The following is a 72,089-nucleotide window of genomic DNA, read 5'->3' as shown; positions in this document are numbered from 1 at the left end:
TTGTGCTGAAAGGCGCCGCAAAGTTTCACTGATTTAATTAACCTTTCTTTTCCTCCCATTTGTAAAGCCATTTCTTCAGAGCTCCTCCTATTCCTGATAAATACATTATCCCAAGGTTCAAATGTTACTCTGAGAAAGAAATAGTTCTCAGTGTTCTCTAAAGGGGAATATTTGAGAATAAAAATATATATATTATTTCAGAAATAAAATTAAAATAACCAATCCAGATACCTCTGTTCATTCAGCCATGTTCCTTCTTCAGAAGGGGTTTTTTTTTGGAGGAAAAGCTTTCTGCAACAAAAAGCTGCAGCACAGTGTATTTTGTTAATGTCTTGATATTTTATTCCTCAAAATGTTTTACACATGCTTTTTTCTAGTCTCATAAAAATAAGTAGCAAACAAATATATATCAGTAGCATTTTTAAATTTCAGTTCTTATTCCTTCCCATCAATTTGGCTGAAAACAGGTATTTGCAAACACTGGTAGCCTAATTTCTTATGGCCTTTCATTTTTTATGAAGTGTTTTCAAAAGACTTCAATCAACCTTAATGGTGCGGTTTTAGTTAAGGAAACAGAATGGAGAGAAGTCAATTTAAGCTCCCCAATGAACAAGTGTGTACAGAGGGAAAAAAAAAAAAGCCATAAATGGGTTTAGAAAACAGAGCCAGTACAAGCAAAATGCAGCGAACAGAGCGCTCAGGGAAGCCAAGATATAATGGAAAGAGTAAAATACTGCAGAGCTTTTTAAACTATATACAATTGGAACAATGGACTGGACCCAGACATCTATGTTAAACTGTTAGAAGATAGGTGAAAAGCAAGCTGCAATTCTGTTACCGTGGCTAGAGAATACTAGAATGGAAGGGCTTAAAGCTGAAGCAAATGAATGTGGGGTAGTTTAGCAGCATAGAAATCAAGTCAAAATTGGCATATTTCGCTGTTTAATGTACCATGTGAAGAACCATCTTCTGGCTTTCTGTATTAAAGGACTATTAGTACCAGCCTCCTTAATGAAGCCGCTTTTATGCCACCTGTGAAATAATAATACCTTTTTTTGCACACCTATTTTTACCAAAATACTTTAAAAGCATTGGGTAATTAAGTAATGTAGCCTCTGCAAGACCACATTCTCTATCTACTAAATCTATAAACCAGAAATACACCTGGGAAACTATTACCCAGTGATTGTTTAATTGTCTCCCATTATTTAAACATGGCATTAATAATACATATAACATATTTTTCCAAAGCATCACAACCTCACTGGTAAAAGGGTAACTACATAAATATTAAAAATCCAAAGACTAAAATAATTCAGTCCCACTAAACCAGACTGATGCGTGCTCTCCTGAGTCTGGGCACCACCACTTCTTTCAAACAAACTACTGTGCAGCATCCCAGCAATTATTATCACTTGTATTGTAGGGTATCAGTTTATACTTTGATTTTATGCAAGCTTAGAGTTGAGTGTAATTGTTTTCACTGCCTGCCTTACAATATGACTCAATCCATTTGGGTAGCTTAATGCAAAGAATTCGTAATGTACACAGGGATGAGTGGCACTAAGGCAACGAACATAGTCCTCATTATTCTTTTAAGGGGGAATGTCAACAAGAAGAGGAATTAGAGAGGAAATCGTTGTAACTCCAAAAGAACATCTGACTAACCAGCACAGATGACATGTTTTTTTCCTTTTTTATCCTCTTCGTGATCCATAAAGCAGGATTTTTCCAAAACAATTAATTTGGTTGCCAAACCCTTCTTAATTCTAAGGAGATTTAAAACTCATCTACTTGGAGTCTGTCTCATGGAGCTAGACCCACAACCGGATTACAGGCTCTTCCATCATATGGTTGTTGTTAGCCCAGTTGCTGCTATGTGGTACATAATTGGACTGTTTTAAGGGGTGGGGGGGGGGTGGGGGGGTAAGTAGGAAGACATATAAAATTCCAAGTTTTCTTTATACTAAGCCCACTGGCACCTCTGCATTACTTTATATTTGTGTTACTTTCTCCTCAAAATAAAGGTTCATCAGCCTGAAAGAGAAAGTTTCCAACAATTTCTTTCAAATAACCTTGATATACAGTCCCCATTACAAACATGAATACTCTAAACTAAGCAAGCCAATTGACAGCACCCTCCACTCCAATCCTACAGCCAAACTGAGGTTTAAGTTAGTAGAAAGGCTCTTCTTTGTGTCTAGTGTTGGAGAGCATATGGCAAATTTCCACTTAACAAGAATCTTGATTTGCAACACGAACTAAGTCCTGTGTTAATTCTTTTAATTAGTGTGTGTGTGTTTGTGCACACACAAGACCGTGTTGTTTTGCTTCTTTAGGGAGAATCAGTGACCTTACAAAAGCCAAGGCAGACTTAAATCCAGATACAGCCCTTTGTAACATCACTGACTTAGAGCTGGGATTGCAGTAACGTTTTCTTTCTGCGCTTGATCTTTGCAAGCCAAGAGAGGACCAACAGCTAGATGATACCTACACTGACAGCGGTAGTCCTGGGCCTCTGATGACCCAAATCACAGCCCTCCTGAATGCAACACAACCACTTACCTAGTCTTTGTCTATGTTATCTTTATGTGGGAACTACAGAGGCTGTGGAAGAATGCCACAGCCTTGTCCTGAGGCGGCACCAGAAGCGTTCATGTGTCAACTGGCTTAGCTCTGCTGCTGAAGTCCTTAGACTAGGATTTCACCCTGAAGTATAGACGACTCAATTCTTTTGCTGACATTGTTCCTCCATTGTATTTCTTTTATTTAATGTCCTGTAGGCATGTAATTGTTATTAAGCTCATAAGCATTATCTGTAGAAGCCCAAAAGGTTCAGCTCCATGCCCAAGCCAGTGCAAAATTAACAGGAACTAGTTGTCACTGATAGAAGAACAGAGGTCTTAGACAACTGCACTAATGGAAAGGCATTTCTTCTTCCATGAAATTTAAAAAAAAAAAAAGCAATGTGTTAGTATGTATTAAAGGTGCTGCTTTAATTTTTTTCTTTGCCATCAAAATACTCTCCCACTTGGATCCTGCAATGTTCATCCCATCATACGCATGCATGAGAACAAAAGTTTCAGGTAAGTAAATATACTCCTTTCTTCTGCAAAGACTATCAAGGGTGTCATGTATTCTATTATCCCTTTAGGATCCAAAGGGATGTACCCAGAAATCAGTCATTGCTCATAGTTAGTATTAGTTTTCTGATTTAGCAAAGCAAAACCACTTCCAAAACTGAGGTGCTTGTGCCCTTTATAAGTCCCTTCATTTGTTCTGTCCTGTTCTAACCCAGTTTGTGACTGGACATGGTCCTGAGTGCATTGAATCCTTTTCCTTTTATTCTTTTTTTCTTTTTTCTTTTTTCTGTTGGCCTTTTATGACTGTTAAACGTGACAGGTTAAATATCAGCTGAGTTCACAACAAGAGTAACACAAACAGGAGTAACCAGGGATGACTCTAGACCTGACTGCCTAATATGCATCAACTCTGGCTAAATACAGTGGGCAAGCTGGGATTTTGAAATAATGAATGAATTACAGAAAATGGAGTAGAAGTGGTGTTTGAGCTGCAGCTTGGATTGATCATTAGAAAAGAGAATATAGTACAGTCCAAACAGTATCTCCCTGGGAAACCCTATCCATTTTGAAAACAGAAGGGATGAACTATTGCAACTCAAAGGGATGCTGATGCACATGGGGACAAATCATTGCAATTCTTATAAAGCAGTTCCATTTTTACTTAGGGTTGAAGCATTCAATTTAATCATCTAAATTTTGGGGTGGCAGGAAATAAACTGCATAAAGCTAAATATTTCAATTCAGATAAATTTATTTTTAACTATTTTCTTCAAAGCCACAATGTACTGGCATCAGATTTTCACCTTTGGATTTCAGTTTTGCAGCTTGTAATAAGAGTCCAAGTTTATCCTGTCTAATACATGCTACCCTTGTCCCAGGAAAGGATTTATCCCACAGAGCCCTACCCTGATGCTGATCCTCTTTGGAGAGAAGGCTGAAATGTGAGTCGGTGACGAACTCCAGTTTCTGAATACTGGGTGAGATTTCTCCTCCCCATCCCTGAGGAGCAGTTTTGGCATTCCCTCTGCTGCTCCACTCAGCGCTGTGTGGGATCTATTTTGCCCTACCACAGAAAAGCACAGAGACATTCTATCACCATTCCTCATCCTTACTCTCTCCAGGGCTCAGAGGGAATGCCCCTTCTTCACTTCCTTCTTTTTATGCAGCTCAAGCCAACTTTACCAACATTAACTAACCATACTCCTTCCTACCCCTGCTTTGTGTGTTACAGCATGCAGAACCAAACAAACTGCAGCATTTCCTAAAACAGAAATTGTTTTTAAAAAATTCAGGCTGGCCAGCTGTTTGGAGTCTCCCAGCTGTGAGTGCTGCCTTCAGAATCCACACTTGATGCTCCTGCACCATCTCTGTGTCGCTCACCAATCTGTCCATCTGTCTGTGTGGCGTGTTGCCAGCTCTTAAGTTGGCCTGATCTCTATCCCTGGTACCAAAGCAACATGGATTTGGACTGACAGTCTCAGTAACCACAAGTGTCACTTCCTCTGCTCCAAGTCCCTCTGCAGTGACAGCATTGCTTTTCTTGCTAGGCTGCTATCTCAGGTTGGTGGTTTGCTCACATTGGTCCTTCAGCTCTGTTTCAGAAAAAGACAGAGATATTAATAGAGTTGCTAATTAATAATAAATATTGTATTTATATATCTCTATATGATATATATTACTTCATATATCAGTTTGATGTACATGTGCTCCTTTCAGTTAGGAGTTTAGATGTGAGGTACATGAAACCATAAGAAAAGTTACAGTGTTCTATAATACAAAAACTAAGTCACAGAACTCCACTGGTTTTTACTGTGACCAGAATTTGCCCCTAAATATATTTTTGCTAAAGCTGTTTTAAAACAAGCAGGTTGGGATTCAGCCTCACCATCATTAGTTGAGTAGTACCATGCTCCAAGGAAGTCCCACCACAAGGGATAAGATTTCTGCTAGAGACATTATCCATCACAACTCCAGGTAAGGTTCTGGGAGCACTGGTGGTTTTTTCTGTATTTTTCTTTCTTTTGTGTAGTTCTCTGTGCAACTGATCTAGCTGGATTTGCTTTCTGACACCACACTGGGAAAGGCTTCTTGTTGAGGCCATCAAAACTTGTAAATGACTTCTACAATCTCTGCCTCAGAAGAAGCCTGTTTCCTTGACAAATTCCTCTTTATTTCAGCACGCGTATTTGCTCTGAAGCTCTCACACATCAGCAAGGCACCGGGGTGTTTTTTCAGAGGTTTGGGTATCTTACACACTGGCTTGAGGAGAGTAAGTACCAAGTTGTCATTGGAACTGTAATTTATCTCTCAGTCAACTGTTTTACAGTGAAAAGTAAAAGTTTAAATCTTTAATCTGGAAATAATTGATTTAGCTTCTTGTTTTCTAAGATGACCTGGTTTATGCAGAGTTGATTGTATCTGAGTGGAAAGATCTTTATACTAACTTTCTATTAATTAGGGTTATAATTGAACATTTATGCTTAGAGCTGCTTTCAGTAAAACAAATATTTAAAAGAAAGTGCCTTGTGCAAAGTAAAGAGTAAGATGAGATTGATATTGATACTTCCTTGGGAAAACGGCTGTGAGGCAAAGCTTGCATCACTTGTGTGTAAGCAGCACAGCACCTCTGTCTCAGTTTTCATGATGGTGAGCAGAGAAGTCGGGGCTGATTAAAGGAAGGTTTATCTGGCACACATGGGCAGTCAGCTGAAGCACAGAGTCCCCCCCACATCCCTCTGCACACCAACATATGCCAGGGCAACAGCAGCGGCTGAGCACGGAGTCGGGGGAAGCAAGTGCCATTTGGGTCGCTGCATCCTGAAGGTTCAGGCTCCGCTGGGCTGCAGCAAGGTGGAAAGAGAGACACAAGCATTTAGCTGAGCACTGCACCTGAGACAGCATGACAGCACAACCTGGCACCTACACTAGCACAGATCCCTGGTCTCAACCCCTCCTCCAGCCCCTGTGTTCTGGTTTTGGGGGATTTCTTGCATAGGCACCACATAAAAAAAAGCAGTGCTATCCTAGTAAGCTACTTAATTCACTATGTTCATCTTACTTCCCAACTACTTCTTATTCATAACTAACAGGATCAACACCAGCAAAAGTCACTGTATTACATAAATAGCATGCAGATAAGCATTTGCACCAGGGGAAACTTAAGTCACTTAAGTCGATATTTAAGCACATTTAAAAACTAAGGTGCTCATTTCTAGGCACTGTAGCATCTTATGACAAAACTAAACAGCTACAAGAGCTCTGAAAAATCAACATACCCCTGTCCCTGCAAAGAAGGCTACAAACATGAGGCCACTTCAGCACGCCTGGAAATTTCTGAATTACATACTGAAACCCTTCCATGCTTACCAGAAAGTTCTTGAAAAATCACCACTCATGGGCTGTGCACTCAGTATAGGGACAGGGTTATAATTAGACGTGGATAATTATTTCCAAATTTCCCTATTTTCATTCTTTCCTTTTTTTTTTATGGGTTTTTTTTTTCCAGCTTGCCTATATTTTCTGCTCTTTGCTGCTATACAGTTCTGCTAAGATTCTTCATCAGATTAAGCCTTAACAGAAAACACATGCACGAGGTTGTACCCAGTTTCTTTCCTGCACAGAGAAACAAGAAGAAATCTGCAGCAGCAGAGAGCCATCCTAAACTACCCCCGTACTTACGCCGGTATTCAGGCTCTGTCAGTCTTCTTCAGGGGCAGTAATAACATTATAATGGGACCGGGAGACAAAACTGTCAAATTCTTTCCAAGACAATCTTCCAGGCTCATCAGCATAGACAATCATGCCTTTCACTTCTGGAGTAATAGGAAGATTTTAAGCAATATCTTTTGATTTGAGTTGGACTTGAAAAATGACATAGCTGGGGGCCTTATTTGAAATGCAACGAGACTGAAATGTAAAGCGCAATTTCCCATGCAGTCTGCAGAGAGAATGAGGCACTTGTCCCAGTTCTCTTAATTGTCTCTGATTGCTGTTTGTGTAGCACAGTCACTTCCTCGTCTTCGAAATCACCTTCAAGGGCTCCAACATTTTTCACTTCACTGTTTTAAATCAAGAAGGACTAAACACCCACCCATTCAACCATTATGGCTCTTTTGTGTTATTTATGTGGTTTATGCTATTAGGCTTTAAAATTTTGTTTATTTAATTGGCCTTAACAAGTACTTAAGTAACAGGTTTGAGGATGCATCAGTGGGGCTCGGCACATGTTGATTAAGGTGTGCGTAACCTGACAGTTAATATTTTGTACCATTTTCCCAGCAGCCGTTACTGTTATGGAAGAAGTGCTAATTTTCAAAAAATGGTTAGACCTTGATTATTATGTTGGTTCTTTATTCACCCAGCTTCATTATTTTGTTGGCTCGGCTCTGTGAGAGATGAAGTAGCGCTATTATTTCTCCTCCCAACTCCTTTCAGTCTCTTGCAATCATTTAGGCACATGTGTGGCATTACTCAGATAAGCGGTTCTGTTTGCCTTCAATGAGACCTGGCAGATGAATACACCCCAGAAAATGAGCTGCTCACCTTCAGGAATGACCATGGGATTTTCTGGTATATACCTGGGGAGGTGAACAAGAAACAGTAAAAAAATCACCGCTGTCCATCCCACCCAATGTTCTTTGTTTAAGTACATGGTTTTCATTCAGAACAGCAGTTCTGCTATCCCATTTTTTGGGGAGACTGAAGCAGCCAGGAAAAGGTGGGAAGAGAAGGTAGTAGAAATTTCCAAGAAATGTTGGAGGCAAGAAGAAGCCAGAGAGGCCACCCTGGCCTCTAAACCAAGAAAGTCTGTTTCGGTCTGTGGCTAGAATATTAGAAGATGGTAATCCCAAGTTATCCAAGACAGCAGAAGTCCAACTTAGCTTTTTACATCAAATTATTCATGAAAGTCAGCAGGAGCTGGAGATAAACTATTCATTTTGTGCACATCTACGTGAAAGGAACTCTCGGGAGAGATCCTCAAGGTCCTGCCAAGAAAACAAGTGGAAACATTTTAAGAATGGGAGGAAACATTTATAATTGAAATCACAAACAGCGTACTTTGATTAGTTAATTCTACCAGAATAAAGATGCCGCCATTCCTTAGGTGAGTGAGTGGCACAAAGGAGAGCAGAGGAGGGTATGAGGGCTGGAAGAAATGTTACTGCCCCCCAGCACATTCTGCCAGCCTGCCCTTAAACATGACAGTGCTGGAGCCCTGAGACCCCCATGCTCAGGACATCCTGACCTGACCAGAGAGGACCCAGGCACACTGGCCACCTCTCTGCTTCCTTTCCTCCCTAGTCATTAAGATAACACTACCCATCATCATATCACTATCAGCTTGTCATGGAGATGCACCCAAAACACATCCTACAACCTAATACTCATCCAAAGGTTTCCCAAACCCATGTATAGGGCAAGAGACCATGGATGGGCAGAGCCCAGCAGACTCCAGGGAAGGAAGCAATCAAATAATCCAGGTTTGAATGTGTTTGGGGGGACTAAGAACACCTGCACGTTCACCTTAAAGAAGGGATATTTAGAGACACTGCTATTTCAGAACACTTAACTAACTTTGGGGATTTTTCCCCCACAAAAAGAAAGTTAATGTCACACAACATGTGAATTGTCTTTAAAACCCCTAGTCCAGCAGCAGGGAATTAAAGACTTTTTAAAAATGAAAGCTCTTTCTTTAAATATGGCATTGAAAATGAAAAGTATTAACTGTTTTTCTTTCTTTATCTTTAACAGCATTAAGGGGGTTCTTAGCAGGACTTGTGACAGTGGGAATAAGCCAGGGTTAACTTGGCAGAAACCCCAAACCACACTTAGCTGTTCCCTATTGTTAACAGTGAACAAAGGTTTTATTAACATCTTACCCCTTGTTGGGCCCAAGAGTTCCTCTTTTCAGCACAACAGGAGCTTTGAGTCTTCAATTTACGGTGCTGTGGAGGGGATTTATGCTTCGGATTCAGCATGTTGTTCATCATTTGTTTATATTTATTTCCAACTCTCCCCATCAAAAGTTATCTATGAGAAGCAGAGACTTTAAAAAAAAAAGGCATTTTTAAAATGTATCCAATATGGGCACAAAATACATGAAAAGCCTTCTGAACTCCAAAACTGAGTGGCACATGAAAGATGGGATGGAGGAGGGGCTGTAGTTCATGAAGTCAGAGAAAATCAGAGCAAGAAACCCTTCACTGAGAAAATCTTGCTTCCCAGGTGCCTACTGGTTCAGGTGCCTCAGAACATCCCAGCTGTGGTGCCATCAGGAGAAAAGGTGTCACAGAGCTTGCTAAGACAACCAAGTGGAGTTGAATTCATCAGCCCACTGTGTTGGTAGGCCTTCTGGATGCACAGGTCCTGCCTGGAACATCTCTGTGAGGTGCCACAGCCTTTGCTTGCTCCCAGGTTAGATCAAGCACTCTGTGTTCATCTTGTCTGAAGGGTACATCAGAAACAAAGAAATGGAGGTTTTGGTCAAACAGACCTAACAAATTTCATAATGACCACTGCTGGTAGGGCACCTGGAAGAGGCAGGAGGTCTGGAAGGACTCAGGCTCTGAGAAATGCAGCAGCAATTGCCTCCTGTGTCTAATCTCCTGACACCTTCCTGCCAGCACTGAACAGCATCAGACAGAAACAGCCTGGTGTGATCCTGTGAAATCGTAAGAGCAGAGGCTGCACAGTGAGGTTACACATATCCTACTCAGCAGAAAGGGAAACTGCTAATAAACCAGCATGTACCCACAGCATGCTCATCTCAGGCAGGCTGTCCTTGCCCCAATCACTCAGCATCAGCCCTACCCCAGTCCAAACCAAAAGTGATTCATTTGCTGACTCTTGAGGACCCACCACGTTGCCAGTCCTTGCTCCTTGTTGGATTTAAGATGCATTTTTGGAAGGACAATCTGATATCACCTGGCAAGAGACATTTCAAGATCACACATCTAATAATAATTTTTAAAGAGAAACCCACAGCTTGCAGTCCTTCAGGCTAAGGTAGTGATCACATCCCAGTTGTTCAGCTTTGCTTAGACCAGTAGGGACAGACACCTGACCACACACCTTCCCCACAAGCACAATACCCTCTATTTGACTTGAGCCCAAAGGTTGGCCTTCCTAGGGTTTCATAATATGTACAGCCAGGCTTTAACCTTGTGATGATCTGCTGGCTCAGGCTCCAGGGAAATGCACCTTTGTGGCCTCAGGGCACTGCGAAGAAGCATTCCCCATGCTTTCCCTGCCCTTTCCAGTGCCTGAGCTCATGGAATAGCTGGAGGCAAAGAGACTGGCGTGCTTCTTTAAATGGGAACCAAAAAAACCCCACTGACTTTTCATGAAGTTACAGCAAACTGAATTCGATGTTCAAAGCAAAGAGCAATTCCTCAGCATCTTTGCCAGGGTCTGTGTTTCCAGTCTGAGCTCCAGCTGCTGGAAACCAGCTCTCCTGCCTCGAGAGGGCACCACAAGACAGTTGGAAAAAAAAAGAAAGGCCTGGCCGCTAACAAGCTTTACCTCAGGCACCAAATATCCCTGTCATGAGGATGTTCAATTACAGTAATTAGCAATAATCACATAAGCAACGAGAGCTTCCCTTACCTCCCTTCACCCCTCTGAAGAATGGAGTCTGCTTCATTAAAACCTCCGCTTCCTCCTTAATCCCGGGGACCCGTTCATGGATGCTGCCTTCAGAGACCCAAGGACCTGGATTCACCATTGACCACAGATTCCCAGTGCTGCTGCTGAGATGCCCGGCCAGTGGTAACCACAGGAGTATTCTCATGAATCATCTGACTTGGAAATGGGGAAAAAAGTCTTCAATGTTAACGGGAACTGTTAAACAAACCGAAGCCCATCGTTGGTATGACTACCCCTGTTTTCTCTAACAACTCTGACCTACTTACAAGAGATGAGCTCTGTTGGTGAAGCAGGATTTGTGAGGGTTTTTTTTAAATAATTATATTTTCCCTCCTACCACCGAGTAGCCAACCAAGTTAGCCTGACAGCACCTAATTCGTAGGGGGAAAGCTGAAGTTAGCAGATGACTGAAGGTCAGATAAAACCACATTTGTTTAAAGAAAACAATTTTTCACTTTTTTTTTTTTTTAGCCTAGAAGCCTCTCAGTCAAGTAACTTAAACACAAACCCATTCTTCCACCCTCCTAATTGAAGTGTCCCTGTGGGGAGGCATGGGGCACTGACTCGACTGTGCATGTAGACAGCAAGACAGTCACAGGTAAGGCTACATCCAGCCATGCAGGGAATGGAGCTGAGGGGTTAATACCTGCAGCCCAGATCTCCATGAACCCAAAGAGATTCATCCTTCCATGCCACAAAGACCCAATGCCCTGACCTGCTCCAACAGTGAAGTAAGGAGTGAGCAAATTACTTGTAAACACCCTAAATTAATTTTAGCAACATTTCTGCTTCCTTTCATAGCTGCATCCACTTTATAATGTTGTTGTTCTGGTTGCACACACCTTATTAACAACTCTAATTTTCTGAGTTATTGATAAATTTGTACCATAAAAAAGCAAAGGAAAGCATACAGATTTCAAACCTAGTAAGTAAATTTAAAAAGTAAGAAACTATTTATCCATTAAAATTACTCTGTGAGTTTGGGCAAAGGCAGGAAGAGGGTTTTGAATGGGCTTCAATTTCTCCTTGTGGGAAAAAGAACAGGCCTGGGGTACTCCTGACCTCCAAATGCATTGAAAAAAAGAGGCTGCCTCCAACACAAAGGCATATTCATTACTGACTCCCCAGAAACCAGGATTATGCTCCTGATGTCCTTAATGCACCGTCTGAGCCACCCATTACAGACCGGAAAGTCTGGATTCAAGGTAGGGTTAGGCCCAAAGTAGCAAATCTTCACAGCTGGGTGTCAATCCATGTCGTGGATCGATGGCTGTGAAGGGCAACAGTAAAGGAAGGAATCAGGAGCTCCATCAGACTGTTCCATGAGGCTCTACGTCCACAGATCTTCTACTCTCAATACTAAACAGGCCACATGACAAAGCCAAGGAAAAAAATCTACATATTGAGGCGTTTTGGCAATCCCAGGACAATTCCAGTCATGGCATTTCACAGCCAGCATTTCACTGTATTTTGTCTACCCAGGAAACAACATGGAGGCTCTACTGCCTCACCACAGGTGAGCTGAGGGCAGAGGCAAGGAGGCCTTGTTGTTGGAAAGAACAGCCTTGGAGAAAAAACAGAGGAAACTATGAATTTCAGTTATATAAATATAAGGAAAATAAGTGGTTTATTCATAACCAAGAGGATTCCATTTACACAGACTTCTTTTTGGGCAGAATTCCTGTCATTAAAACAGAAATGTTATAAATACTGAATTTCAGGGCGCAGGTTACAACAGGGAGAATTAAATAGCTGCAGTTCCTCTTCCTGTATGAACTTAGACATCTAATAATTGTATGTCTTGTGTTTGTCCTCGTTTCAGATTTGTGACAGCCTCCAGAGCTCAGGGTGATTTGTTCTTACAGATGTGAAGCCCATGAGTTAAAAAATTCAATAGCTAACGATGTGTGGATTTTGTGGGAACCTCATACACCTGAATTTCTGTCCTTCCAGCTCTTTCCCAAACGGTTCCTTATGAAGACTTTGGCAAACATCAGTCTCATGAAGTTCAACAAAGATGTTTGCAAAGCCTTGTACCCAGACTTGAATAACCCCAAGAACCAGTCCAGGCTGAGGCCAACCAGTTGGAAAGCAGTTTTGCAGAAAAGGCCCTGGGGGTCAATAAGCTGCCCATGAGCCAGCAAGGTGACCTCGACCAACAGCCTCCAAAGCTGCATTAGGAAAAGCATCTCCAGCAAGTCAAGGGAGGTGATCCTTCTTCTCTCTTCAACACTGGTGAGGCCACATCTGCAGTACTGGGTCCAGCCCTGGGCTCTCCAGTACAAGAGCCATGGGCATACTGGAATGAGTCCAGCAAAGGGCCACGATGATGGTTAAGGGGCTGGAGACGTGGAAAGAGACAGGGCTGTTCAGCCTGAAGAAGCTCAGGAGAATTTTATCAATGTATATAAACACCTGACGTGAAGGAGTAAAAAGATAGATCCAGACTCTTCCAGGTGATGCACAGTGAGAGGACAAGAGGCAATGGACGTGCAGGAAAATATGGGGAACTCCACTCCAACATGAAATGTTTTTACTGGGAGGGAGGTCAAACACTGGAACAGGCTGCCTTGAGAGGTTGTGGAGTCTCCATCCTTGGAGATACTCAAAACCCAACTGGACACAGCCCTGAGCAATCTTCTGGATCTGACCCTGTTCTGAGCGGGACTCGGACTAGATGACTTCCAACAATCCCTTCCAACCTCAACACTTCTGTGATTCTGTGACTGTCTAGCCAGGTTTTCTTCCAAGTTATTGATGTGTTTTGCAACAGGAAGAGCAACAAGCTGTATCAACAAACTCTTGCTGCTGGAAAAGCTGAATTAATTGCTAGAATCACACCAGCCAGCTGGAGTGAATGGGAGTTTCTGTGAGAAGGGCTGCCAACGTAAACATTATTGTTGCAGAATCTGAGCTCTGGCCGTGGGCTTTATGCCAGATGCTTTAGTGTGCCTCAAGAGCACAGACATCCTTAGCTACAGTATTAGCACCCTGATAAGAGCTGCATGTCATAGCAATGGGAGAGGCTGTCTGAAATGGTGATCGAGCCTGTGCTGCAGTCTCTGCTGCACCAGAAGGGGTACAAATGTCTTAGCCCAGCCAGAACATCATCCTGTGACAAACATGTTCCAGATACAGCGAAGAGAACTATGAGGGTGGTTACAGAGCATCCAACAGAGAAGCCTGGGAGAGCTGGCCGCCTTCTGTTCTGGGGAAAACTATCAGCCACCCCCAGATCCTCCTGTCCATTTCTAGCCTTCACCCCAGCCCCTGGATGAGAAGCATTTCCTGGATATTGATTGAAACAGAACTACTGTGCCTTTGCCATGGCAGAGAGGGAGAGGTCAAGGATGAAGGGGCCAGCTGACTCTCATTAATGCTGCACGGTGCAGCAGGCAGAGAGGAGGACTGTGCCATGGGGGGCAGCCACATGGCTGTGCATCCATTCCCCACCACCACTGAGGCTGCTATGGGACGTTGTCCCAGTCTGAACACTGGGACAGCAGGGTGGAACCATCCAAACCTCTTCGTGCATGGAATGGAATGGAGAAAGAATGGCCCTTCCCTTCCATTCCCTAGTTAAACGATGAGCTGCTTGGTGGAGATAAGGGAGATTTCACTGCCAACCTTGCCTATTTGGCACGGTGGGGGTTTTAAGCTCCAGTTCCTGGAATACATTTAAGCTTTCAGTTTTTCCAGGCCTGATGATTTCAGAAAAAGCAACGTAAATATAATTCCTAAAGACACAAAGCAATACTCCTCCCATCTCAAAATCACTCAGCCTAGTTTTTAAGTCCATCACACAAGTTAGGGGGGAAGGTCTGCCTAATTATTTATTGAGCATCTGCAGATGAAAACACTGTTCTTGAAGCACATGAAGTATATTGCAAAGCCCAATTTTAGGCCTAATAGTTTGGTCTGCAACATCAATCACAGGAAGTGATTTTAACATGAGTATGGTTTTAGGTTTTATAGATTTAATTGCAATGCTTGCTTGCCCCCTTCTATATAGACGACATGAAATGAAACAAACTGGAGCTAGGCTCTAAGGAAGGACTTATTTTGAAAAATGACTGCACATTTTCAATCAGGTTTTACATGGCTATTTAAATAGACCTGTTTAGCAACAAAATTAATCTTTAGGCTGGCTTTATTTTCCATTTTATAATATATTATATCTCTAAATGTTCAACTGTAATTTCTTTCTAACCATACTGGTGCTTTTCTTGTAGACCCAATAAATAAACATCCCAGAAAGGACGCCCTCTGCATTTTGTCACTGCTCAAGCAATTTTCACTTCAAACCATGCTATTCTGTACTTTTTGCCTTCTTGTCCAGTTCTGCACATCAGATGTCTGTAACTGCCATCCTCCAAACTGCAAACACAGCCTGTTTATTTCTCACATCCAAAACAGGAACACAAGAATAAAGGTCAACTAAGACAAGCATCATTGTTGTTCACTAGAACAATCCCCCAAATCCACACCTAGCAAAGTTTGTAAGCATATATTTAACTTTAAAAATGTTTGTATTTCCATTGCCTTCAAAAGAATACATTTTATGTTATGGCTTTGACTTCTCTACTCCTCATACTTCAATTATGCACAGGCCAAAGAACTTCACTGGACTGAGGTTTGAGCACCTTGCAAGCTGGGCAGACCTCCTACATGAAATGTGACTCTCTTTGTCATTCAGAAATGAAATTCCTTTATTGCCTTTATACTGAAACAGACTTAAACTTCAATTTAAGATTTAAAATGGGTACCAGAAATATGACATACATACTAAGTGAAATTTCAGATATAAGGTTTTCTAATCTGCAAAAACATCTCTGCTGGAAGAGGTTCGTTTTTAGCAAATTACCTGTGACAGGTCAGGATTTCACTGAGAAGCCTCTCAAATACTACATCTTGTGCTCAGAGGAGTATCTTAAAACTCCTCATGCCCAGTCCTTGACGAAGAACAAGAATTCAATTCAAACTGAAAAGAGGCAGTGCTGGGAGAGGTTCTGACATTCAGAAAGGGTAGGAGGATAAAACAGAGAGAAAAATGACAGGCTCAGTCTGCACCATTACTAAAATTAGATCATTTCTTTTGTTCTCATGAACCTTCTGCTCTATTTGCCAGGAATCATATTAGCAACAGAAACTGTGAGAATCTGTCCAACCTTATTAGAGAAACTGGACACAAAGAAATTATGAAAATCCTTTTTAAATGTACTTGTGCATACAAATTAAAAAGGCAGAGTTTTAGAATTCTGCAAGATTAGATCAAAACCCACGTCAGAAAAACTGGACATCAAACTAACAAAGCTTAATTAACAGTATTGCATTGTGCTGAGCACCAGTGTAGAACAGTTCTTTGCCATTTGTGTCTCTTTCTCTCTCTATATATATAAAGTTTTACTACTTAAGACAGACCTAGACAGGCTTAACAGTGGCATGTTCTCAAGAGCAACCAGTTCACCCAAAATGTTCCTCTGCCATCTAAGTATACTATTCAATACTGCCACCCAAAAGAGTGCTGAAGGGTCAGCTCTGCTCCTGGGAAGCATTTTGATGGCTGGCAGTGAAGCTCTCCTCTGTGTGGGAAAATCATCAGCAGATCTAATGGCCTGTGATGCTGTAGGAGCAAGTGATGAGTCTGGTGTATACAGACTCCGCAGCTGAACTCCTCAATACTGTGGAAATTTCACGTGAGAATCTTCACATTGAGATCTGTTGCTGGTCTGCTTTGCTTTTTTTGAAGGCATAATTAGAAGCAACAGGTAAGGACTAATTAATACTTCAAGTCAGGCATGCAAGGGAAATAATGTTCATCCTTGGTTGATGGAATCAATATCCCTCCCTCTCTAGTCTTATTTTTCTAGAATAGTAGATAATCCCAGAATCCCAGAACAGTTGGGGTTGGAAGGGACCTCTGGAGATCACATGGATCACATGGATCCCATCCAGGCAAGTTTTGAATATCTCCAGAGAAGGAGACTCCACAGCCTCTCTGGGCAGCCTGTCCCAGTGCTTCACCCTCAGGGTGAAGAGATTTTTCCTTATGATGAGTAGGAACTTCCTGTGCTCCAGTTTGTGCCCATTGTGCCCTGTTCTGTCACTGGGCACTACTGAAAAGAGTCTGGCCACATAATGGCTCTTCCACAGTCTTGTTTCTACCCTCATGGGTTGGACACCTTTCACGGAGTGGCACAGTGAGTTGGGCTCTTTCAAGCTAAGAAGGTCCTTGGCCTCCTTCCCCTTGGGGTGGGCAGCCTCTAGCCTAGTTCACAAAAGGCAGCTCCTGCTGCCCCACCACTGCCTTTCTGTCCTTCTTAAGCAGGTACCAGCCCTGCCAAGGGGCATCACTGCATCAGGTAGATGAAGGTACTTTATACACAACCACAAATCGGATGCAGTGAGAGAGCAGCTCAGACCTGCTCCTGAAGTGATGTTTGCTAATGGCCAGCATCAGCAGGCCTTCACTTAATAAGCACCGAACCATCCCACACACACACTTACTTTGCTCTGTTCCCAATCTTGCACAAAGCCCAAATGTCTTACTTAGATCTCTGAATTAATTATTTGAGTCAAGAATGGAACTGGCTGCCCAGGGAGGGGTTTGAGTCACCATCCCTGTATGTGTTTAAAAAAAGGGTAGGTCGAGTACTTAGGGATATGGTTTAGCATAGCACAGGAACAGTTGGACTCAGTGATCTTAGGTCTTTTCCAACACTCTAATTCTGTGATTCTGTGACTTTTTTTTAAGTCATTCCAAAGTAGGATGTCTGATGGCAGAGATCTGAACCCAGTCTTTAATAACTAGCACGTGTGAATATGACAGCTCTCAAATGGCTGAAGTGCCCAAGGGCACAGGATACACTTCCTTGCATGGAGAAGACAGAAACTTCAATACTGCTGTGGCAGGCACGAATTCTCCTTAATCTCCAGCAGTAAAGGGTTGTGTGTTGCTGGAGCGGACTGTCCTGCACACAATCTGTCTCCATTTATAACCACAACATCTGCGTGGCCACGGACTGTGGGATAAATGACAACTGTGAAGTCTGCATGGCCACAGGACTGTCGCACCCTGTCAAACCAAAGACGCTGAATATCCCAAAGTCAATCCTGGGCTGTCACTTATGATTCTAGTAGTACACAGATTTGCAATTTGTAATTCCTTCTCTGTCCCCTTCTCCTCAGATCAGTGATAAATTCTCAAATCACGGCAATTGAAAGAGACTTCCAAGGCAAGCGAGTCTTTCCCAAAACATAAAATATTTAACTAGATTGCTTCCATCATCAAGGCATTTTCAGCATGAAATGCAAGAAGGGAAAAAAGAAGGAAAAGTTCACTTTGTTAAACAGCAAGAAGAATTCAACTCACAACTGACTTTAAGAACATCCTCCACAAACTAAAAGGAAATCTGCAAACTCAGACTGTTTTATCCTTCACTGGCAGCAATATCATACGAACAGACGTCTCATAAAATTCAAGCCATATTACATACAACACTAAACTGGTAAGAAATACTTTTATTTTGCTTAAATATCATAATAAACAGCTAGGTATTGACTCTAAAATGATTTGAAGCATACACTTAACAGCCATTCAGGGATGGTAGCTGAATGGAGGTGCTACTTCAGTTGATAAAACTCATGATATTTACCCTTGAACTTTTAATGGTAGCTCAGAATTGCCATCAAAAGCCTTTGCTTTCAGGAAAACAGGTCTCTTTCACACGTAGGAATGGGATACTTTTTCATAAATTTTATTTTAAGTGGATAAAGTCATCCAGAAAGAAGCAAGATCCCTAGGATGTCACGTTTTCCTGCCAGCCTAAAGCCATATTGTCAAAAGGCATTACTTCCAAGGGAGCCATAGAAACATAGGCATGGATAACGTGCATCCAGAGCTTTCCAGGAAGCCACACAGATAAACACAGATGGGTCTGTTCAGGGCTAGAGAACAAGAAAAAACTGCGTAAAACAAGGAGTCAAGTTTCACGCTGACATCTTCTGTTTGGGAATGCCAGCTCACAGATCTCCATATTCCAATACTTAGCTTTGGGCATTCAGGAAAAAGAGATTAAATGCCTTCCATGATCTGATTTGAAAGTAACCACTTTTTTACCAAAGTTAAAGTTTTGTTGTTAAAAGAATAATTCCTACAGGCTCTGTTTTCCTTAATAGTAAATGCAACAAGTATGGTAGTATCACAGCAGAATTCTGTGGATTATTTGTGCTACGTTTTAATATACTACTAGAATGTGGTGTGTGGAATGTTGCACGCCACAAGAAATAAACGAGACTGATTTGGTTGAGTTTGCACTTTTAATGTGGGAAGATTATGAAAACAACTAAGGAAATGATGAAAAAACCCAGACTCCAGACATTTCCACTCCAGCTCTTAGAGGGACAGAAGGAAACTCGAGGAAACCAAAGCTTTCTGGGTGCTGAATTCATCAGCTAAAGAGGACCCAGCCTCAAAAAGCATCACTGCTGGAGGGGGTCACAGACCCCTACGGACAGAGGAGCCACAAATCCCAGCTCACTGCTGGCGATGGCGGCCACAGGCAGCCTCCGCTGCCTTGCCACAGCCCCTCTGTGCACTGAAGGGTTTTCTTCACCCATCTCTCTTCTTCCTCGCTTCGGGAAGCTGCTGGCAGGTCACAGGTTGAGACATATCCCCCGCCTCATTTTACAAGCTAAGGAAGGCGGTTATGCGTGGAAAGCACAGCTGTAAAACCCGCACTGCTGAGAGAGGCGGGTCACCGCCGCTCGAAGCTCCTGTGCCGACCCCGCCACAACGACACCGGGAGATCCCCCCCGCCGCGGCCCAGCGGCGCGGGGCCATTTCCCGCATGCAGCGCTGACCCCCGCGGTTTCCCGCCGCCACTGCCTGCCTCAGGCGGGCAAAATGGCGGCGCGGGCCGAGGGGAGGGAGGAGGGAGTGGAGTAGGGAGGGGAAGGGGCCGCTGCGGTGGCGAGGCCGGGCTTCACCGCTGCCGTTAGCCACCGCCTCCACCTTCCTCCTCCCCGCCGTCCTCAGCAGTAGCACCGCCAGAGCGGGAGGGGGGGGCAACGCCGGCGGGGAGGAGCGCCCGGTCGCGGCCTGCGCCGTTCACACTCAGGACAGCCTTGGGGCGGGGGAGGGAGCGCTCCTTCATCCTCCCTCCTCCTCCTGCTGCCGCCGCAGGCTCAGCCCCGTTCCCCTTATCCCCCCGCCCCGCAAAGCCCCTGACCTGCTGCGAGCCCGGGCCAGAGGTAGGTGCCCGCCTCACAGAGGCTCTTTACCGCGGCTGCCTCTCGCCGGCCCCGGCCCTTCCCCGTAGGGGTGCAGATCCCCACCTGCCCGTTCCCATCCCCCGGTGGCGGCGACAGCCGGAGCGCCGAGGGGCCTTTCACTGAAGCAGGCAGAGGCGCCAAGGCCTCCCCGAAGCGGGTGCGGGGACAGCCGGGGGTCGCCCGTCCCGTTTGGCTCTGCCCGCCGGTTTGCCCACCGGCCGTGGCCTGACCCCCTTTTTCCCCAGAGTTGAAAACAGCAGAGGCTTCCCTTTTGATCGCTTGGTTATTTTAATTTCCTGCAGAAGACCGGGGAGGGGGGGGAGAGGTGGCTGTGTAGGAAGCGTGGGGGACTGACTGCCCGGTGAGGTGCAGGGGTGTCTCGGGAAGAAGGGGCCGCATCCCTTCCAGCGTGGTCCCGGCCCGTAACCGCATGGAACGTGTTGGCCTCAAAGCTGCCGCCCCGCTCTCAGTGCGGGAGGAAAGGCGCTGCTGAGGGCAGGGCCCCAGCCTGCACCCCTGGCTCCCGAGTTTGGGAGCTGGCCTGCAGCGCAGCTGCATCTCCGGCCGTGGAGGACAGGTGCGGGTGTGTGGGCACAGGGGTGGGCGGTGTGGGTTTGTGCCTGTGGATTTGCCTGGGCAGAGGGTGCCCGCACTGGCGTTCGGCTCTCCTGTGCTAGCAGGTGGGTTATAAGCATTACTTAGTCTCACATAAAAAGATTGGAAGACCACCGGGGTAAGTATTTTTAAGCCTTATGTGATTGAGCAGCTTAGATGGCTGAGATCTATACACATGTTGTTCTCTAATCTGCTTGAAATAGACCCAAACCGCACTGAGCTGATCCACCATCAGTGGCCATGAGAGATGATGTTCATTTAGACAAAAAGGCATGTCCTCTTGTGAGGTTCTGCCTAAATGTGAGCTTTGATTCTTTTGGTATTAAGGACATTGAGAGAATGTTGGGGTGGGGGAACGTGTTAAATGGCTTTATGGTGTTAAAAGTCCTTTTTTACCATCCTTGTTATGATAGTCTGTAAGTCGTGTGGATCCCTGCTGGTGATGACAAACTGTTGTGGTGCGGATTGTTTGGGTAACCAGGCAAGTTGTCAAAGTCAGGCCAGGCCTGTATGTTAGGAATGTATATCAGAGCCAGGTCCTGTAAACACTCACTATTGCGTAGGGTCTTGTTGCTAGGGCTTTGCACAGAAATAACGAGGCAGGCGTGAGCGCTTCTTTGAAGTCCTAATGTGCTACCTGAGGATTTGGAAGCCAGGAAGAGAGTCGAGGGTATGATTTCCACAGTTAGTGAGCTGAGGTCTTGGGATTTTCATTTATAAATAAATTCACATCTTTTTCTGCCTCACTTTGGAGTATAGCCAAGTAGAATGATATTGTTTATGTGCGGCGTAGATTTTTGTGTCTCACACAAAGATGTCTATTGTTTACACAGAAACTCAAAGAGGAATGTTTTGTTAACATTTTGTTACCAATATAAACTGACAAACACAAATGCAGGCTAGAACTTGAAACAAAAATAGCCCTTCTTAGGGCATGAAAACTGTTTTTCAAGGAAAACTATGCACCTTTTGGTTTCCTGTTTCTTTTAAATCTCCACTTACATTGTTGATGTTCATACAAATCTTCTACAGCATGTAACTTTTGCAGCAACTTAGTTTCATGCCTGTGTAGCCCTCTAAACAGTATTTCTTTTTCTAAACGGGATTGGCCAAATGGTGATTTATTTCTTGCCTAATTACAGTTGAAATTTGGCTTTAGTTGGGTGTGTCCCTGTAATATTTTCAAATTCCTGAGCCGACTGCAATGAATTCCTCTCTCCATTGTCAACATGTGTCTTTTCCATTAAGACTGACTACTGCCTTCTCCTTCCCTTAAGAAACCTTTAAGGGCTTGAAATAGCATAACCAGAAAACCTCTATGTTTTCAGGATTCCATGTTCAGTATTCTGTGTGCAACAATTCAAAGCGGAGTTTTTACTCCAATAATAACAATTCCACATCCCAGATGGAGAGTAGTTACAGAGCCTGTGGGGTCCAGTGGTTAAAAGCTGGAATATTTCTACCTGCCACTCAGGGATTCTTGTTTTTGTGACTAGTAGCATAAAATTATATTTGACTGTCATAATTACCATTGTAAGTTCATTATTTCTATGTTGCCTGATCTTCTCTAAATGAGTATTTGTATCTGTTTTCTATTGATGATTCATTGTAAATATTTACAGGTATCTTTATTTCTTTTTTTTTTTTTTAGCTTTCTCCATTGACATATGGAAGAATATGCACCGATTCTTCTACAAATCACAAGTATTGTGTTTATTTTATTTTAATTTTTTGTATATATGTTTTTAGGAAGCAGAAAGTGAACTGTTGATTTTACGTCTTGTGACGGTGCTTAGTACAGTGAGATCCTGTTCTGCAACTAGGCTGTGTAGGAGGGCAATAAAAAATGCTGATGTGGAAAACAGGGTTTTTTACAGTTAGCTTATTTCATAAGGCTTTGATTTTTACAGGGGCCTTGGTGTGACTGTATCCTTGAGCGTCTCAGGCTGTTCACTGAAATTACTGACTCCTCTCTTTGTATGTGGAGAATCTTGTCAGGATTAATCGGAATTAGAGGTCTGTGGCAAGATGTGATTGGAATCAGAGCCCGTGGGAAAAAATGCAGTTTTAGGAAGGTGTTCAGTTGTGGGGATGAGTTAGTTTTATCATATCCCAAGAACACGTTGTATGTTTTATTTAACACCCAAAGCTTCAGATCACGAATGTATTCTTCATTTTAAAATAGTAGTTTTCCATTTTAGGTGTTTGCTTAGTTGTATTCTAGCAGATTCTGTGGGTGCTTTAGGATGATGTCTACTAATATTAATGTCAGAATTGATACATGAAGATAGAACAAAAGAATTTCCCTGGTTAAGTTCCGAGTTCCAGGTTCAGTAATGTTTCTCTCTTTTTCTTTCTGTTCTCTTACAGGAAAAATGACATTCATCCAGCATTCCTGAATGATAAGAATGGGTCCAGATGTACCTCTGCTGAATGATTACAAACAGGAGTTCTTCTTGAAGCGCTTTCCACAGACTGTGCTGGGAGGTCCCCGGTTTAAATTAGGCTATTGTGCCCCTCCTTACATATATGTGAACCAGATTATTCTTTTCTTGACACCATGGGTTTTGGGAGGAGTAGGAACACTTCTCTACCAATTAGGCATTATGAAAGACTATTATACTGCAGCACTTTCAGGAGGACTGATGTTTGTTACTGCGCTTATTCTTCAGATGACAAACCTATATGCAAAACAGAAAACAGTGAGAGTAGAAAGAATGCAAATTCAGAATACCCTAACAGATGAAGATGAGTTTGAATTTTCCAGCTGTGTAGGTTCAGAGACAGTAAAATTTATTATTCCTGGCAAGAAGTATATAATCAACACTGTATTTCATTCCCTTCTGGCAGGGGTATTGTGTGGGCTGGGAACTTGGTATTTGCTGCCAAACAGAATAACCTTGCTGTATAGCAACATTGGAGGAACTGTTATGATCTTTGTATTTGGCTGGGTGACGATATGTATAGGAGAGTATTCGTTAATCATAAACACAGCTACCGAAACAGCTACTTTCCAAGCACTGGATACTTACGAAATCACTGCTCTGATGAGACCTTTCTATATTTTTCTCTTTATTGCAGTGGATCTTGCACACAGGTAAACCTAATACAGCGTTTGGCTAATAAAAGGGGTGGTTATTCTTTATATTTTTGATGAGAAAGATGATTTTTTTTTCTTCTTAGAAAAATTAGAGATTTTAATCAACTGTAAGAACTCCAAAGAGAAGAGTGTATGGTAAAAACTGATGCTCTGCACTGTACATAAAAGGTGGTTGTTAAATTTTTATAGCAATCCACATAAACTAAGAAGAGCAGTTTCTATGTAAGGGACTGCTAAAATCATATTCTAGTGTCAATTTCAGTGTTTTTGCATCAACATCCTTCTAAAGGGTATGTATTTGAAGAACATGTGCCTGATCTGGAGCCATAGGTCAAACCACCGCAAAATTCAGCTGCGCTGGGTTTAGATCTAGATTTCATGCTGGAATATTTTCTAATTTAATCTCTTTAAAGTGGTTACAGAGGTTTATAAATTGCAGGCAAAAAAAGGACCATAATTCTTGTTTTAATGAGTAGATAAGCAAATGTGAATGTTGCTGTCACTCTCTCATATGGATTTTTGAACTTGGTATTTGAAATGGTTTTGTAATATGAAAGAACTGTCAGCCTACAAATGGGAGACTTCAGTGTTTCCACCTTTCAGATGAGTGTCTTAGCTAAAGTATTTGTAGAATCTCTTAAACAGAGTGCTTTTAGATTTATTCTATGCATTCTCTCTCCCTGTCAGGTGATATTTATATAACTTTTTCACATGTACATATATTATGGTTGGGGTTCTTCAAATGCATTAAAAAAAAAGGATGTTTATTTGTACAAGTTTTGCACTTGGAGATGTCACTGTTGGTGATTTACCCTAGTTGTCTCTTCAGTTATGATACGAAAATTATACTTGTGCCCTTGAACCCCAAATTCTTCTATTTAATTTTCTGAGGGGAAAATTCAGACATTCATTAAATCCCTGACAAAATTCCTTTGAAGCTCACCAATTTAGTAAGAAGGACAGAGAAACCAAATATCTTAGCAGTCCACCTTTAACTTAATTAGCTAGCTGATGAGCTACATACGGCTTAGAATTTATGCAATTTCCAATACTGATCTTAGCATTTTTACAGGAAAATTTTTATGCTTTTATATGGGAAAGAGTATTTTATATTCCTGAAGAGCATTTATCTCTTGGTGTACAGGCAGCTTGCCAGTTCTTCAGTGTTAAGGCTTACATCATGGTTCTAGGGCTTGCATAAAGTTTCACTTTTGTGATTCTGAAAAAATACTCTGCTTTTTTGTTAAACAGTTGAGGTCTTAGAGCCTTTGGACCTTCCTTACTGCACAAGTATTACTTGAGTGTATTATCACAACAGTATCAAAACAATTAGGATACTTGCATCACTTGATTCATCTGTGTAATCCGAAGGCTTTGAATCTTTTGAATGAAAAATTAGCCTGTTTTCTGATGTTCTAATTAGTGTATTATTGCCTCCAGCATAAATGTATGTCCTCATCTGTCCTTTTAAAAGATCCTAGTTGAGGTTTTGTAGATTGAATATGTAATGTTTATACCTGTGGATTTGCTGTAATAGTTAAACAAAAAGTCTTCCCACACATCAGTTATCTTTTCCTTTCACAGAAGTCAAATACATTTCTTCTTTTATCCAGGTTTGCTGTCAACACAGCCATTCTAGAACAGACAAACCAGATTTTGCACATCATATTTCTTTTTCTGCCGTTCTTATGGGCAATGGGAGTTCTGCCCCCGCTTGACGCGCTTTTTCTGTGGGGAATGGAACAGCTGTTGGAGTTTGGCCTGGGAGGTTCACCTATGTCAAGTAACACAAAGTAAATGTTGTTTATATAATCGTAAAAATGTATCAGTGTTGTTTATAACCTTTTTCTTTTCAAGCAAATCTTTTTTATTTTCTCCTTCACAGGTTGTTAGTAATGTTTCTCATTTCTGCTGGAACAGCAATAGCATCGTATTTCATTCCCAGCACTCTCGGTGTGATCCTCTTCATGACTGGATTTGGGTTCATACTGAGTCTTAACCTAAGCGAGATTGGCTTTGCCTTCAAACACACCATGATCAGCCATTTAGACTCCAGCAAATCTAGAAATGTGCACAGAGGTCTTAGAATACAATGTGGGTGGAGGGAATTGCTTTTTTATGTGACTGTGCTGACGTTTGCTCTCATAGAAGCTAGCCTGCTGCACCGGTTCGCAGGCCTCTCATCATTTTCCAAAGCCAGTCCTCAGACTGTAGCGAGTTACATTCTGATCATGTTGCTTACAATTATGTGGATCCTTAGAGAGATTCAGAGAGTGTACTTGTTTGGAGTCTTCCGAAACCCCTTTTATCCAAAGGATGTCAGGACTGTGCCTGTGCTCATGGAGAAGCAAAGAAGGCTAATGAAAGTTGGTGTTGTCAGGAGGATTTTACTAACACTAGGTAGGAATACGCACTGTTTGTTGTTTGTTAGATGATGCTTGTAGGAAGCTGGAATTACTGTATGTGCAAGATTCAATAAATGAACTAAGATAACCCAAGTAGATGGAAATATTTGTTGATGTTTTGCTAAATTGTGCGTTGAGGTCAAAATGATTGGTTCAGAATAGTGATAAGTGATTTCTATTTCTTTCTTTTTTTAAGGGGTAAAGTTTAAAAGTTGAGCTTTTAAAAACTCCAGCTCAGAAAGCCTTTTAAAGGATTTTAGTTATAACATCAGTGCTCACTTTTGAAAACATGGCTCTTGTAGAATTTTTAAAAGGTACTTGGAAACAAAAGCGAGTTGAGAGTCTTCCAGCTGACTGAGTAGTTGGTTCTTACTAGTAAAGGGAACAGCCTCTGTTCTGGTAGCTTAGGGACAAATGTATCTCCTTTAGGGTAACCAAAATTTGATCTAAATTTATAAAGAAGCATCAGTTTGGGGAAGTGGCTTGATGAGTGCTATTCTCACGTGTATTTTTACTTATTTGAGTATTCCCTTTCTTTGGGGAAACAATAAAAAAGTAACAAGTAACAACTAAGCCTCAAGATAAATGTTGGTCATCTTGGCCATTAGTGCAAATCTGCCTTTGTTATCCTAAGTGTAATGCAAAGAGGAATTTGTGATAATGAAGGGAAGAGTTCTCTTTTTACACCAAGATTTCCATTCTGCAATAAGACTGCTTACCTCTGTAGACTTTAATTATGTTTTTGAAAGGAAATCAATGATTCTTTTATCTTGATTACAGTGTCTCCGTTTGCTATGATAGCATTCCTGTCACTAGACCGTTCGCTACAAAACCTTCATTCTGTGTCTGTTTGCATTGGATTCACAAGAATATTTAGGATGGTAATTTGAATTTTAAATACGTTAGCCTAAGAAATTCTCTTCTACATGATTTAAGTAATAAGGTGACTTGGAAGAAATATTCCAGGTCATGAAAGCAGAGATTAATACGTACTTTTTAAAAATGTACATCTAACATCCCTGTGTTTTAGGTCTGGCAGAATACAGAAAATGCTCTACTGGACATAGTGGTTGTGTCAGTAGCACAGATGTTGGTGTTCAGCCCAGACCTCTGGTGGAACAGGAGCCTTGATACAGGAATCAGACTCTTGCTGGTAATTGTCGTAGCATGAGTGTAGAATCATAGAATCATAGAATGGGCTGGGTTGGAAGGAACCCCAAGGATTACAGACCTCCAACCCCCCTGCCACAAGCAGGGACACCAACCTCCAGGCCTGGAGCTACACAAGGTTGCCCAGGGCCCTTGTAAGCAGGTAGTTCTTACTTAAAGTCTTTGTTTCCTTGCCCTCCCCTGTTAGAGAGCTACAGAGTCCGGAACCTTATGAGCAGAAACCAGAAAACTGTGTACTAAGATAGACACTCTTAACACCACTCAATGATAATTGTGCTTAATTTTTTTAAAACCCCCATAGATAAGGCAGCTTTTGCAGTGCTGAACGTGATACTGTGCAGGATAGAAGTAAACGCACTGGTGTGTGTCTTGCAGGTTGGTATCCTGCGGGATCGGCTGCTCCAGTTCCTCTCCAAGCTGCAGTTTGCCATAGCCATTCTCCTGACCTCGTGGACAGAGAAGAAACAGCGCCGCAAATCTACTGCCAGCTTAATCGCCCTCAATGTCATCTTCTTCCCCATCCTGCTGACCTTCATCGCCGTCTCTGCGCTCCTCTCCTCTCCCCTGCTGCCCCTCTTCACCCTGCCCGTGTTCCTGATCGGGTTTCCCAGGCCTGTCCGAAGCTGGCCGGGACCTGTGGGCGCTGCAGCCTGTGTTTGCTCCGATACCGTCTACTACCAGCAGATGGTTCCAAGTCTGGCTGTTGCTTTGCAGTCTGCACTGGCAGCCGGTAGCCTAGGTAGGTACACTGCTGAATGTAGCTAAATATTTTAGGAAACCTTTTGCTGGAGAACAGGAGACTCGTAGCATCTGATTTAAGCCACGTTTCACAGCGTAGGTTAAATCTGGTATTCACAGGTTGTTCAGTCGAAGTGATTACTTGTCTCCTCTCTCTACATCTCTATTTGTTGCATTCTTGTAAGAAAATCATTCTGGTTTGGTGTCTTTAAGGAGAAACTAAATGGTGATGTGACAGCATTACTCTGATCTTTTTCTGCTGAAGAAAAACTGATGGTACAAGTTCATCTGCCCTAATTGGAGGCAGTAAATTGAGTGGCTCTCTTGACAGAGAGTGGAGAGAAGGAGGTGTGTCAGACTGCTGGCTGTGGGTGTGTATGTGTGGCTTTCTCCACATCGCTCCCATTATTCGGGAGCCAGAAGACAACTTTGCTAATTTGCCTCTGTTAATTAGGCAAGGTGGTTAAGGACTGAGTGTAAAATAAAACATAGCCTAATGATTGAGAACAGAACCAGTTGATAAGACTTAACCTCCCGTGTTGTGCAGGCAGTTACATGGGTTGTGACAGCACTTGTGGTCTTACAACCTGTGAAAGACACTGTGATGTGCATGTCACAGAATCATAGAAACCAGGGGTGAAGAAACACTGCCTTTCTCCCACCTGGAGACAAGATAACTGATAAAATTGGGAGCTCATTTTCTTGAGAAGCAGTCTTTGTTAATTATCAAAAAGATTGTTGCCCTTAGACAAGAGCCAAATAATTTTATAAGCCTCTCAGAAAATGGGCTTATGACTAGAAAATGTGTATGGATATTTAAAGACAGTGGAAGTTAACCTTCATCACACTTGAAAAGACTGTGTGAAAGGGCTCTACTAGGCAACATTTGCAGCACTTAGAATTCTGGTGTGGAGAGAGCTATTAAAAAATAAAACCAGGAAGCTTTTTTTGCTGTATAGAAGAGAGGTGCCTCAGTTTGTCTACTGCATCAGCCTATGTATGTTTTTTATATATGTGATAGATTTTTATTATGTAATATGCATTTATATCTATCTGTTACATGTCTGTTCTATTTTATATCTATACATTATTTACTTATATTTTAAATACACACACATACATACCTACATACATACGAATTTCCCCACTGCCATCATGACTGTGGTGGCATGTATGCCTTGAGATAAATAATTTAAAACTCTAGTCTTGAGGGGGGGGAATAGTCTCCTCTTTAATGGGAAAATCTGTGAATGAATGTTTTCAAGCAAGAAAAAAATCTGGTGTTCTCGGATGAGTTCAAAATGAAGAGGTACCACTTTGTGTGTCTCTATTTTAATTTAAAACCATAGTTTCTTTCCTATGTAAAGGAGGTTTAGTAGCTTTAACAGCTTGAAGAAAAGAATTAAAATCTTTTCAAAATGTTAGCAAGAAAATGCACTTCATTAGCTCAGTGGGATAGAAAAGGTTACTGAAATTTTAACTACAGCTTAATGGTTGGTTTCACTGATTTCATCTTACAACACTCCAAAACTAAAATTCTCTGTGCAAGTGAGTGATCACTTGGACATGAGTGAGAGCAGAAGCAGGTCACAGACTGGCAGCAAATGTCATGCTGAAGAGCAGTACCATTGTATTGGAGAAGTTTACAGCAGGCTGCAAGTTAAAAGAACTGTAACTGCCAGTGCTAGGAAGTTTGGCATTGCATTTCTTACTGATACAGGTAGAAGAGACAAAGAGTGCCATTTTTCTTTGGACATGTCACCTAATTATTACAGTGATAGCCAGATTGTGGGATTTTTTAAGTGCTAATTACTTTGATGCTTGATCTGAAGTTGCCCAGGACTTGATTTTCAAATTCCAGTTTATTTTTTGTGGCTGTATTTTCGGTGATGTCAAATTTAATACAGTGCACTCAGGTTTCTTCCCTCCCTCCCAACACAGAGAGGTATTTCAAAAAGACTGCAGATGATTTCCACTGTGTACTGTTAGTGTTTGAAGTGTGGGATACTGATTCACAAATGCTTAAGGATGAGCAGGTGCTCTTGAAAATTTAGATCTTTCTCTTTTTATGTATCTGTAAAATGAGTGTGATGTTATGTCATTGGTAGGCTAGACACTTGAGCAGAATCATTTGCACTCTGGATTTTGCATCCTAAGGGGCATTTTTTACAATTCTGGAATAGAGACAAGTCAGTTTAGGAACTGGTAGTGTAAGTACCAAATCTTATTGTGTTAGATTTCTTTTTCTTTCTCTCATAACAAATAAACTTCACCAGGAAATAGGGCCATTAAGATACTCTTTGTGCCAGCTGATGATTCTTTAATGACTTTGGCAGTCATAAGAATTTTAGATCTCCAGGGAAGATCTCCAGTGTGAAGTTGTGCACTTGGAAGTGCAGCCAAAGATCATCTTTAATCCTGAAAGTCAGGATTACAGCGGGAGCTGAGGGTGGGGTTGCTTAACCCTGGTCTAGTATGAATGTTGTAGTCCTACAGTTCTGTGAGGGTTTCCCAGTTCTCCCCAGCTTTTTTCCAAGACAGCTCTGTAATTCCCAGATGTAGCTTTGCAGCTAGTTCCTTACCATCTTGGGGTACTAGTTACCCAGTTTTAACTGACTGATGTTGATGCAGAAATACTTTGTGCTTGCAGTTGAATGCCTCAGTTGGCACACAGGGAATGCTTTCATCAGTGCACTGCCAGAGTAACACCACGGGTTTGGTTTTGTCTCTCTCTTGTCTAGGTGTCTCTCTGCCTGGATCACATTACCTGTGCCGTTGTCAGGATAGGCTGATGTGGATACTGGTGCTAGAAAAAGGCTTCACTTACTGTGGTGTTAACATCAAGGTAACTGCCTGCTGACATAGCCGTGTTTTGAAATCATGCAGAGGTTAACTGCATAACATTACAGCAGTGTAACTCATTTCCCTGATGTCACAGTCAGTTGTTTCAAGGTGACAGCTAGTGCTATATTAACTAGTCTCACAACTGACATGCTTAGCAGAATAGGATTTCTTTTGTCTTGCTTGTGACACAACATCTTTAATAAGCTGGCTCAGAAGATCTGTATGGGGCAAAGGTTTATGTTAAGACCTTGATGGGTGCTCAGTGCTGTAGTGAGAGCTTTGCTGTTACTGTTACCTCTCGTTTGATACAGAGGTTTGGCTGTGAAAATACTGAAAATGGAACATATCTTTGTTCAGAAAAGGTCTGTTGCAAGCAAACAGCTCACTAGTGTTTAGGGATGCATACCAGCCAAGACTAAAGCACAATTGTTTTCATTTATGCTGTAGGGGCTAGAATTGCAGGAAACATCCTGTCACGCTGCTGAAGCTCACAGAGTTGATGAAATTTTTGAAATGGCCTTTGAACATCAGGATCACACAAGGATTCTCTCTCCAAATCACCATTTTGGACACATTCTGACTCCATGTACTGTTCTGCCTGTGCGGCTGTATTCCGATGCCAGAAATGTGTTATCTGGAATAATCGACTCTCATGAGAATTTAAAGCACCTGAAGGATGATTTCATTAAAGTGCTGGTATGGATGCTAGTCCAGTATTGCTATAAAAAGTCAAAAACAGGGGAAAGCCCAGGCAGTGCAGACAGGAACAAAAAAGGGGCATTCCCAGCAGATCAGCATAGCTGTGCAGCAGAGAGAGCCAGGCCTCTGAGAGAAGAAGACAGCTTTAGTGTCGATACCATTGAGGACTGGACTGAAGATAGTGACATTTTTGATCTTGAGCCCAGTGGCAGAACGAAAGGCAGAAAAGAACCTGGGCAGCTGGGAACTACACCAAAAGTCCATCTGTCTATTCCAGGATCTGTAGAAACACAGAGCCAAGACATCCCACAAGAAATGTCACCAGAAGAGAAATTATACAGAGTCGTTGTGCTCGGGCTTCCTGCTGTAGACCAAGGGAAACAAGAAGCTTTACCTCGGGTTGAATTTAGTTGCTCTTACTCAGAGCTATTGAGCATCCCTGAGGAATGGAGAACAGCCCCGATGCCAGCTTCCAAAGTCAGTGAAATGAGGCAGAGGTTTCCAGAAGAATGGTACCACTTCATCTTGAGTCAGCTGGACTTTTTTCATCTGAAAGAAAAGCCTTCTGATTTACTGGAAGACCTTATAAAAGATAAAGCTTTGAAAGACTTGTACATCCATGGAGTATTGTCCTGTTGTTTTGGCCTGTTTGGACTGGATAACACTGTGCCTGCCCCAAGCCATGTGTTCAGAGCCTACACTGGTGGTATTCCGTGGTCTGTTGGTTTGGACTGGCTAACTGGCAAACCAGAGCTATTCCAACTTGCATTAAAAGCATTCAGGTAAAAGAGAAATATTGCCTCAGATTATAAAAATTGTAGAGACACCTGTATGTATCGCTTCACTAAAAGTAATTCACGTTACAACTGTATCATTTCTACCCTTCCTCACAGCAGCTGCCTCCAGTGCTGGAAATCTGCTGTGCTAAGTGGGGAAAGACCCAACCCATTCTCATTATCCCCCATTATCTAAGAGAATTGGGGTGGAGTTAGATGTTCATCACTCCCCATTATCGGTCAGCAGTAACAGTGTCTGAGGGGAATGAAAGCTCAGTCAGTGTGGTACATCTGGGTGAGCTAGAAGCATCCTCCTACCAACTTCCAGTGACTCTGCTGACCAGCAGTAGCTTACAAAGATGGTTGTGCTGGGTAGCATTTGATGGTCCCTTTCCACCTTCTGTAGCCTGAGGAGACCTTCTTCCTCCTGTCCTTTGCTGCAATACTTACTGTGTGGCTTTCTGCTCCTTTCAGATACGCTTTTAAACTTATGGTTGACAAAGCAAGCCTGGGTCCAGCTGAGAATTTCAAAGAGCTGGTTAACTATCTGGAAGAATATGAAAACGATTGGTACATTGGACTGGTATCAGATCTTGAGTGGCAGCAAGCAGTTCTTCAGGAAAAGCCATACCTCTTTTCACTGGGGCATGACCCAAACATGGTAAGAAGCAGCATTACTAGTAAGCAAAGTCAAAGTTTGGGGATTTTTTCCACTGATTTTTTTTTTCCCTTCTTAATTGTGTTCCAAAACGTGAAGGCTGTCTGTGCAGAGGTTATGTTTGTACTAGAGAGGAGCTGACATCACTGTTGTTGAAAATCACAGCATTGTTCTTCAGATGCAGCAGTTATTTCCTGATTGTCTTCCTAGCTGGAAGAAATGAACAGAGGAGACTGATTTATAGTTTGCTGTTTGTAAAGGGATGGAATTCATGGTGTATAGCCCCAAAGGCTGCTTTAGGGTTTTATTACCAAAATGCCTGGAGAACCTACTTAGCATTTTGATCTGTTTGTTCTTAAAGGGGATTTACACTGGCCGAGTCCTCACCCTCCAGGAGCTGCTAGTGCAAGTGGGAAAGCTGAATGATGAGGCCGTCCGAGGGCAGTGGGCGAATCTCTCCTGGGAGCTGCTCTACGCCACCAACGACGATGAAGAACGTTACAGCATCCAGGCACACCCAGTGCTGCTGAGAAACCTCACGGTGCAAGCTGCAGACCCGCCTCTCGGCTACCCCGTTTATTCATCTGAAGTTCTGCATCTCCCTTTGTTCTAGGATGTCTGACGGGCTTTTTGTTATCGTTACCCTTTCGTACTCTCCATCTGCACATTGGGAGTGACACGCTCGTGCTGCGTTTATACACTACAGCTCAGATGTTACTCTCAGAAGGGGCGTGGGATGGCAGTGCCAAGCCAGCGTACCCAGTTTGCACACAGATGGGGTGCTGGCCAGACCCTTCCGCGGGCAGGAAGCTCTGAGCTGGTTTCTTGCTGCCGGAACACATGAGGCACCGTTGCCTTTGTGGCCGAGGAGCCAGGAGGTGCTGGAATCCTCTTCTCCGGTTTGGGGAAGAGCAGCGTAATTCTGATCGTGAACTATTCTTGGTGCATTTTGGGGTGGGGTTTTTATATTTTTGTCTTTAATAGTTGGACAGTTGACTTGCACTGTCAGGTTACACCTCACTGTAGTACTGTCAACCGCAGAGTTGACAACCAAAGTGTACATATGGATATTTATATGATTTCTTCTTCATTATTCCAGCTGTTTTTATATTGGACTGAGTTCAGTTTTAGCAGTTGTTACAGTACATGGCTTCAGCTGACCTTCCCTAGTTGCAGTAAGTCTCCAGCTGTGTGCTTTAGTGAAGCTGGAAGGGAGGATTTTTCCCAAAGCCATTGTTCTGGGAGCAGAGAGCATTTATACCAAACAGCATGTGTTCTGTCACATTAACAACCTGTGTGACCTGCTGATCAAAGTGAACATGTGTAGTTAGTGGAGAGAAGGAATTTTAAGTCCACATGGACTTTAGTTCCTTCTTCCACTACCCATGTGTTGGTTTATATATATATATATATACATACACATGCATAGGTTGTTTGCAACCTATGTCTGCATCACTAGCCAGTCTTCCACAAATACAGTGAGAGCTTGATGAAGGGAGGTGCAAATCCCACAAGTAACATAGTACTTTTTTTTACCCTTGCCACAGGTTAGCACAGAATTTGGCAGTTGGTTTGTAATATTACAGATCTCCCCAAAAACGGGTCTGGGTCATCGCTCCAGTGGCTTGTTTGTCTAGTTCGTTACCACCAGTCATTAGCACACACCTGAGTGTGGCAGTGCTGCTGGTACACATCGAGCAGGGTGTAGGTAACTGTCTGTCTTCAACCTGTACAATCGGTTTAAATCAGCTCCGCTCCATAACTGCACCAGGACTGGTTTAGAGCCCCCAGTGGTGTGTAACTTGGGAGCACGTTTGTACCTTTATCCTCACCTTTAAGACCTTTTTGTGTCAGGTACAATTCACTGCAGGACTGTGTGCTGTGTACTTGGCTACTAGCTGCTTCTTTTGCTCCATCACCATAAATGATTTAAAGAAATAGGCAAACCCTGTAGTGGAATTGGGAAGCAGCAGGGAAATACCTGTCAGCCTTCATGGGGTAACACTGATAAGGTACAGGATGAAATTCTTGCAGAACATTGATGGAAGCAGCTTTGAGAAGGTGGTGATTTGGTGCATGGGAGCGTAAATAGCAGTGCTGATGCCCTAAAATCACCCTGGCCATGATCTGGACACACAGAATCACAGAAACAGACCTGAAAGGGCTTTTAGAGAGCGCCTGTTTCAGCTCCCTCAGAAGGAACTGCCCCTGCCAGATGCTTCAGCTGATTTTGAACTTGCAATACCAGGAGTATCGTGAACTCATCAAGGAGTTCGCTCCAGTTCTTTGCTGTTCTGGCAGCAGTTGGAAAGTTCGGGGTGTTTCCTAAACCTTGTGAAACCTCTCTGCCTCACTGTAAGCTTCTTCCTACTTGTCTTCTGTATGATCACAAGAGCATGAATTACTTTCTGCAGCAAGTCTTCTGTTTGAAGTTGGTCCTGATTTCTCCCCTTGTTCTTTGTCTTCTGTAACCCGAATAAACTAGTTGGGGGAAAGAAAACTGAAGAGAGCTGTGATCCTTTTTTCCTGCTCCCTCCTGGTTCCCTCCATCTGGTACCCAGGCACCCTGAAGAGCCTTGCTGGTGGCTGGCCCTGGTGTTCCAGCAGAGATCCCGGATAGTACCAGATGGAGGAACAGAACTGGTTATGAACACAGTTCCTGTTTGTGCATGGGAGTCTGGAGTTGGGCTCTGAGGCTGTAATGTCCTGTTCCCCGCTGCCGCAGGCAGTGTGCCGTGCAGCCCCTGCTTGTCGTGCAGCCCCTGCTTGTCGTGCAGCCCCTGCTCGCTGTACAGCCCCTGCTCACTGTACAGTCCCTGCTGCTGTGCAGCCCCTGCTTGTCGTGCAGCCCCTGCTTGTCGTGCAGCCCCTGCTCGCTGTACAGCCCCTGCTCACCGTGCAGACCCTGCTCACCGTGCAGACCCTGCTCACTGTGCAGCCCCTGCTCACTGCCGTACTGCACCCGCTCTCACATCTGGTGTTCCACTGCAGTATGGCACGATTAGGATACTCCATAGCCCTCTTTGGATTCCTTTTTGGCAGAACCCTGAGCTACAGCCTCTTGTTCTGGATCACAGATCTGTGCAGCTGAGTGTCCCCCCTTAAGTCTGGCATTCTGTTTGCGTGTTCTCAAAATGTGTCCTGTTTGGTTTACAGCCTTGCTCTGATTTCGTAGGAATTTGGAGCCCCTTCAAGCCCGGTCTCAGCACAGCACTCATCCATGCAGTACACACTGCTGCTTGGATCACCAGCAGAACGCAGTGCTGGACTGAGCTTGCGCTGGTTCCCTGGCTCTCAGTGTGACTGCCAGGAGCTGCTGTGTTCTCCAACCTGCGGCACGCGTCAGCTTTGCTGTAATTCTTACCAACACCTTCCTGCTCTATGGATCAGAATGTTCATGACACAGAGGTAAGCATAAGACACCGGCATCATGGCTTTGGAGATGGATCCTTTTTTAACAGCCTTGGCTTTAAAGAACTGTTCCAACTTTTACTGCAGGATTTTCACCCCCTTTTTTGAGCCTTTACAAAAGCCATGAAGCCCTGGGGCCTGTGTCCATCCCCTTCATGTTTCCACAGAGCAACAGGAATGCGTTCAATGGGATGAAGTATTGGGGAAGCAAAATATTTCAAGTGGCAAATGCTTTGTCCCTTTTAGGAAAGAGTCTGCCTTCTGCCTCTCCCATGAAGGTCAGCTTCCTATTTGGAAGAGGAACTTCCTCGCCACCTGGACTCCATCACCTCAACTGCTGCTCCTTCCATGTTGCTTTTTCTCCTGCTGGCAGCTGCAGAGTCTGTGAAGATGGGTTTGTGTTTACGTGCCCAGCACAGCTGGCTTTAGCTCTAGCAGGAGCAGTGACCTTCTCGAGCACAAAGACTTATACTGGGCAGAGAAAAGGCAGAGAAACCTGTCTGTGAATTGAGAGTGAGCTTCCCCCTCTGCCTGATACTGCCCCCTCCGCTCTGGGTGGAAGCTAAAGCATCGTGTGAACATCCACTGCTGGTGTCTGGGATGAGGAGTTGCAGCCCAACTGCTGCCTCTTCAGTGCATTTCACAAACTGCAGCACGGGAACTGGCATGTTAGCGAGTGGAACAGCCCCCGCCAGGGCAGTGTCAGATCTGAGACACCATCACTTCAGCCTTTCCCTTACCTAGAGAGCAGGTTCCATCTTTGCTCAGTGTCACACTAAAAACATCACTTTGGGCACTTCAGGACTTGTGAATGGGTGGGGTTTCTTTTGCTGCCACTCAATGATAGAAGTAGAGTTTCTGTTCCCTGGCTCGTGCATGACCCAAGGTAAACCCAAACCCAACTGAGACCTTTACCAACAGCAAGGCCACCAAGCCTGGACTGACAGAGGTACTTTGAGCTAAGGGTTGACATGGGTGTCTGTGGGATGGTAAATGTTTTATTCCCCAGGGCTGTGGCTGTGCAGCATCAGAACTGGAGAGACAATTCGGCACTTCCACGTGTGCCAGGTTGGGGGCTTGGCCCTAAATACACATTTTGTTCTCAGAGCACCTGCCCATTGCCTATTTGCCACCAAAATACACTGCCTGAGCTCTCCTGGTTCAACTCTTGTCAGCTTAATAATTCAGTCCCTGGGAGGTGGACACAAAACAGGTCTGTTCAGAAAGAGGTTTTTATTCAGCCAGGTGTTACACAGCTCGATAGCTCTGCCCAGTTACGTGATGGCAAAGGGACAAGATTAAAAAAAGAGTTTGAGCTCGCAGGATATGAACCAAGTGTTTCAGCTCTGTCAGGAGAACAGCCGGGGTTTGTGCACCGTTATCCTTACTTCTTCTTTCTTGAGTAAGAGGCATCAGCATCCTGGAGTGAGAGCACATTAAATCAGTATTTCCCCCCTCTCTGATTTAAGTCCTTCGCCCACACTCATTTTGCTTGAAACAGCTTGTGGCAGTGGGCAGTTAGTGGGGAAGGAGGAGGCTGCACGTGCCACACTTATTTTCATGTTTCCTTTGATGTGTTTTGGGGGGGTGGGGGGGTTGGGAGAGGGGGTTGCACCAAGTTCACCAAAAGCTCAGGAAGAAAAATACCATCTGCCCAGCAGTATTATGAGAACACGGTGCTGCACGTCTGGGATGTAAATGTGAGCCCAGAGCCCTGACCTCGGGGAGGGGTTCAGATTATGTGCCTGGTATTAGAACTACACACAACCCAGGGGAAGATTTTCAGGAGTCTTAACTCCAAGTTCCACTGAATAATTTGTGCTCGTGACTTCTAGCTCAGCTCTGCATTAAGAGCAAGATCGGAACTCGCAGCCCATGGGCTGAGGATGGGAGCAAGACCTCTGGCACCACCCCAGGCAGTGACTTCACTGCTCTGTGATGTGGCCACGCTGCAGGAATTGCAGACTACCAGGCATGCAGCTACAGAGCCAGGCCTGGCCTCTGCTGCTAGGGAAGTGGGGGGGGGAAATAAGAGAAATGGATCCAAAACACAATCCACACATTCCCAGGGCTAAAGAGTCTGTCAGCAAAGTGGGAAAAACAGCGAGCAAGCAGAAGTGAGAGGAATACCCTTACCACTCCACTCTTAAAGTTCTGTATCCGCCTCTTGCCCATCCTGTTCATCAGCCACCAAGCCCAAGTCGGCGCGTACTGCCAGAGGTAGCAGACAGCCAGGTAGGGGTGGTCGCTGATCCAAGCCTCCTTCAGGTCGTTGGCCGTGCTCACCAGGGTGAGCCGGACACAGCGGTCGGTTGGCATCTTGTGGGACTGATCACCGCTGTTCTCTAGGGACTGGAGGGGAGAGCAAGGAAGGGTGAGAACTGGATTTCTGTTTGTGAACAACAGAGGGAGAAAAGGGCCATGCTCTGTGCAGCTGATGTTCTCCTCCCCGAGCAGCATAACCCACCAGTGCAGTGGAGACTGGGGCTGGGTTCCCCAGCCCTCGCTCTGCTAATCCTTCAGCCTTCAGTGTGGGAACCACCCTCCTTTAGGACACGTGCTTAAATCAAACACCTTTTTAATTAATGCCTCGATTAATGGGTCAAAGGTTAAAGATGTATCTCAACCTCTGCCCTGCATCAGTATGGCTTCCACTTAACCATGAATAAATCTACTGGCACAGGTCACCCATCCCACAGCTGCGGGCTCTGAGAAATGGGAACTTTCCTGTCCCCAGCTGCCCCCCCCATTCTGTGCCATGAGTTGCTCACTAACCCCGTTAGCAGATGAGGCCACGGTCCCCATTAACTTGAATATTCCTGCCAGCTCTGCTCTGGGGCAGTCACCTCAAACAAGAGATGCCAGTGCCAGGGCTGTCTGCCTTCAAACCCTGTGCACGTGTATCACAAACTACAGCCCTGGGGATTCATATGCATTTCACTCCAGCAATAACAGCTCGATCAACCTGCTCTTCTATTTCCCAGAGCAAAAGCAGTTCTGGTCTAGATCTGGTCTTCCTCCTAAGTCTCTTGCATTGCTGAAACCTGAGGAATTTGTTTTGCAAGCTTTCCAGATTGCTCACAAAGTACATCTTTGCTGCCACACAAGAACGAAGCTTTGCAAGCCAAAAAGCCTTCCAGAACTTGGTTTAATAAATGGAATTTCCTCCCCCACCTCCCTTCTGCACTGGTGGGTTATCCCGAGCTTCAGATGGCTTGAATTTAGGATATTCTGGTGTATTGCAGTACCAATTTTTGCAAGTTACTTGCTTGGGGAGCTGTTTTCAACAGCAATTGTGCAGCTGGAAGGTTTTGCTTTTTCTCCTCCAACGCCCACGAACAGGAGAAGAATGCACACCTCCCATCAGCTGACTCAGTGGCTTTGCCAGCAGCTGCAGCAGCCCAACAGGGAATGTCGTGACTGGAACGAAAAGCTACCTGTGCGGAAAGGATTAACACCCTGCACACAGAACTGCAGGCAGCAACCCAGGCCTCTCCCTGGAAGTGCAGCAGGGTTGGAAGAGAAAAAGGGTAACAATTCCCAAACATTTTCTTTTGATACAGACTTGATACACAAGGAATTACAAGCCCTTGGTCAAAGCAAGATGAGGTTGGCTTTTACTATGGGGAGGAAAAGAAAAGAAACCCATGAAAGGATGGCTGGTCCTGCAGCACGAGTTCCATCTCTTACTGCAGAATCATAGACTGGTCTGGGTTGAAAGAGACCCCAAGGATCATAAAGCTTCAACCCCCCTGCTACAGGCAGGGCCACCAACCTCCAGGCCTGGAGCTACACAAGGTTGCCCAGGGCCCCATCCAACCTGGGCTTGAACACCTCCAGGGATGGGGCACCCACCACCTCTCTGAGCAGCCTGTTCCAGCCCCTCACCACTCTCTCTGTAAAAAACTTCCCCCTAGTATCTAATTTAAACCTTCCCTCCTGTAGCTTTAGTCCGTTTCCCCTTGTCCAGAACTGAGTTCTTACCTTGGCAAGATTCTCCGTAAAGACGTTCTGTATAATCTTGGACTGTACAGGGCCCGGGCATATGTTGATAATGCTGATCTCAGGGTAGTCAGTCAGCTCAGTCCGAAGGGAATTAAAGAAGCCCTGAAAGGAAAGACTGCAATGTCATCTGCCTTCACCACATTTGCACGTTGCCAGGGTTTACTGACAGTTCCATGCTAATTCCATGCTGGAGAGGCATGTTATCTTCTTGAAGATAACAGGTTACAAGTTTTCCTGGTCTCTGTGGCAATTCCCATTTGGACAGCAGCTATTAGTGGGAACACTGTCAGTTCAGGAAGGTGTGTCCCACCAGAGCTGCTGGCCAAGCAGTGCAGAGCTGTGATTTAGCAAACACCACAGCGTGTCATGTCGCTGACCTGGTTAACAACAGTTCCCTCTGTTTATTCCAACACATCCTTTTGTGTCACAACAGAGGCAGAGAGTGAGCACAGGCTGATAAACCTCTCCCACTGTAGTAAAAAGGTACAATTTGTCCTCCCTGCAGAGCAGGAGGAGGGCTGGCTGACCCACAGCTCTTAACTGATTGCAACACGGGGCTAAAACGGGCAGGAGCGCTGCTGGATGACACAGTAGGACTCAGCTGGGGAACTCCACTGAAGCTGGGCAGGGAGCTGCACACCCAGGCACACCTACAGCCAAGCTCTAATTTCCCAATTGCTGGTGAGCATTCAGCTCACAGGTCGTGTGCAGGCTTTGCAGTTACGTTCTGTAAAGACAATGCCCACGTGCTTCATATTAGAAGGACCTGCAAGAAACTGCACCAGGGAGGTGAGGACTCCCGTGGACTTGACTCGTGCTCTTACAGCACTCCCAGGACTGAAATAAAGGGCAATTTCACCAGTGGAACGTTGTCATGAAGAATTCCAATTGGCATGAATCAAAGCATGATTGTTTCAAAGAACAAATTTTAATTCTTAGCAGCATTCCTGCCTCCCTTCCTCCCTCCTCCAACTGCCATTTGGAAGAAATTAAAAAATAAATCCCAATTAATAAAAACCCTTAAACTAAACTAAACAAAACAAAACCCAAAAGGATGGACCTTTCCAAAAGGCATGATTTAAGATTGCAGCATTAAGGTGTGGTAGACTCCATGGCACGAATTAAAAACAAACAAACCAAAACAAACCCCAAACAAACAAAAAACCCCACAAAACCCCTAAGAAATTAATTCATGCCAGATAGGCACCATATTTAATAACTTGTTAGCCAAAACACAATAGAATCAGAGAATGGTTTCAGTTGGAAACGACATTCGAGATCATCAAGTCCAACCATCTATCCAGCCCTACGAGGTCCAACTCTAGACCATGTCACCAAGTACAACATCTACTCTTCTTTTAAACACATCCAGGGATGGTGACTCAACCTCCTCCCTGGGCAGCCTGTTCCAATCTCTGACAACCCTTTTGGTAAAGAAATTTTTCCTAACAGCCAACCTAAACTTCCCCTGATGCAACTTCAGGCTGTTTCCCATTCTCCTGTCACTAGCTACCAGGGAGAAGAGACCAACCCCACCTCACTACAACCACCTTTTAGGTTGTTAGAGTGATGAGGTCTCTCCTCAGTCTCAGACTAAACAATCCCTGCTACCTCAGCTGCTCCTCATAGGACTTGTCTTCTAAACCCTTGAGGAGCTTTGTAGCCCTTCTCTGGACACAATTCTTCAGTCTTCATTTCAAGACAGTGTTAGGATAAGGGTTGATACACGCTGGAAAAACACAACAGGAAAAGCAGCATTTAATGCTTCATCCTAATCTTCCCCTACCCTCTCTCCAGCCATTTCCTGGGGCTCATCGTCCCAGACAGGCTACTGGGCCAGCAGCAGAGCACTGCCCTCCTACAGACCTCCTTGACCTGAACTGCTGGTGACATCTGATATTTCAACAAAGCTTTGCTAGTTTTTTGGGGTTTCATGCCCCCATCTCAACTGAGAAGAGTCTCTCAGTCTTTTCAAAATCTTCATTGTAAATCACGTGTTTTAATTAATCCAGCAATTTTTGTAAACTCTCTTTAAAGTATCTTCCACCTCAATCTTCACACAGGGTCCAGAGTCCTGAGAGTTTTTAAAGCAACATATGAATTCCTTGTGCTCTGCAATTAATTATCCATGCTCAGGCCAACTACACCACACCCAAAAGAGTTCAACTGAGACAGCACTGGAAGGCACCTAAAGGGAGATCACACTGCTGCTCACTGCACTCCTCTCCTTTAAACCTACTAGCCTTAAACCAAGAGCTGGCCTTTGGTGACCAATCTGGTGCCACTCAGTGAAGAGCAGCAGATCAGTCCTCATCACTAAAGGCAAAAGATGTATTAGCAGAGGCTTGTCACTGTCTTCTACCCCTTCAGTCTTTCAAGTGCCTACTGGCTTTGCCGTGTCAGCCGCTGTCACATTTTTGTGGTCGTTAGTCAAACTGTCAACAAGGTATTGATCCCAGAGCTTAAGTTATTATTTGCTCTGTTCATGTGCTTTAATCCAACAGGCAGTAAGGAGGTGCCAGCTTTTCAAACCGTCAGTAAGCGCAGCTGAAGTTTATTTTACTGAGATCAAAAGGTACACCAGCAGGAAGTCAAACAGCGCGAAAGGCAAACACAACCAAATAAATCTACAGTTAAACAGAATCACAGAGTCACTGGGTTGGAAAAGACCTTTGAGATCATTGAGTCCAACTGTACCTGTCCTCTACCAAACCATATCCCTGAGCACCTCATCTACCCATCTTTTAAATGCATCCAGAGTCGGTGACCCAACCCCCTCCCTGGGCAGCCTGTTCCAGTGCCCGATAACCCTTTCAGGGAAGAACTATTTCCTAATCTAAACACGTGATTCCTCAGTGATCCAGGTTTTGTTTTTTCCCTGGGATACTATTCTGAGCAGTTCTTTCACATTTTTCTACACAAGTGAGGCTACTTTCAAAAGCTCTTGCCAAGCACTACTGAAAGATGGGAAGTTACCTTCTGCCTAACACTCAAGACACTGTGAGCTGCCAGTTCTTCACAGGAAGATTCATTCAGGTGTTCCCAGCTAGATCATTTCTCTGAGTTGTCTGCTTTACCACTCACTGTTCCCCCTTTCCTGTCCTAAAGGTTTCCTCTAGCCCTAAAACTCTCACCAGTGACTGTTCCTCCCCAGTGGAGTTAAGATGAGAACAACAGGTTTTCTATATGCAAGGGAAAAATCCTCTGATTAAGGTATTCTTTCATCTTGAGGCCAGGGGCTGAGCTCTTGTGTTTCACACTGGAATTTAGCTGGGTTGTAGTGGTTAGGAGCAACTAAGATGGCATTTGGGTTTCAGTCAGGAAAACCAGTCTACACTGGGAGCTGAGATACTTCACATCTCAGAGCAAGTTGATTTTAAAGGCCTTTCCAAACCTGAGAAAGGGACACATGCCATGTGCAACCTGAGGCAGGACTTGTGTTTTCTGCACAGAACAAAGTCCTCTGCTACAGCACCAACTGATGCTGGTCTATTACACAACAAGAGTTGATCACATCCCAGAAATGTAGCTCACCTGCAAAGCATGCTTGCTGGCACAGTACCCAGAGGCAAGAGGAGCTCCCATGATACCCATCACGCTGCTCACGGTAACGATCTTCCCTCTTTTCCTCTGGATCATGTGATTCAGGACATGTTTTGTTAAGGAGATTGTACCAAGGTAGTTGAGCTCTATTATGGCAGTGTAGACATCCAGGTTTGTATCCACAAACAGAGAGCGCTGGGAACGTCCACCATTGTTGACCAAAACATCAATCTCAGGGAAGAGACAAAGATATATTCAGATAGCACACACACTGGTGTATCAGCTGCTGAAGGAGTTCCAGCAGCTCTCCCCCACTCAACTTCCCCTTTGAATGGAGGGCTGGTTAACTTTGAGCTGAGTCAGCAAAACAGGAACACAGTGCTTGATGCCAAACAGGGTTAATGCCAAGCACAGGAATGCTGGCAGCTGGAAAGTGGTTTTCCACCAAACATTTCTTAGCCCTACTGCAGTGTAGCAGATACCACTTTAAAGCTCAGGCCCTGCAAGGTGAGCTCTGAAAATGTGTTTTGTGCAAAACCAGAAACCAACTAAAGAACAGAAGAACCACATTTGTACCAGAAATTTCACTGTGAAATCAAAATATCACTGGGTGAAAGGTCTAGCTTGAAGTTCTGCACCATGAAAGGTCATGAAGTTCTGCATGGTGCAGTCAGTATTGGTTAGATCTGACTGCTGCTGTCTTAACTCTGAACTATCAACCAGGAAAACTATGCACAGAGCAAGGAAAAAAACTGGGGTACTGTTTTGTCCCATATGGCTCTGAAGCCAAGTTACAGGAATAAAGGTTCTGACTTTCATACACACTTTTAAGCCTCTAAATATATGGCTGAGGATTGATCCAGATGGTCCAGAAATTCAATGACATCAAGCATGTCAATCTTTAGTTCTTGGCAATGGCTAGTGATTATTTGTTCATTGCTACATCTCTGTAAAGCCTGATGAAACCCAGAAGCAAGCAACAGAAGGGATGAAAATTCATGTACTTTTGGGCAAGTTTAATAATGAAACTTAGGAAAAATGCAGATGCTGGTGAATTTACCATACAATAATATAAAAGTAAAACAGGATCATAATGCAGGGATAGTAGATAGAGAAGAAAAAGAAGTTTAACCTTACCAGAAGTGCACCTTACCTTGCCAAAGTGCTTAAGAACACTGTTGGTTGCAGCTTCATGAGAGCTTCTGTCAGTCAAGTCAAGACGCAGAACGAGGATGTCTTTGTCACTCAAGTTGCTAATCTCTACAAGCAACCATAAAGTGAACAGGAACCAGTGAGATTGCTGACATAACAATTGTGAGAAATGCAATGTGCTTTTAAGCACCACATTTTCACTCAGAAGCCACCAAGAAACCATAACATTGTTGGATATAGAAGGCACTCTCTGTTTTCATTTTGAGCTTCACATAGAATCCATTTTTAAGCTGCTTCTACCAACTCTCTCATCTCTCAGCATGGTGGTTCTGCTTGTGAAACGCTTGGCTTGATCTAAGAACTCAGCTGCAACTATTGCAATAGTTGGGAGTAACATGGCACAGGATTATTTGATACAGAAGTTCTTCACTGAGGCATTCAGAGGCACAACATACTGGCAGCCCTGACACTTTGCTTGTGTTGGTCAAGCATGTTTCTTCCTGACAACAGGACGAGTGTAGTTTAGACCCAAAACACAACATACATACATCAACTGCTATGAGGCAAAGTCTAGAGAAGCTTGATTACTGGAGGAGGACATGAAAAAGGTTTTTGTCTAACTGACAAGCTTTCAATATATCCATCCCCTGAAATAAAAGTCATCTGTCATCAAGTCCAAGCCTTCATGTGGAGCGTTTCTACCACTGCCTCTTCAGAACAACTGACCTTTTCCATAGCAAGTATTTCTTGAGCTGTGATCTGTTCCCCTGGGGTTTTGGGGCAGATGACACAAAAATAAAGTCTTCAATGTTAATCCTTTCAGATTTTTTTAAACTACATACAGCATGATTTTTGTACTTTATTTACATTAGTTTGATAGTGCTAACTTGGCTTCTAAATTGATTGCCAGCCACAGCTAAGTGTACCTGCTCCCCTTTAACCAGACCCCCTCTTTAGAGGGCATAAGGCTCTGAGTTTTTTAATTATTTCTTCTTGTGTAAACAGGTATGGTTGAACTTTGCCTTTACAACGATGTACAAGTATGGAGGTTACTTAAATCCATAAGCTGCCTCTGCTCAAAGGTCATTAGTATTTAGGGTACTGGTTAAAATAAACCCAACTGTCTCATTTAAAGATACCAGTATTGCCATTGACTGCTCCCTCCAACCCCTCCACGTGAATTTTCCCCTCCATTTCTTCCAGAAACATGGTGCTAAAATCCATGTAGTCTAAACCACCCTCTCAGACACACAAATCCAATGGATTTGCAGAGTTGAAGCCTGCTGGGACACGGAGTGTTTCTGTCGTGGAATAACAAGACCCCACAGTCAACCCAGCCAAGCAAGCTACACAGGGGAAAGGAAAGAGGAAGAGACACAGATAAAGGCTGTGATAAGAAAGGAAGTGCTCTTTTACACCATGTAAGAAGCTCCTGACTTCAGGAAATGTCAAACCTGAAGCCTAGTTCTTGTGTTCTTGTGACTTTTTCCTACCAGGCAATTACGGGCTGCCTCTTCCCTTTTGCAGGTTCATTAAGTTCCAGTTACTTTTTAACTAAGACATGGTTACAATCACCCAACCAACTTGTTTTTGCAAGACATCTGCATAAAGTAATGCTTAGAATAATATTTTGTTGTGGCATCAAGCACCCATCTCTGTCCCCAGACGTTTTCAGAACAACTCCTTTCAATGGTTTAGCATAACACAACAGTTTATCCTAACTCTGTTACTCAGCACAGAACCTTTATTATGCAGCTCTTCAGTGTTTTCTCCTCTATCTTGGATTTCTACCTTTATAATGAACATGAGCTTTTAGCAGAGGCTGAACAACAACCTCCTGAGGTCCATTCCAACCTCAATTACTATGTAAATCTAGCCATTGTCTGTCATTCCTTTGGCCTTTCCATATTTAAATCATATTTGAGCTTTGACAAACCAAGAAATATCCCTCCTCACATACTTTTTCTTTTTTTTTAACTTCCTTCAACACCTTTTGAGAGACACCAGCCTCCAAAACTACTGGTGAACTTCAATCATGTTGCAGAGTGGTTGGGGGAAACCCAGAAGCTGCTGGCAGGAACTGTGTAAGTTATATAAGTTGTTTTCTCTCCCTCCTGCAGAGGTGTAATGAAGCATTGAGTTGGTACACGCATGACTCCACAGGTATTGCCATTGCTTTTATGGTATTTCCCCCCTTCCTCTCTTTCTCCTTCAGCTTTTCAATGGTGTAGAACACATAAATGTGTATCACTTGGTGTTGCCTCTACATTTTGAACAAGATATATGTGCTTGTTTCTGAGATTAATATGCAAATTATCTAGTTAAGCTGCTGCTGTGTACAGCATCTACAGCTGGCATGTTAAAGCCTATTAGCTTTTTTTATGCTGTGTAATTCAGCCAAATTTGAGTTGATGTCACGTGTTGCAGCCCAATCTTAATCCACCCCATACTACTCAAACCTTACAGAACATTCTTGAACCCAACTGCAAAAAGAAAACATGCAGGTGGAAGCAGGGACAAGCCACCCAGGAAGCATGTGGACCCACTGCTCAAGCATGCAGGGCTGGGACTGGCAAGAACAAAGCTCAGATGGAGTTGAAACTGGTGAGGGATGTGAAAGGCAACAAGGGCTTCATAGGTAGAGTAGCAACCAAAGGAAGACAGAAGACAGAGTGAGCTCACTGCTGAACAGGAATGGTGAGGAAGTGACAAAGAGCATGGAAAAACATGAGGTACTCATTGCTTTCTTTGCCTTAGTCTTCACTGGGAAGGTGATCTCTCAGGTCTCACACTCCTGAGGCTAGGCTCTGGGGGAAAGAAATACTACCAATGTCAGAGGGAAAATAAGTTAGGGACAAACTGAGCATACAAGCAGGGCATTACATTCATCCAAGATTTACATGAGCTGAGCACTGTCACTCAACTTTGGAAGGTAGTTGGTAAGTGGAGGATATTCCCAGTGACCTGAGAGAAACAACTGTCACAAAGCCTAACCTCAGTCCTTGGGAAAATGATGCAGCAATTCCTCCTGAAAGCAATTTCCAAGGATATGAAAAACAAGGAGATGACTGGAGAAAGCCAGCATAGAGTCAACATGGACATACTGCCTGACCAGGGATGCTTTTTGAGATGAGATGACTGGCTCTCTGGACAAGGGGAGAGCACCATTTACCTTGACTATGTAGCTCTCCATGCAGTCTTCCATAGCATCCCTGAAGCTTGACTGGGGAATATGAGGCCTATAGACAAGTGGATTGCAATGAAAGTGAAAAACAGGCTGGCTCACCAGGCCCAAAGAGTAGTAACCAACCATTCAAAGTCTAACTGGTGGCCAGTTGTAAGTGGCATCCCTCCATGATCAGTATCTTTTACTATCATCATGAATGACTCAGACCATGGGACAAAATACAGGTTTTCTGCAAACTCTCAGTTAACATCAAGTCCAAAGAAGCAGTTGCTATCCTGGAGGGTAGGACTGCCATTCAGAGGCATCTTAACAAGCTGTAAGAATGGTTTGACAAACCTCGTTAAGCTCAACAAAGTCAAATGCCAAATTTCACACCTGGGTCAGAATAATACTAGGCAGTACTGCAGGCCAACATCCAAATAGTTACCTACCAGCTCTCCAAACAAGACCTGAGGCCCTGATGGAAGGACAACAGCAAGTTGAACCCACATCAGCAACTAGTTTTGGCAATTACACATGCTAATGGGCTGCACTAGCAAGAGTGGACTGAAGGATGCAATTTTCAAGTGCCTTTATACAGCACTCCCAGACCATCTGGAGTCCAGTTTTGGAGTTCAAGACAAATACTGACAAACTGGAGATAGGTGGCACCTGATAATCAAGGAAAGGGGTGGAAAGCTGGGTTTACATAGCCATGAGAAGGATAAGAGGGGAAGTGGGCTCAATCACTCTTCTACTACTTAAAGGATGGCTATAGAAAATATGGAGTAACTATGTTACTGAAGAGTTTACATCCTACTAATCTGACCTGCACTTAAAGTTCAGCAGTGTGTATTTGCAAAGAACATGGTTACCTAAGACTTTAAAACTAGTCTATAGCACAGCTGAGACAGTCACAGAGTCACTCCGACTTGGCAGAGGCAGAAACCATCTTAGATAAATCTGTACTCTTGGCTCAGTTGAAATCTTGTTTGTGAGTATTCCTCAGAGCACTGCACTCTCATACAAGCGTTGCCCAAAACTGGATATCCAGGATTATGGCTCCTGTCAGCCTATCCAATGTTATCTGTTTTGCAATGACTACACATGGCCACGGACGCAAATGCACCTGTACACTTTTCCTGACTGCTGAACATTGCATCATATAGCACTGGAATTTCACCATATTACTACTTAATCACACTGTCCTCCTCCTGCTTTTTGAAACTATCTACTTCAATGACTGCTTTTATAAAGCACCAGAAAATAGAAATGCAGAGCTGTGCATTTTTTAAAGCTCCTGGACAGATTTTCAGACACACCTGCTGCAACTACATTTCTAGTTGCTGTTGAGGTGCTCACCCAAAACAAACATCTCCTTATTTCACCAGCACTGTGGCCATTCCATAATCATTACTAGGAAACAAACTGTCAGTGCAATAATCTGCTCTGTATAGATAGTGCATACTGAGCCACAGAGGACAAAGTTGTGGTCCCTCACTACAAGAAGGACATTGAGCCCTGGAGTGTGTCCAGAGAAGGGCAATGAAGCTGGTCTGAAATAGGAGTCTGATGAGGAGCGGGTGAGGGAACTGGGCTGTTCAGCCTGGAGAAGAGGAGGCTCAGGGGAGACTTTATTGCTCTCTACAACTACCTGAAGGGAGGTTGTGGTGAGCTGGGGGTCAGCCTCTTCTCACAGATAACTAGCCACAGGACAAGAGGGAATGGCTGCAGGTTGTGCCAGGGGAGGTTCAGGTTAGAAATCAGGATAAATTTCTTCTTAGAAAGAGCGGTTGGACATTGGAACGAGTTGCCTGGGGAGGTGGTGGAGTCACCATCCCCCAGGGTGTTCAAGGAAAGGCTGGATGAGGTACTCAGGGACATGGTTTAGTAAGCAATAGAGGTGGTAGGGGGACGATTGAACTGGATGATTTTGGAGGCCTTTTTCCAATGTTAATGATTCTATGAAATAGTCTGGAAGAGGCATGGCATTAATCATGTTCAAAACCTCTATTTATCAGCATCAAGCCAGAAAATGGAAAGGAAGAAGAGAAACAGATGGAATGAACCCAGATTATTGACTCCATATGCAAATGAAAGACTACTGGAACAGTACCCTACAAGGCCACTATTGATAATAAGATTTTTAAGTAACATTGGCTTATAAAGGAACTGATAATGCAGGTCTGCACTAAGGCTTCAAATGTACAGTAAAGCTGTGGGTAAAGTTTAGTTCCATCATGAAATTTATTCCTGGATATGTGGTCAGTGTTTCTGTGGAAGCTCCATCGCAGCAACAGTGGAACTTCTGACATGAAGCAGTACTTTGTACTTACGCAGGCACTTCTTCTTCACTCTTTCCAGCTCATCCTCTCTTCTGGCTGAGATGGCAAGTAAGGCTCCTATCTTTGACAGCTGGTAAGCCAACTCTTCTCCGATTCCACTTGAAGCTCCGGTCACCCACACAACCTTGCCACGCAGTTCATTTTCTGTCAAAAGAATCAAGACAGCAGTTTGTGCATTGCCAAGATGTACATTTAAGTCACTGAAGGACTATGAGCTGGTCCTGGTTTTTAAGAAATATGCTCATTTTGGGAGCTATTACAAAATCCTAACTTCTTTATTTTTTTGGTCATGTGCAGTTGTGAAATTGCTCACAGCTGCCCTGTTGCCACTTGAACTTTGTTCCACAGCTAATCTGAATAAACACTGATTATCTACCTGATGGAAGAAATTTGATTGCATTTCTGCAAGCCATCCACACACAGCATTTCCACTAACCTCATCAAAATGAGTTTCAGAGGAAAAGGGAGAAGAGGATTCTTGGAAATGAGAGGAAACCGTTACTGTATTGCAAATCCAAACAAAAGCCCAACCAAACCTTTCCCAATCACGTTCTACCTCAAAAATGTTCCTAAGTAACTGCTGACAGAAGAATATTCACTGAACAAAGACAGCTAATCATAACAAACCAAAGAAGCGTTCCTCCACTTTGGTCTGTATCTGATGCAGGTTAATTCCTGCATTGGCCAGAGTACAATACTGAGAGTTCCCAAGGCGTATGCTCACGTGTAAAATTTCCCATGGACTCATAGTTCCTGCCCAGGCATGCTTTTTTAGCCTATAGTAAAAATAATAGCATCTTACTCCTTTCACTCCTCTGCTTATGTGCCTGTTCCTCCTTGTCTGCAACTACCCTGACTCCATGATACACCTGGGTATTGGGAAAAGGCTCAGCTTTCCAGACACACAACCAAAACCAACAAAGGCTGAAAAGGATGAAAGCCATCCCTTTAATTCTAGAACATGACATGAAGATGAACGTTCATGAGTATCTGAGCACTCTCCAGAATGTATCGTTGCCTGACACTTGTATGTGCTCTTTGGGATTTGTCTTGGTGAGTATCTGTCCTCATGAAAATCCAACTCAGAGCACTGCTGACAGGAGCTCTTCCTTCTATTTCTCAAGTTTCTCCGGAGGAGTATTCTAACAATGTCTAGCCAAGCAAGAAGGATTTCACAGCATAACTCAAAACAGCAGAGCCAAATGCAGTTCCTGAGGCTTAAAGCCAGTTCTATTCTGAAAAAGGCAAATCCAGCATTTTTCTGCTCTCTGAAACCTGCCCACTCAGTTAATTTAGCAAAAGTGCTTTTTTTTTCCACAGCAGCCAGTGCCTGGGACTTCCTTTACCTCTGGCTTACTCCAGTCAGCAGCTCCTGGTTCTCTCTACACCACATTTTCAAACTTCTAGAGTCTTATAGAATCATAGACTGCTTTGGGTTGGAGGGAACCTCAGAGTTCACATAGTTCCAGCCCCCCATGAGCTGCTAGTGCACATGGATGGCTCATGTTGAGCTTGTCATCGATCAGCACCCCATAGTCCTTCTTCTCAGGGCTGCTCTCAGTCCATTCTCCACCTAGCCTGTCATTTTAAAGACTTAAATCCCATGAAGAGGTTGGTACCAAAACCTTCAACCCTTCTGACAAAAGCAGAGAGCTCTCAAGACTGATTGTCAGAGTTCAACTTGAGTTTGTGGCACTGGCAGTATTATTTGTCTTTTTTTTAGGCTGACTGTACTTTAGTCAAGGAAAAATCCCTCCTAAAACCAATCTTTGGTTGTTTGGGGGTTATTTGTTTGCTCTTCAGACACCAGTAACAGACAAGGGTCAGTTTCCAGAGGAGAGAAGGTTATGAACTTGGGAGATGGAAAGAGGTGCTGCTGAAGCTGTAGGAATGAGTATTTATCACTATACCAAATGGCTGCTGTCTAGAACACTTATTCACACTATTTTCCTGTAGTTTTCCTGCAATACAATACCAATTCATTGAATCAACCATGAGAAGCATAGGGGTTCATTGCTCCTATTACTCTTCTTTTGGCAGAAACCCCAGACAAACAAACACTACGTGAACAAAACAACACAGGGACAAACCTTCAACCCTGCCTATCACACTCATCTCCTCTTGCTACTGAAAACAAACCTGTTTCCTACTACCACTTAGTTTCCCTGTTCCCAACCTGTCCTGGGTAGCTTAGCTGCAGTTATTCAGGGTCTAGTTCTGTGGACAGAATAATTAAGGGAGATAAGGATAAGTTTCCCACTGATTCCCCAGTGCTGATAGTTACCAAGCACTGAGCTACTGGGACTTAACATAATGGAAAACCTAGCTCAAATGCCATTGCAGAACAAGTACCAAACCACTGGCTTGCTCTAGAATAAATGTCCTGTTGCTACTGGAAATAAGTTTAAAAATTAACCATGACAAATTAAAAACTAAAAGCAGACTATGCTATTACTAAGCATTAACTACTGCGTTACAAGGCATAACAAATCAGAGGTTAAACAGGGATCCCTTGCAGAGCTACTAAGAAGTGCTTCTCTAGCTCTATTTAGGTTTTTCTATTTAGGTTTTTTCTATTTAGGTTTTTTTACAGCACCAGGTTGCCATGTCATTTCATTTGTGTCAGGGAGGTTTAAAACAGAACATCCTCCCCACAGCCCTAAGGAATCACAGCATTATTCCCAGCTACTCTCAAGTAGGCTTTCATACCTAAAAGGATCCTCCTTAGCTTAAGAATATTACACTGCCCATGAAAAACATCATTCAGAACAACTGCTGTTCAGCTAGCCAAACACAACACGTAAGGGAAGTCATCCAGCACCCAGTAACCCTTGTCTCCCTTGTCTCCCAACCACACAAATATTTAGAAGATGGGAAGCAATCCAGGTCCTGCCAGTGACAAAACCCAGAAGTGAAGTCTGAAATGGAATCAGTCTTAACTATATTAAGGTCTTTCTTCATAATTATAGTTTATAGCACACAAGAAAGAAATATATGAGATTGGTTTTGGTACATGTTTCTATCTCAAAAAAAAAATTGATCTCTATACTACTGTTGAAGAAGCACTAACAATATAATGGCTGCAAAAGTAGCTGCTCTAATAACAACTCTAAATCAAAATCAAGGTGTTTTTTCCATGGGATTCAAACGTTACTTACCTAGGCAGTCAACATTATGAGCACAATACAGGGAGGGGGGAAAGGGAGAAGGTATTTAAAGAAACATTTTCTCTAGCATCCATCCCTTCTCTTTTTCCTAGGACAAGCACTGGGGTACCACCATCCCACATGGATATTGCTGAGCTATCAGCAAAATGCCCCATAAATGGAACTGTTTCAGCTACATATCTCAGTTAACTACAAGCACTGAGACTGGCAGGGTGGAGGGGGGCAAAACACAGCTTATCTCTTTGCAGAGCAAATGAGTTTATGTTGAAAAAATTCTGCCTGATTCTTCTTACATGACTTGTTGAAACAACTACATGAGAAAATTACTACATTGCTCTTTATATTGGAACTTTGAGAGACTAATGAAAAGGTTGCCAGGCTTCCCATACAACTGAAGGCTATATTCATATAACACTATGTCTACTTGGTCCTACAACTTCACGTGCATTACCCATAGATCCCTCAGGACAAAGCTTCAATTCTGTTTGTATTAGTGAAGATTTATGCTTTTTACCTGTCCTGAGTCTCTCCATAACTGCAAAGTCTACATATGAAGCGTCTTCATAGTTTTCATATAGTAAAGGAACTACTTGATAGACTTCCTACAAAAATTTTGGGCAGTGTACCCAAAGAGTTACAGATGATTGCTCCAACAGATGCAAATTTCTAAGAGCTCTTTTACTTGTGCTTGCTTTTCTAGTCTCTTCTCCTTTACACAGACTAGCGCTTTTGCAGCGAGCTTCTACCAAAAGAAGAGACATCTCAACAAGTTTGTCCTGCTCTTCTCTCAAGCCCTTCCAAACAAGACCTTCACCCATGCCACCATCCCATATGGAATTAAAGTCTCCATCCCAAACCCCTTACCCCACCATTCCCCCCAGCCAGACATTTCTGCTCCGCCTTCATTCAATGTGATCCTATCTCCCCACTTCTACCCAAAATCCAGTTTCATTTCCCACAGGGGGCAGTTTACAGCATCCCGTCTTCTTTCAAACCAGCTTCTTCCTCCAACCAGTCAGATGCAGGAAGCTGACTGACAGCTCCCCACTTTCACCTCAACCGCTCGCACCCAGCACACTTCACAGCCACCCCAAATCACGGCTGCTGGTGAAGCCGAGGGGGACATTCAGAAATGTGTGGCTTTTCTGATCAAAAGCCTCTGTTAAGCTCTGGTTTTTAAAGATCTTTGCCCAGAAGTAGGTTGAATTATAGTCAGATTAGAAAGCAAGAGTTGAAAATCCGTGTCTGAAGGCATTGTATTGAACTTTCGTTCCCACAGGTTCCAAAAGCAGTGTAAAGCCTTCAGGAAAGCGGTGTAAAAGCCTTCAGGAAAGCAGTGTAAAAGCCACAGGCAGCAATCACACGGTGCTGCTCCCTGACGCCGTTCAGGGCACAATTCCCGGAAGAGGAAACCCGTTTGATAAGAAGCCTAATATTCATGTTTACCAAGCTGTAAACACTTTCAGCACTACTGCGAAACTGAGACCTGCTAGAAGACCTGAAGAACAAAGTGAAATAGACACCAAGCAGACTACAAAGCGACTCATCCTGGCCGCAGGCACCAAGCATCATCCTCCTTGCTCACAGACCCTCCTTCCTTCCACACACTCCCCATACCCAGCGCTCACCAGGCAGCCTCAGCTACCAGACACGTGCCCAGAAACACTCCAAAACAACCGGGCTTGGGCCAAACAAGCCCTCATCACGGATCTGCTGGAGCTCACCGCTGCTGCAAAGATGCTTTCAGACAGCTGCTTGGGGCGCCCCGCACCTTGTTGGACAAGGGCAGGGAAATTATGCTGCTTGGGTTATTTTTATTGACCGCCAGAAGAGCCCTCCGGGCCGTTCGCCGAGGGTTGGTTCCACCGCGCTGAGGGAACTCCAGCCCCGTCCCCGCGGATCCCTCTCTCCTCCCCACACGCCGCCACACCCATCGGAGCGGCCCAGACGCGCCCCCGGCGACAACCGCTCCCCGTCCCGGACCCCCGGCACCCTCCCGGCGCTCGGCGGCTGCTGGCAGGCGGCTTTACCTGGCTTCTTCCCCCGCCACTCGGCCCACAGCAGCGTGAGGTCGCCGTCGGCCCGCAGCCAGCGGAACAGCTGCACCAGGAGGGCCAGGAGGGCGCCACCCGCCAGCGCCAGGCACAGCGTACAACCCCACGCCATGGCCGCCCGCCACCACCCCCGCCTCACTGCCGCCGCTTTATCAGGGACGCGGCTCGGCGGGAGCCGCCCCCGCTGCCCGAAGCCAGCGCCTGCCCCACGGCAGCGCAGTGCCGGCCTCCTCCCCGCCTTCCGCCACCCCTTCCAACCCCTTTCCCCGCGGGGTTGGGGCGGGCGGCTCCACCCCGCAGCGCTCCCCCTTCGCCGCGGCCTGTCCTGCTCCTCCCGGCCCCGGTTGGGGCCTCGCGGCGGCCGGGGTTGGTCGGTAGCCCGGCCCCGGGGCTGGCGCAGGCCAAGGCTGCGAGGATGAGCGCTGGGTTTGTAGGAGGGGGGCCATGCATGTGACGGGGTGAAGGTCGGTTTCTGGGAGCGGGGCCCTCTTTATTTCCCCTCCTCGACGTGCCCCCGAGGGGAGAGGCGGGCTGCCTCTCGGCTGGTAAACAACGCTGGGCGCTGCACGGCCGTGGGCCTCGGGCAGGTGTCCAGGCCAGGTTGGCTTCGGTGTTAGGGATCAGAAACCAGTGCTCACCCTCCTGAGGAAAGCCTTGGGGACTGGAGCAATTCCTCCCCTGCCCCTTCCCCACCCAGAACTGCCTGGCAGCCCCCAGCCCAGCTGCAGTGTCTCCCTGCCCTAGTCACAGCCCACACTGCATTCCCTTTGCAGGAGGCTGTGGGCCTGGCAGTATAGAGGCCTTCCCTGCCTGGGTTCCTCCAGTAGTGATTCCCTTGGCCATGTCTCCTGCTGTGCCAGCTGCCAAGGCAAACCCGGTTCTCACATAGACCTGCTCTGGCCAACATTTAAACCTCGGGTTTAAACCCTGGGTTCTGAAATCAGTGTGCTGGATGCTCACAAGCACTAAAACCCCAGAGACCATGGTGTTTCTGGACATCGAATTGCTGTATCGACAGCTCTGTAGTGCTTACTTGAGGAGGTGCAAAACTGTTCTTACTACCTTTCAGTCAGGAGGTACAGCTACAAAAGGGGAACCCATTATAATTTCTGCCTCCTTGCCAGACACTTGACACAAATGCATGCAGAACTACTGCAGGACAGGCTGCATGGTTGTTGGGAGAGGCACACAGCCCATTCTGCAAAACCTCACAGGCTAAAGCCCCCGAGCTATCACAAGACTTGCCCCAGGATGACCATGTTTGCAGCAGACTGCTGCCCAGTCTGTCCCACCTCCACCAATGATCAAAGGATTCATCTGTCAACACCTGAGTTGCCAGAAAAATTCGTATTACTACATTCTGAGACAAAACACAGTCATGGTCTACCTTTAACCTTTACTTTCTGACTGGTATTTCCGAAGGCAACAAACAAATAGAAATACATTGCCAATGTTCTTTGTATCTGTAAATTGCATCAACCCTTAACTGTGTCCAAACCTGTTATTAATTAAGTGTTTGTCATGTTTCAGAATAGAAACAAGCTTTTGGAGGTTATGAAGGAAGACTGTCACAGGAATTGTGACTGCTCAGAGTTACACATCATGGTTCCAGATATTCTTTGTATTTCCCCATTTTCTCATGTTTTACCCTGTTGAGAACTACTTTGTGCAGTGATTAGCATGACAGAACCTTAGCACCACACAAAACACTAGTATTATTAAATAGCAAGCAATTTAAACTGTTTCCCTTCCTTTCCACTGGAAAATTAGAACATGGTGAGCACATTTTGTCATTGCAAAACTTTATAACTCCTCCTAATAAAAATTCTGGGACTTATTTCCTCCTTTGTGCCAAGTGCAGATGGTTGCACACCCAACCATTGCACCACAACACACCAGAACAGGCAGTATGAAGTCGGAAGAGAACGTACACTGCACCTGCACAGTGGGGATGTTCCTGGCTATCCCAAACCAGACAGGTACACGGCAGCTCGGGCTGAGCACAGAAAGGATGTGCAGGAGAAGCTCGTGAGGTACCAGCACCATGTGACTGGTGAGCGGTGAGAATTTATCCCATAGCTCCGTGCTTCAACCCTTATTTCACAACAAAAACTGAATAAAATAAGCCTGCTCTTGTCTTCAAAAAGTTCAGTTACAGAGCTAATTCTTGCGCATTTGTAAGCCTGCACAACTACCATCAGTGGGGACCTTACTGCCTCTCCCCAAGACTGCAAGGACAGGCCTGCAGTGCCTGCTCAGGCATCGTTACCTTTACAAGGTAATGTCCATTCATACTGGGTTCCAACTTGTCGAAAGTAAATAAGCTCATCTCATTAGTATTATCTCAATGATAAATATACCTAAGGAATTATCTTAATTATACCTACTCAAGTCTATTAAAAAGATTTCTTCTGAGATCCCCACCAGCTAAAAAGCAGTAAAGCTGCCACAGGCTGCAGCTTTTACCTACGGCTGCTGTAAACCATCCAAATCTTGCTGGACTGTGAGATCGTTTCTCAACCCCACAGCAGCTGGTAAAAGACTGATGGGAGTTCAGGGCTGCCACTTCCAGTCTTGCCTTGATGGCCAGCAGTGCTCTGATTTTCCTTCTGGAAGTTCAACTTTAAGCGTTGACAGCAGCTATACACTCTTTTTGTTGCTTCGGGGCTTGCAACTACTTAGAAGAGCTGTTTGACAAGTATCAAATCCAAGTGAAACACTTCTTAAAGGATTGCATCAGAATGAAGCCTGTGGATTTGACCAACACTAGAATTCCTAGGGAAAACCAAAAATATTTCTACTTCTAATGCCTGAGCTTAGTTTCCACCTGAGAAGCTAATTTTCACTTTCTGAAGGGACCATTAATTGCTGGCAGTTTTTAAAAGTCAAACCAAAGTCAGCCTGAACATCAACAGACTGAAGGACAGTCCTGCTGCACTTTGTGCTGGGATTTATGCACAGTGCTTTGGAGTCCAGCAAACACATTTTGCTATCTAGACCCAGTACTTAGCTGTGGTTGCGAAGTGCAAGGGCCCAATGTAAAGCTGAAGTACAAGGCTCTGAAAACAACATGAGAAAGAGTTCCTAGTGTGGGAGGTCACAGTCACACCCTGCTGTGAACATTGTCGAGGTTCCCCATGTTGACTCTGGCAGCAGATAACAGATCAATTAAACTCAGCACATAACATGCTAACATTCCTTAGACTCAAGTGCTACACAAATTATATTGACACACTCAATGTAAATAAAAGCAAGATGCCTCCTGTCTCCAAACCATCAAGGCAGAAAGAAATGGTTGATTAGATTGCTGTTTCTATATAATTATTTTTATTCTGCAATTTTGCACAGTATTGAGAAAATTGTGTGCAAAAGTGCAGTGGCCCAGTGGAACTGGGGAATGAATGGATTGACAGCTGTCCTGCAGAAAAAGACTTGCTGGTGGATGAAAAACTGGATATCAGCAGGCTACATGCATTTGCAACCCACATTCTGCTCCTCTACTCCACTCGTGAGATGTCCCCTGGAGTACTGTGTCCAGCTCTGGGGGCCACAGCACAAGAAGCTGTTGCAGCAAGTCCAGAAGAGGCCATGATGATGCTCAGAGAGCTGGAGAACCTCTGCTCTGGAGACAGGCTGAGAGAGTTGGGTTGGTCAGCCTGGAGAAGAGAAGGCTGTGGGGAGACCTTATAGCTGCCTACCAATACCTGAAGGGGCTACAGGAAAGCTGGAGAGGGGCTGGTTACAAGGGTGGAGTGACAGGACAAGGAGAATGGCTTTAAAAGAGGGTAGATTTAGTTTAGATATTGGGAAGAAATCCTTCCCTGTGAGGGTGGTGAGGCCCTGGCACAGGGTGCCCAGAGAAGCTGTGGCTGCCCCTGGATCCCTGGCAGGGTTCAAGGCCAGGTTGGATGGGGCTTTGGGCAGCCTGGGCTAGTGGAGGGTGTCCCTGCACATGGCAAGGGGTTGGAACTAGATGATCCTGGAGGTCCCTTCCAACCCAAGCCATTCTATGAGACTGTGATTCTATAAAATTGTAAATTTTCACAGATTTATGAAGTGCTTCCTCTTGGAATGTTCACAAGGGGGCCTCAGATGACATGATACCAGCCCTGGTAATAATACTGCGAAAGCATGGGTGTGAATATTTTCCACAGTGCTGTGATGCAATTTCTTTGATCTGTGTTAGAGTAAATAAAGCTCCATTGTAATTATCTGAGACTATTTCAGTGTCTGTGCAAAACATAGATTTGAAAAATGCTCTTAGTTTTGTAAATTATTTATGGAGGTACAATAGCAGTAAGAGGGATAGCATTAAGTAGAGCAGCACTATATTCCCTTTTCCTGTATTTACTCTTCCACTGTGAGCAAAACACACGCTCCTTCTAAGGAGAAAAGCTCTTTGCTTTGTTTAAGAAAACAAAATTTTAGGGAGAGCCTGTCATGCAACGAGTGCAAGTGAAGTAAGGCCAGTTTTGAATCCAGGCTATCGGCTTCAGAATGTTACCTGTGATCTGTGGTTTAGTGTTGCTAGAAGAGGACACAAACACACACACATCCAGACAGTCCCACGTAAGTGTAATGAAGTGCCAAAAATACTTTTTACATAAATAGTGTGATCAGACAGCAGATATAAACCTGCTTTCTGTAATTCTTATCTTAGATCTGGTGTAACCACAAATTATTATTTAAGAAGATGTTGTCTCTTTTGTAATAGCATTTACTGAAAACTTTAAAATTTCTCCTAGATAACAAACATAAATTTGAGCCTTTTAAATGAGGGAAACATTCTGATCTGGCGCTGATTTGGGGTCCAATTCTGCTGTCACTATATCAGTGCCATTTTTCCTATTGCTTACAAAAAGCACAAGCTATCTGTTTTCTGCATCAGAATTACCTTCTTGCCTTCAGGTCTCTGAGGTTTTGTGCACTTAAGCCACTGCCTCCCTAGCTACTCTAATTTCCTCTCATTTCAGCTTTTAGCATGATGTTAAATCCTCGTGGCTTTTAGCCCTTTCTGCCTGCCTTCTCACACAGGCCACTTGAAGACAGACTTGAAGGAAATAACTTCCAACTTTTCTTCCTTCACATCTCTCCTTATTCTTACTCCTCACATCCATTTCATTTCAATCTAGTTAAGGTTTTGTCTGTGAGCCCCCATCAGGTTAGAACTTGGAAGGCTAGTTCTAATCAGGGCAAGCTGAACTACTCTGTCTTCTATACATTTATAAAACCAGTAAATGAAAGTGTTGGTACTGCCTTCCTGGACACTGTGTTACAGTTTAGTACAACCTGTTCCCAAGCAATAGAAGGCAAACCAGAGAAATTGGGGGTGGAGGGTGGAGGGGAGGTGGTGGGGGGGTTGCCAGAGTACACTACATCTGTACCAGTTCAGTCAGTCGGGGCCAAGGGGTGAAGTCATACACTGCCACATGATGGTCCCTACCTTTACACTGTTAGTGTGCTTCATGGTAAGGCTTTGCCCACAAACACTGTCCAAGGAATGTGGGGTATGTCTGAAGCTGTAGACATGAGCCAGGTCAGGCCAGTTGTGTCAGAACTAGAAAGTCCACAGATTGTTTTACTTACTAGCAGAGACAGAGCAAATGAGTTACGCAAGTCTTTGCAACTGTTTAGTTAAGCACACTCTGAGTTAAAGTGGTGTAACTGTGAGTAAATGATTCTTGTCTCCTCTCTTATCCCTACACCTCCCCGTATCCTCCCTCGGAAAAAAAACATATATAGAAAAACATCTTGACAACAACAGGGCATCAGAGAAAAATACAAAAGAGTAATATAAAAAGACACAGTGGCAAGTCAATTCTTACTCAGCCAGGGGAAATCTAGGAAGCACCTTTAGCCTCAGAAGTAGATGACTCCTGGTTGTCGGTCAGTGACTTTTTGTGTCCAGGGGAAGGATTTCCTCAATGGAAGAGGAGCGAGCCATTTTCTACACTCTACCCAATGTCACACTTGTGTCTGAGGCTCTAAAGCTCTGCAGTGATCCCAGCCACCTGCAGCTACGCTGGGCCCTGCCCTTCTTCCAAATTTCACATCCATGAATTCTCAATTAGATTCTGAACTGCTTGACTTTTTGTTTGCAAAGCTCTTGCCATGCCATTACCCACACCTGCATTAACTCTGTCTGTTTAAAAGGGGCATGTTACATTTTGAAGGCCATTTGCCTCCAGACAGAGAGGTCCTGCACATCAAGTCTCCCTCGCTGACCTAACTGGATCTTTGAATGTGATTTAAGTATTCCAGATGTGACCTTCATAGAAGGGTGAATTTTATTCAGGTCTGCCTGTCTGAGCTCTGCTCATTCCTGGAGACCACGCAACTTCGACTTCTCATCCTGTTTATTGACATGAGAAGCACTTTTACTCAGAGAAGTAATAATAAGGGAAATCCAGAAAAAACCCACAACCTTTTCTGCAGGAGATGGGCCATTTATACGAAGATAAGATTTGTTTAGCATGATGGAACAGTGATGGAACCCAGAGTTCTTACATTGTATTATCCATTTCCTTTTCATAACATACTTTCTTTAGTTTACATTAAGGGATATGACTAAATCACCTGTGTTTATCTAAATAACAGAAATACAGAACATGTTTAGGTGAATTGAACAAAACTACATCAGCTGATAATGCTGTTTTGTTTGTGTGATATTACTGCTATGTAATTCTTCATGATTATTCCAATGAAATACTAGAAGGTGTCAAGATAGAAATATATGATGGATTTTTCCTCCGAGGAATAGCTGTAGGTAGAATCATAGAATCATAGAGTCACGGGGGTTGGAAGGGACCTCAAGAGATCATCGGATCCAACACCCCTGCCAAACCAGCTCCCCAGCTCATACTGCACAGATAGGTGTCCAGATGGGTCTTGAATATCTCCAGAGAAGGAGACTCCAGACCTCCCTGGGCAGCCTGTCCCAGAGCTATGTCACCCTCACTGTGAAAAAGTTCTTCCACATGTTGGTGCGGAACTCCCTGTGCTCCAACTTGAGGCCATTGCCCCTTGTCCTGTACCCACAGACACTGAAAAGGGGCTGCCCATTTCCCCCTGCATCCCATACCTAAGATATTTAGAAACATTAATAAGGTCCCCCCTTAGTCTTCTTTTCTCCAGGCTGAACAGTCCCAGCTTACTCAGACTTTCCACATATGGGAGAGGCTCCAGGTAAAGGCCTGAACATACATGAACATACCACGTCATATGGATATACCACACCCGGGTAAATGGCAGATAGCAAGTATTTCGTGTTTTTCTTTTTTAAAAAAGTTTTCTTGCTTTCTTGACACAGAACAATCCTCTTGTGATGGTGAACAAGAGGAAACCACAATCGTTGATATTTACATTGTGATTCTTAGAGTCTTGTTTTATGTCTATTGTCCTGGGCTGGGTTACAAGGTCACCAAAGTCAATGGAAAGATGTGTGCTCCCTTTTCCACATTTGGAATTTTCCAAATACATACACAGGCATATAAAACAATATTTATTAATTTAAAATCTGCTGCACTGAATCAAGAAAGGTTTCTTTCTCTGCAGGCTCCCTCATCACACTAATACTGAAAAGACTACTCATATAGGGAACTAGGGAAAACTTTCTCTCCAGCATCATTGAACATTAAGTGAGGGATAGGAAGAGGAAAATTTGAAGGTGGTGTCCAAAAGGCTGATTCTGCAGAGCTTGGTCTCCCTGAGCACCCACTGTAGACACCAGAAACAAATTCCATCTTGGAAGTGGCCAGGGACTGTAAATTAGGAACCTGCTCTGAAGCCTGCACTGAAAGATTTTCTCTTCCCCCATCTCCTTACGCAGAGGTAGCACATGGAGTAGATGGTGGAGGGAATCATAGAATCACAGACTGGTCTGGGTTGGAAGGGACCCCAAGGATCACAGAGTTCCAATCTCCTGCCACAGGCAGGGCCACCAACCTCCAGGCCTGGAGCTACACAAGGTTGCCCAGGGCCCCATCCAACTTCGCCTTGAACACCCCCAGGGATGGGGCATCCACCTCCTCTCTGGGCAGCCTGTTCCAGCCCCTCACCACTCTCTGTAAAAAACTTCCCCCTAATACCCAATTTAAACCTTCCCTCCTGTCCTGCCATTGTCTGCCCTTTTAAAAAGTTGATTCCCCTCCTGTTTGTATGCTCCCTTCAGGTCTCCCACAACCTCTGAGAAGATACTTCAGGGAGCCAGTCCTTTAGTAGCCATTAGCCTGTGACAGAATCTGGTAACTAATTCCTTTCCTAATCCCCAAATGATTATTTTTTTCCTTAATTATTAGTACTATTTTTGACAGCTTCTTGGTAGTGCAGTTTTTCTAGAGACTTAGCTTCCCTTCACTTTCAATAAGGTATTCCTCTTTGGTTTTAACACAGCACCAAATTAGAAGTTTTCTTCTTTTTTTTCTTTTTTTTGCACTCATTTTAACAATCCCAGGTTGCTCTCCAGCTCAGGCACCCTCTGCTGGTCTTCCCAAAGCAAAACACAAAGCACCAGAGAATTTTCAGCCCCGACCAACACTTTAAAGAGGAAAAAAAAATTGAAATATATCTATATTTCTCTTTTCTAAACCTTTTACTATCAGAATATAAATTATGAGGAAGATCAGCTTTGGGGCTGTAAACTGAGCACACAGGGAGAGGGTTTTTTTCATGAATTCAAGAAAATAATTGCATAATCAAGCATGTGAACCTGTGGAATTTCTCAGGCAAAAAGTCCAAAAGCAGACATGGCCTAAAAAGCTGATCACAGCCTGACCCTGGCTCTTAGCAGAACCCTGTGATTGGCATTTTAATGAAGGTGTTACACAAGGAGCTGTAGAAACTTATTCTACCAGAGACCTTTTTTTTTTCTGTGTATCTCAGTTAACAAAAGTCTAAGCAGTAGCCCTGCACAGACAGTACCTATTTTAAGGAGGTGAGGAGGTAGGGAGGTACAGTGGCTAGCTATTAGCATCAATTCCCACCACACAAGAAGCAGAGCTGATCTAATTTCTCATCTGGGAAAATCCCTGGATGTCAGAGAAGTAAATGAGAGCACTGCACTTTCTTACTCAGTGGATGGAGAGGATGTGCAGGTGTTGGGAGGGGGTAAGTTTGATGCACCTGGTACTGCAAGAGTCCCTTTCTGGTGAGCAAGAAAAAGTGGCTGTAAGACTGCTCTAACTACTACTGGCATCTAAAAAAGCTTCCTGTGCTGCCCTGGATCAGACAGATGTGTGTCTGTCAGGAAGGTGGCCCTTGTTCGTTTTATGAACTGTATAGGATGGCATCCTGCAAGAAGTTATGTTTAAAATCTACAGTAGCACAAATCCAGGCTGTGCACGTGACTTGATGAGCGTTTCACTTACTCCACTTGCTCAAGGCAACTTCTACTCATCAGTGTGAGTGACTGGGTGCTTTGTGGGGGACCCACCAGCTTTCCAACCCGGAGATTCAGGACAGTTGCAAAAGACAGTAACATTTATTAAACTGGAGGGGGTTTTATGATGTTTTATGATGTTGAAAAGTGCTTTCTATGTCACAGCAACAGGCAAGATACTAGCCACAAGTATTTAAACAAAAGCTAAATAAGCAGCCTCCTGTTACCTCTCCTGGTTAAGTAAATTCTTCAGCATACTGGAGAAAGTGCAGGTGAGACCACCAAGGTGAAGTGGTGACCAAAAGACTTAAGAGAACCATCTTTGTTCAGCTGTAAGAAGAAAAGGGGAGATTTTACTGCTGTCTTCTACCGCAGACACTTTTCAGAGATGGTATGAGATAACGGACACAAATAGCAACACAGGAAATTCTGATTGGAAACACAGAAACAGGTGCCCAGAGAGGGGGAATTTCCATCCTCGAGGATATTCGAAATTCAGCTGGTCAAATACCTGAGCAACCCCATCACATTGGACCTGCTTTGAGCCAGGGGTTGAACTAGATGGCCCCCAGAAGTCCCTTCAAACCAAATTACTCTATGATTTTATGATAAATGACTGCTGTATCATTCATCCATCTTAAACTGATGAAAGTCATTTTGACAGGCTAATGCTTCCCCAAGCGAGTAAGAAATTTAAACCCAATCTAGACTCGCTGAAGTCAGTGGGAATTTGAAGTTTAATTTGAAAGGCACTGGATCATCTTCAACACTTTTAGCATGTATGTTCAGTAAAGATCCTCAACTTCATTTTTGTAGGCAGCATTAGAAATTGCATCAGGGTGGTGATGTTTTTTCCTGTGGGTTTCTCAGTAGGCTGCTTTTGCAGTGTGATGAGAATGAAGCATTCCACGCCCACTGTCTTTGAGTACTCACAAATTCTACCTAGAGAGTTAGCAGCAGGGTGAAGCGTTTGCTCAGTGCTCTGAAGGTATATAACTTTGCTTTTCAGCTGCTCCTGCAGGAAAATATTTGCTAACTGTTATTGGTAATGAGCCTCTCATCTAACTTAGGTTCAGCTCAGGTCAACTGCTACTTTCATGTTGAGACACTGTCTATATTAATTGAAATTTATGTCATAGAATGGCAATCTTGTGACCTGTGCAGAGTGAGCTAATGATTCCAACTCCGTTTTCAGCAGGCTGCTGGGATTTCACACTGCCAATGCTTTCTTTTTCACCTCACAGCTTTGCTTGTCTTTGCAAAACAGAACTTCTTTCCTCTTCCTTATCTTGTCTTTTATAAGGGATTCTATTATTTATGTTGAACATAAAACAGAGTAAAACAACACAAGGGAGTAATTAGAATACAAGAGGATAAATGTCAAGCACTAGCCAAGTATTTGTATTTTTCCTATAAAGGTTAAAAAATGCAAAAAAAAAAAAAAAAAAAGAAATGGGTTTGTGAAAATATAATGTATGCCTTTCCACACACACATGTAATGGAAACAGATTTATCTTAATAAGCACGAGTGATACAGTTCAATGAATGAAACCGAACAAGAAAACAAACATATTTCAAATCCTTAAAAGAAATCCCCTTCCCAAATCTCTCAAGAATTAGCTGGACTCCTAATCCATTGGATTAACTGAAATTTCCAGAGAAGGAAGGATACCTTTCTATTTAGGGTGGAGACTCGGATCATCTCCAAGTAGCACCCATATTTTGACTAATACTCTGGTATTAAGCTGCACCACATTACTTGCACTTAAATGTTCTACAAAAGACTTAATGCTGACGTGACCTGAGATTTTTCCTTCCCTGCTATAAGAAATTTAAACCCTTCCTTCTCCTGAAACTCTGAGCTTCAAGTGCACAACAAGCAGTTGTTTATTTTCATAATAGCGCTGGTTGCTTTGCTGATATTTTGTTCTGCACCATGCCCAAAGAAACACACCACCATCCTGGGGAAGCAGGTGTTGTCATAAAAATACTAAAAATCCAAATTACTACTTGTTTTGCCTTCCTAAGAAAACCATCACATATAGCTGGTGATCTCATACCCTTTTTTATCATGTCCCTTATGCCAGCAAGCATGAAACAATGTCTTCCCTTCTTCCACTCATACCACATCAGCAGCTGTGTAATGAAACTAAATTTAAACTTCAATTATGTTGTCAACTAAAAAAAGGCCTAAGTGGTAAAATCCAGCTCCAGAACAAGATTGTCCTTTAAATCCTGGACTCTCCAGAATCCTCAGTACTGTGTAAAAATACTTTGCAAAATACTAAGCAATCGTTCAGATTTCAAGTATCTCCACACCTTGGCTATTTGATTCTGACATGTTGGTTTTAGTTTAACTGCTCAACTGACACAGAAAAAATGATCTCCTCAGCTGTGTCCCAGCTAACAGGCTTGTTAGGAGAGACAACTGATCAGAAAGATTTCTATGAATGAATGTAGCAAAAATTAAGTTCTGTTTGGTTGTACAAAGAAGGCAACTAGATCTGGCTGTTTAATGAAGAAAAAGACACAAAAACCGGAGTTTACAGAATATAAATCTTACCCTCCCATCAGAACCAACCTCCTTCACATCTGGAAATTCCAGTCTTTATCAAATTTCAGAATCTCCTGCTTGAATGTTAGCAATTATAAAACTCTAAGAGCATCATAAGACTCTTGATGACTCAGTATGAAGTATTCTCACACATCAACAGTCTGACATGTAATTTTAGCTGTGATTGCTAAGCTAATTTTTAGGTTAAACAACTGACAATTGTAGGCAGGCCCATTAAACTTGGCTGGGATAACAGCCGTTTTTACAACATGCTAATGACTAAGGGTTTGATCCTGCAATGCTGAGGTCAATGGGACCTTTGTCACTGACTTCAGTGAGGGTACAGGCCTTCATGCACGGACTACTAATAGCAAAAGAAAACAGCAACTTACATATACCCTCACATGGAATTGGTTAAAGCCTTGCTGATAAAATATTCTGGTTGTTCTCTGCTTCATGGCTTGGTTTACAGCTAAAGATCTCATGCAGAAAATGCAACTTTCAGCAACTGAACACAAAGAGGTCATAAGCATTCACCACTGACAGGTGGAGGTTCAGTAAAACCTATTAACCTCCTCAGGTTAGAAAGAACTGTTGAAGGGTATCTGTCACCTCTGAATTCAGCCCAGACTTTAGAGTACTTCAAATCAACTTAAGTTTTCTACTGATGTTGCTTTAAGCTGTTTCATGGTTTCTATGCTGAAGAGTAATGCATATTGTCCCAATGAGGCTGTTTACATCACACCATCAGGAATCTGGTAGATAGCACAAGGACCAAAGTGAACTGGCAGACTCTGGCATGCCATGCCAGCACTTCTTCAGCCATGCCTGTTTTGTCCCTTTTTATATAACAAGTTCAGGACTCACAGGCTTTCTAGCAAGACTTTTCCATTTCAACCACGCAGGCAGTTGAGATCCTAAAGGGAAGGGGAAAAAACTAGTTAAATGGTTCTGTTTTCCCTCATTTTTCATTTGCTTTAAAATGCTTGTAGACTATGCTGACGTTCTTTTTTAACTTCATTTCACATGAGAAGCAAATTTTCCTGCCCACCAGGTCTTTGGTGACATTTTTCTAGAGGTAGAAGGAACCATGTGAAATGAAGGCGATTTGCAGATGAGCTCTAAAGACCTTGACAATCTGCATTTATCTTCTTGTGCTGCCTGAATTTTTCTCATCCTGCTTTGGACTTTTGAAGAAACTGGGCAGTGCCATGCCTGTATTTCACATGGAAAAAAGTAAGAGAAAAATGGAGGGACAAAACCAACACCAATATTCTAGAACAAAGCTTTGTCTTAATTTTCAGAATAAAAGGATTTTCCTTTGATTGATATTTGTACTTCGATTCTGCTGATTTTCCTGACTTGCAGGTTACTTCCATCAGCAAATTCTCACCTGTAAAATAAAACTCATGGCCAAGCATTGGGGTTTTTTTGTCTTACAGCTAGATTCAGGAAACCACATTGTGATGCCCTAATGGTTTTGTACTTAATTTTGTAAATTGAAAATTACAACCCCTTGTTTTGTTTGAATGTTGTTTTAAAAAGCTATCAGGAGAGCACAGATTTTGTCTCAGAGAGGCCCAAGTGTGGCAGTTTGTGTAGCACTTTTCAGGATCCAGCAGAAAGTGAATTATATGAGAACTGCTGGACGTTTGCATAGGGTGTTCTTCAAAAGACCAAAGCCTTTGTGACATCTTTCAGAGAAATTCAGCTTGGGTACAGGATACACCCTAGGTGTGTGCTTTTGATGATTTAAACATCATGTGACTATTAATCACAGCTACAGTACTGGCATTTTATGGAGGTCGCCAATGGCACAGCTGCCTGAGCAGATGCCTACACATGTCATCACACCAGGGTGTTGCAGGAGTAGTATCAAGAAGACGTGAAGCCTGCAGCAGAGTCATCCAGCTGCCTTTTGGATTCTAAAAATAGGTACAGCCCCACTGGAGAAGAGATGGAGCACAGCATCAGTACTTCACAAGCCAAGTATAAAGCTCTGGCAAGTTTAAGATGACAACATGGCAGGCCACACACATTACTACGAAGATTTCTATTAGATAACCTTTAAGCACCACAGGTAATTAATTTTAGCCATCTAAAAATTAAGGGTCTGGTGTAGGTCATCATCTCAGCTTCTTCTGTAGTCACAGAAACTACAGGAGAGAAAAAGTCCCCTTCAGACAGCAACTCACCCAACCGGCTTTAGGCACCGGTGTAATCAGGGGAGTAATGATCATCTGAAGGTGCCAGTCTCTCTGCTGAACCAAGGCAACAGCTTGATTATACATCTAGTATTTAGATTCATGTTATTAAGTGATACAAACCCCATCCCAAACAAAACAAAACCACAGGGTCTAGCAGCTTTTTAGGCTGCAGAGTACATCATTTCCCATCTACATCGAGTATTTGTGGTAGACAGTAAGAAACAGGGATGAAAAGTAAGGGATGCTGAAACCAAAAGGCTCTGCTTTTCCTGGCCTTTTGAATAAAGTACACGTGAGACACTGACAGGAGGACAGCTTTTTCACTTTGGGATCAAAAATGTAAATCATGGGACACAATGGTTAATATATGTCTCCTCTTTAAAGACCACATAGACAAAATTCCAGTTATCTCATGATAAACCTGATAATAAAAGAAGCTTAACCAACTGGTATTGAAACTGAGAGTTAAAAGGAGTATTGGTCAATACCAGTGAAGCAGAGAGTCCAGCAGACTTGTACAAAATATGGTCATTACAATGGAAACTAAAGCCAAAGTGCAGTTATAATTACATGTGAGCACAGTAGCAATTGCAGTCCCATATTCTCTTTTCATGGGAAATGATGTCACTGGGAACAGCTTCACTGGAGAAAACGTGGAGCTTTCTAAACTGACAGTTTCAATGCATGCATTGGACAGAATCATCCTCTTGCTTGCAATAACCAAGAGTGTCCAGGTAGTAAATTTAGAGACACAGATTATTTTTTTTTAAATACTCTTGGCAAAGACCATCCATCTAAAGACTTTTTTTAAAGCTGCAACAGGAAGGAGAAAAAAATAATTAAGTCCTCTCAAAATAATATTCTCTCAAAATACCCTGTGGGAACAGCACCTCTTCCTAAATACACTTTATTACACTCATAGAAATGTCTTGTTCCAAACACTGAAATATGATTCTTCTCAATAATTATGGTTTATGATGCAGTGTTGAAAGTTTTGCAAGAGCTCTTGTTATTGCCTCCCTGACTGGGGTGACAATGATCCTAGTGACTACAAGTCCCAATCAGCTGCAGCCCATCTACAGCTAAAGGGAAAACAGAGAGTTGTATGCTGGGACATGTAGTCTCATCAGCTGCAAACTTGCATGTTAGAGGCATACGTTACACACAGCTATTTTATCCTAATTAAATGTGATGTTCGACTTTCTTGTTAGTATCTGTTACCGTTGCCAGTATAACAGGCCAGGCAAAACTAGCAAACTAAATAAAAAGTTACACTTTAAGAAAATATTGTGGTAATTTGACTCCATCCAATTTCCCAAGAAAAACATATAAATAGAAGATGACAGCAGCAAACTCTCTGCTGTCATTACATTCCTGCAGCTTAAAACTAGGACATCACAAAAAAAAAAAAAAAAAGCTGGGCCATGGGGGTTTTTAATCAATTTTATTTAAAAATAAAAACCCCAACAAACTGACACACAAAAATCCAGTTGTAGGTGAAACTAAACAGCATCTAAATGAAATGCACACGCTTTGTATATGCCTCAAAGCGCCAGGAGAGATTTATTGAAGTGGAAAATGAGGGTGAAAAAAATACATTCTGTTTAAGCGCAGAGGTTAAAGAAGCATGACACATGTCTGCAGGAACAACTTTGCATAACCTCTATTGTAGAAGTTGGCGGGGGGGGGTGAGAAATACAGTTTTTATAATCTGAACTGTATCAAAACTGTAATTGTCTTTGGATATGACAAGGAAATTAAAAATTGCATTGACTAAGATCATGGGAATTATTCCATGACCTTCCAAACCCTCCCTTCCATTATGGAATACACTGCTTATATTCTGCTCCCCACCCGCCAACATATTTTCAGAATATTTTGCATTCTCATCTCCCTAATGGCTTGCTTCCACTAACAAATTTTGCTGCGTTTAGCTACAATTCAAAGGCCTGGAATAGTTGACACAACACTGAGCACTACTGAGTGGTGTTCAGTATGGGATGAATACAGTGAGATCCCCTCCGAACATACCACTCAGTCACAGTCAGCAATGGAAACTGGAGACTTTGTAATCACACGGTCAGTTTATCTATTACAGGAAAGC

The 72,089-nt window shown here is 43.6% G+C and overlaps 2 protein-coding genes across 2 annotated transcripts; one reads left to right on the top strand and one right to left on the bottom strand.

Moving 5' to 3' along the window:
• Positions 1–23,023: 23,023 nt before the first annotated feature.
• PCNX4 (pecanex 4) lies at positions 23,024–33,618 on the top strand (the record flags this gene model as incomplete). The annotated part of the gene is made up of 10 exons (XM_084270763.1): positions 23,024–23,712; positions 25,329–25,508; positions 25,601–26,115; positions 26,901–27,001; positions 27,151–27,273; positions 27,666–28,029; positions 30,770–30,873; positions 31,320–32,353; positions 32,822–33,008; positions 33,367–33,618. The coding sequence occupies 10 exons, from the start codon at positions 23,024–23,026 to the stop codon at positions 33,616–33,618; spliced, it is 3,549 nt and encodes a 1,182-aa protein (XP_084126889.1).
• Positions 33,619–37,630: 4,012 nt separating this feature from the next.
• Positions 37,631–55,975, bottom strand: DHRS7 (dehydrogenase/reductase 7). The gene is made up of 7 exons (XM_084270431.1): positions 55,825–55,975; positions 50,619–50,771; positions 45,118–45,224; positions 43,956–44,195; positions 40,401–40,523; positions 38,553–38,768; positions 37,631–37,836 (listed from the first exon to the last, which is right to left on the bottom strand). The coding sequence occupies exons 1-7, from the start codon at positions 55,958–55,960 to the stop codon at positions 37,801–37,803; spliced, it is 1,011 nt and encodes a 336-aa protein (XP_084126557.1). The 5' UTR covers positions 55,961–55,975; the 3' UTR covers positions 37,631–37,800.
• Between the last annotated feature and the right edge of the window lie 16,114 nt (positions 55,976–72,089).

This window comes from Gallinula chloropus (assembly GCF_964237585.1).
Source record: "Gallinula chloropus genome assembly, chromosome: 14".
NCBI lineage: Eukaryota > Metazoa > Chordata > Aves > Gruiformes > Rallidae > Gallinula > Gallinula chloropus.
This window is presented reverse-complemented; position numbering and strand designations above follow the sequence as displayed.

What these genes read in the sequence shown, in the direction of transcription:
- DHRS7 (XM_084270431.1), bottom strand. Translation starts at nt 55,960, where the DNA reads ATGGCGTGGGGTTGTACGCTGTGCCTGGCGCTGGCGGGTGGCGCCCTC. An exon ending in TTCTTAAGCACTTTGGCAAG is followed by an intron (nt 44,196 to 45,117) that starts GTAAGGTGCACT and finishes CTCTTCCCTGAG; the next exon opens with ATTGATGTTTTGGTCAACAA. An exon ending in TTACGGAGAATCTTGCCAAG is followed by an intron (nt 38,769 to 40,400) that starts GTAAGAACTCAG and finishes TCTCCCCTCCAG; the next exon opens with TCCCTAGAGAACAGCGGTGA.